This window comes from Schistocerca gregaria, chromosome X (genome assembly GCF_023897955.1).
Source record: "Schistocerca gregaria isolate iqSchGreg1 chromosome X, iqSchGreg1.2, whole genome shotgun sequence".
Classification (NCBI taxonomy): domain Eukaryota; kingdom Metazoa; phylum Arthropoda; class Insecta; order Orthoptera; family Acrididae; genus Schistocerca; species Schistocerca gregaria.
The window spans coordinates 851630681-851702769 of NC_064931.1; positions in this window are offsets into that span (position 1 = coordinate 851630681).

Sequence of the window (72089 nt, forward strand, 5' to 3'; positions counted from 1 at the left end):
GCCCCAACAGATCTCCGGTTTTCGCACACCCAATACAGTCGCTATCAGATCAATGTACAATGGTGACGCGATATTCGTTTAACATTCGTTTTTGAATGGCATCCTGTACATTTATGGCTGTACCTTCCCAACTGAAGAGCCACATTTCACATGCAGTGTTGGCTGACAGGCAATATCGCAGTTGATCTGCCTGACCGAACAGCCGCGTCCCTTGCGTCATCATGAAGCGCCGTGCTGACTACGTCACGGTGGCTAGTCGTTTGTTAGAGGGCTCATTAACCTCTGAAAATGTTAATCACTGACGTCAGGCAGTCTATAGTTGCGAAAAATCATCCTGTGCGTAATAGTTCACTGGACGATGTTGCATCCATACAGGTTGAACCAGAAATCCACCGACAAACTTTCAGAAATGGTAGTATGAAACAAAACAAGAATAAATGTCTAGTAGACACTTGCTCTAAAATGAGTATTTGAAGAGCTAGTAGCACTTCCTCAGTAGAAGAGATACTTCAAAGTAGCGAAGATGAACAAGTGCTTATACCTCTTGAGATATGCACTTCAGAGCCCATGTTTACTGGAGGTTTTTTTCTTGTTTCGGTCCATTCTACCACCTCTAAAAGTTTGTCGGTGGAGTTATGATTCACCTTGTATATTAAATCACTTCACGAACAAATCATTGGGGCTGTAATAAAAATATCACATACGAGAGCACGATTGGGCATTATTTCTGCGAATGTGCAGACGAGTCCAGTGTAAATTTCTTGGCATCAAAGACGCTCTCACATGGTACCATGCGCAGTTTCGCTGAAGGGTAGCGTGAGTCATACCGGTTCCCGTCAGATCATCGAAGTTAAGCGCTGCAGGACGTGGCCGGCACTTGGATGGGTGACCATCCGGCCCACCACGCGCTGTTGCCATTTTTCGGGGCGCACTGAGCCTCGTGATGCCAATTGAGGAGCTACTCGACCGAATAGTAGCGGCTCCGGTCACAGAAAACGACCGGGAGATCGGTGTGCTGACCCCACGCCCCTCCTATCCGCTTCCTCAGCTGAGGCTGTCGTCACAGAAAAATCGTTCACAAGTAAGTTTGTTTGACTGTTTTATTACGTTCTCTCACTCAATTGTAAACAATTTCAGAGAAGAATATAATGATAAATCAATTGTTTTGTTTCATATCTATTTTCGTGGTACTCTGCCATTCATTTAAGCATAATCAAACGGTGGAAAACTTTGAGGTTATGCCTGTAGTTCTGGTTTGAAACAGTAGAGGTCTCACCAAAGGGGAATTTGTTAATCTTACCGGAACGATTAGGCGTTCATGGAAATTACGTACCAGCTAAAATTGTTTCTTCCAGTTGATCAGTATGAGTAATAGTGTGTACAATAAGTGAAAGCAGGAGGATATGAACGAAACTTACTGAAACGCCACAATGGTAAACTGGATTTAATGAAGCATGTAGAAGATATAGTATACTAATGCCTACGCTGCTTAGTCATTTGAAGTGTTTAAATAAAACAGCAAAATATGGAGAACCTAAAGATATGACAGCAGAGATGGAAGATGATTTAGCACAGCATACAATTAATGTACAGTCCAGTTTCTTCGGAATAACTATTACTGAATTAAGTAAATTTGCTTACCAACCTGCTGAGAAATATTATCTACCACCTCGCTTCAATAAAGAAAGAGAGATATCTGGTAAAAAATGGCATTACAGGTTTATGAAAGATCATCCCCCTTTGTTCATTCGATATCCCGAGGCAATGTCGATGACACGAAGGAAAGTGTTAATAAAGAGTGTGCTAATGAGTATTTTGATTAACATGAGGAAATATTAGATGAACATATAAGTTTACTGCTGACCAAATATATAACGTGGATGAAATCGCATTATCCACAGTTCACAAAGCGTCTAAAGTAATAGCCTGAAAAAAAAAATTTGATTGTGCGCTGAACGCAGAAAGCGATTTCATACCCCGATGTCAATATTTAAATGCAGAACATTTCATAAAATGTACAGAAGTCGAAAAAAATGGAGCAGAAACAAGCTTTGATTTTACTGCATGGACACAGCACACACACCAAAAATTTAGAGGCAGTTTAGCTGGACAATGAGTATGATGTAATGATGCCATTAGTCCTTGCTAACATGACTGGTCGATCGTTCTTTAAAACACTTAAAAAGCAGCTGCCATGAAGCAGCATCCGCACAACTATGTTCAAATCCTGGTAGTGTCATAAAACAAGCTAACATTGCTGGACTTCTGGGTAATGCAAACCACAGGTCAGTTTGTGTGGACATCGTACCAAACGGTTTCAAGGCAACAGGCGTATGGTCTTGTGATGGAAATCTTGTCAAAGGAGCTACTACTAAATATACAGTTGATCAATCACACCAAGAATCGGCTGATGGAACAGAAGGAAAAACGCGAAAATCTGGAAAGCCAGAGCGATGGGAACAGCCAGACTGCGGCGATGCTGTTGTAGACCCGACCCTGTAACTTGAAGGCGGTGGTTCGTTGCTCGTTCCACGGACTCCAGAGCGGCGGCTTCCCGAGCAGCCAGTAGCGGCACCCTTATTGTCTATGCATGCCTTACCGGGTCAGAAAGACAGTTTAGCCGCCACCGGTATTCGCGCCCCACTGTGTCGAGGTTGCTGAGATACGACCGCTGTAGAAGAAGAGATAAAATAAATAATAGTTAAGTACACTGCTTACCGCTGCTGGCGCGGTGAAAGAAAGAATTTTGACAATCACAAGGTTATAATCAGAGTGAGTAATTACCTTTTGCGCTCTGGCTCCAGGGCATTAACACTTCATCGGGCTACTCCACCACACCCTCAAAAAAGTCATCATCATCTAATAGCGACAGAACAGAGCGCCTTTGTCTGTCCTCGTCAGAATCTGGCAAGTGGTCTGTCTTGCCTACGACAACAAAAATGTTCAGGTGGGTGTGAAATCTTATGGGACTTAACTGCTAAGGTCATCAGTCCGTAAGCTTACACACTGCTTAATCTAAATTATCCTAAGAACAAACACACATACACCTATGCCGGCGGGAGGACTCGAACCTCCACCGGGATTAGCCGCACATTCCATGACTGCACCGCCCGAGACCGCTCGGCTAATCCCGCGCGGCTGGCAACAATAACAAAAACAACAACAACAACAAACAAGATATATAAACCGGTTTTTTTATAGAAAAAAACTTCCTATACTACTACCACTAGTGCTAGAGGCACGTACAAATGTAATCTTTTTTGACACTTACAAGTATGCTGCTAGAGCATCTCATTATTTGCTGGAGGCTGTTGCTACATCTGCTGATGAAAAGCCTCCAGCTGCCTGTCCAACAAATCGAACTCCTCTATAGCTGTTCCTGTAACAGGGCGAGACATAATTTTATTTATTTTTAATGTCGAGATTACACATGGATTTTTTTCTGTACTTAGAAGAGAAATTTGTTAACATCGAGTATAGATTTAAATGTCAGGAAGTCGTTTCTGAAAGTATTTGTATGGAGTGTAGCCATGTATGGAAGTGAAACATGGACGATAAATAGTTTGGCAAGAAGAGAATAGAAGCTTTCGAAATGTCGTGCTACAGAAGAATGCTGAAGATTAGATGGGTAGATCATATAACTAATGATGAAGTATTGAATAAAATTGGGGAGAAGAGGAGCTTGTGGCAAACCTTGACAAAAAGTAGGGACCGGTTAGTTCTGAGCCATTAAGGGATCACAAACTTAGCATTGGAGGGCAGCGTGGAGGGTAAAAATTGTACAGGGAGACCAAGAGAGGAATACACTAAGCAGATTCTACATCTACATCTACATCCATACTCCGCAAGCCACCTGACGGTGTGTGGCGGAGGGTACCCTGAGTACCTCTATCGGCTCTCCCTTCTATTCCAGTCTCGTATTGTGCGTGGAAAGAAGGATTGTCGGTATTCTTCTGTGTGGGCTCTAATCTCTGTAATTTTATCCTCATGGTCTCTCCGCGAGATATACGTAGGAGGGAGCAATATACTGCTTGACTCTTCGGTGAAGGTATGTTCTCGAAACTTTAATAAAAGCCCGTACCGAGCTACTGAGCGTCTCTCCTGCAGTCTTCCACTGGAGTTATCTATCATCTCCGTAACGCTTTCGCGATTACTAAATGATCCTGTAACGAAGCGCGCTGCTCTCCGTTGGATCTTCTCTATCTCTTCTATCAACCCTATCTGGTGCGGATCCCACACTGCTGAGCAGTATTCAAGCAGTGGGCGAACAAGCGTACTGTAACGTACTTCCTTTGTCGTCGGATTGCATTTCCTTACGATTCTTCCAATGAATCTCAATCTGGCATCTGCTTTACCGACGATCAACTTTATATGATCATTCCATTTTCAATCACTCCTAGTGCGTACTCCCAGATAATTTATGGAATTAACTGCTTCCAGTTGCTGACCTGCTATTTTGTAGCTAAATGGTAAGGGACCTATCTTTCTATGTATTCGCAAGGATGTGGGTTGCAGTAAGTACTGGGATATGAAGAAGCTTGCACAGGATAGAGTAGCATGGAGAGCTACATCAAACCAGTCTCAGGACTGAAAACAACAACAACAACAACGTGAGTGTTGCTGTTGGTTATCCACAGCTGGAGGGTGTTCCACGTAGTGTTGCTGCTACTGCAGTGGATAGTTCTTTTCAGCCCACAGCTCTGCCTCCAGCTCAGTCTGCATTTGCATCAAGTGGGCTAGAGGGAAAAAAAGTATGAAATAAGAAAATTTTGAATCACTACTATACAAGAACAAATTACAATGAAAATTATACTCAAAAAATAGTTCAAATGGCTCTGAGCACTATGGGACTTAACATCGGAGGTCATCAGTCCCCTAGAACTTAGAACTACCTAAACCTAACTAACCTAAGGACATCACGAACATCCATGACCCAGGAAAGATTCTAACCCGCGACCGTAGCAGTCGCGAGGTTCCGGAATGAAGCGTCTAGAAATTATACTCACATAGCAGTTCCGGCTCTGAACCCAACATAGGAGGCTGGACTTCGAGAGTCTGCCGCTGTACACTCCCCTCCTGTCTCTCCTCACACTCCAAGACAAAATCCTGCACTTGTACTATAAGGCGAATTAAACATACACACAGGAAAAGTTACACTCTGAAGCGTTGCTGCAGCTACCTCTCTTTATCTTGCAAAGAGAAAAGAACAGGTACACAGAGGCAATGGAACACACAACAAGGCGGACGGCAGCGGACTGAGGACGATGGAGGTTGGTTGTAAATTTATGTATAGACCGAGACGACCAATGAGAAAGCTTCATTTGAATGTTCAGCCAATCAGAAGTTTTTATGGAACGTCGCTATTTCTGGAAGGGCTTGATGTGACCATCGTCTCTCTCTCTCTCTCTCTCGAAGTAACAAGAATGCTTTTATGATTAACGGTGTTTATGCAAGCGTGCACACATGATGAAGGATTTTAGTGGTGAGCAGTTTATGTATGTTGAAAGCAGGATATTACGATTTCTGGGGAGGGCAACACGTGATGCCTCGTTAGGACCATCAGGATGAATGTAGTCGGTGTTATTCTGGTCTATTTTCGTTAACAGGTCCTGTTAGGACAAGAATTTCCATTCAGCCAAGCTGAGACATCAAGAAATCTCTTACAAAAGCGATCGTTAACTATTTCTGCAGCACTTTACAGTTTGTGAGAGGTTGACTTGGCTGCTATTTACGTATCCATGTGATGTCCGTATAACATTGACAACTTTTTAGATGGTGAGTCGCTATCCGAACATTTTGCGGTGATACATCAGCCACGCTGGGCTGGTAAACATACGTGCACAGCTAGACACAGCTCGCATGTCCCATTAGGATCGCTAGGAACAATACACCCTGTGCTATTCTGGGAAGCATTGGGACAGATTTCTATAGCGCGACCTGTGACGTCAGTATCCACAGATAGAGAGGTATCGCGTCAGCAACAAAATTGGTTCAAATGGCTCTGAGCACTATGAGACTCAACTGCTGTGGTCATCAGTCACCTAGAACTTAGAACTACTTAAACCTAACTAACGTAAGGACATCACACACATCTATGCCCGAGGCAGGATTCGAACCTGCGACCGTAGCAGTCGTACGGTTCCGGACTGCGCGCCTAGAACCGCGAGACCACCGCGGCCGGCCGTCAGCGACAGCAAACACGCATGCTCTTATTTACACAGACGTGTGGTGTCAGCATAACACTCGAAGAACTCTAACTGTATACCCGAAAGTAGACACGACTTTCACCTGCTGGCAGCCGTCGCCAGTGGCCTGAAAGCAGAAGCTCGCGCCCCTTTATTCGTCTGTCCGGTGGTGGCTCGTGGCGTCGGCGTGTGCGCGCGTTCCAACAGTTTGCTGATACGTTGCAGTTGATGATAGTTTGACAGCATATTTTACATGCACTGATTGTTTGTGCACTACATTATTTTCGGCTGTTTAAGCGTTGTGAGCGTATTGGCACAGCGTTAGATATGCATTATTTTTTGACAATTTACCAGTTGTTTTCGTGTCTGTTGCATTATTTTGCGAGCAGGTATGTAGGCTGTGCTATGCATTATTTGGACAGTTTACGAGTAGTGAAAGGGTCTGCAGAGCGTTTTACATGCGTTATTTTGATAATTTACGCGTTGTTTTCATGCTTGCACTTCAGTGTACTGTATTATTTCAATGATTTACGACTATTTTGCAGGTCTGCATGCTGTGTACTGCATTATTTCAGGCATTTAAGAGTTGTTTGAGTGTCTGCACATCAGTGCTTTGCATTATTTCGGTTATTTACGAGTAGTTTGCACGTCTGTATTGATTTCGTGCCTGTACTGTATTATTTCGATAATTTACGAGTAGTCTGCAGGTCTGTGTGTTGTGTAGTGTGACCCCAAGGATCTCATAGTGAGTGTTTAGTATCAGTGTAATAAATATAATATGTCGAATCCATCCCTAAATAAATTGTTCCCTGCCAATTCCTAGGAACAGTTGGTGGTCAGATGAGTTATGTTAGTGGATGTAGGCCAACTGACCTATTTTCCTGCCATTTTTTGTCGAGGGGAAGGGTGGGGGGAGGGGAGGGGGTTAGGTTAGTGGAGGTAGCCCAATTGACCTATTTTCGCGCCAAAATTTGAACATCCCACCATGACATCTTTGCGAAGTTGCCATATCTATCGCCGCCATCGTGGATCCACCATCTTGGATCCGCCATTTTGAATGCATTTGGCGACAATGGAGAGTGGGATGGTGCTCTCTTTGTCCTGCTACTGTCGGAGACCACCATCAGTTGGACTAGGGAATCACTGTGCCATGTGTAAGCTGCCTTTGGGATGGTGTCATGGTGGGGAAGCTTGGACTACTAATGAATGGCATTGCATTGTGTCCAGCATTGAATCGCGGTTCTGCTCTACCCCAGATGATTATCAACAGTGAGCTTGACAATGTCCTTGGAAGAGGTTCGATGCTTCGAATGTTTAGACATAACGTTGTTAGTCCCGGTATCACAGTGTTGAGAGCCATCAGGTATGACTTCATGCCACAACTGGTGGTGATTGAGGGCACTCTGACGCCACAACGGTACGTCACAGACCTCCAACGACCTCAAGTGGTACCTCTCATCCAACAGTATTGTGGTGCCATTTTTCAGCAGGGCAGTGCTAATCCACACATGGCACATGTCTCTATGAATTGTCCATGTGTTGCTGAGGTACTTCCATGGCCACTGAGATCCCCAAACCTGTCCAAAATAGAACACTTGTGGGACCAGCTCAGACATAAAATCCATCCCTATTATCCAGGATATATATTACAGTAGAGGGCCAGCTTGCCTCAGGAGAGGATATAATGGCTTTATGACTCTGTTCTAAACCACTCGACCAAATAAGCACATGCACCTAGGCCAGAGGGGCCGTAACGTCATACTGATAAATAGGTTCATACTGCCAAGTTCTTTATACACTCAACTCAATTTTGTAATTATTGAAATAATAACAGACTCTCTCAAACCATGAAGCTTCATTTCGTTTCCTCCACCCCTTCTGGCTGCATTACTTTTTTTTTCAGGCAGTGTGTGTTGTTACAGTCGTCTTCAACCCTAAGACTGGTTAGAGACAGTTCTCCATCCTATTCTATCATGTGCAAGCCTCATCTCCGAATAACTGTTGCAACCTGCATCCTTTTGAACCTGCTTACTGTTTCCGTCTCTTGGTCTCCCTCTACAATTTTTACCCTCCACACTTCCCACCAATACTAGATTGGTGATCCCTTGAAACCTGAGAAAGTCTCCTATCAACTGACCCCTACTTTTAGTTAAGTTCTGTCATAAATTTCCTTTTCTGCGATTCGGATCAGTACCTTTTCATTCATTATTCGATGTACTCACCTAATCTTCGGTATTCTTCTATAACACCATATTTCAACAGCTTCTATTCTTTTCTTGTCTAAACTGTTTATTGTTCACGTTTCGCCTCCATATAAGCCTATGCTGCAGACAAATACCTTCAGAAACTACTTCCTAACCCTTAAATCTGTATTCAATGTTAACAAATTTCTCCTCTTCAGAAATACTTTTCTTCCACCGCCAGTCTACATTTTATATTCCCTCTACTTCGGCCATCATCAGTTATTTTATTGCCCAAATAACAAAACTCATTTAATACTTTGTTTCTCGTTTCCTAATCTAATTCCCTCAGCATCTCTTGTTTTAATTCAACGACATTCCATTACCCTTGTTATGCTTTTGTTGATATTCCTCTTATAGCTTCCTTTCAAGACACTGTCCATTCCATTCAGCTGCTCTTACAAGTCCTTTGCTGTCTCTTACAGAATTGCATTGTCATCAACAAACCTCAGAGTTGTTATTTCTTCTCCTTGAACCTTAATTCCTTCTCTAAATTTATCTTTGGTTTCCTTTACTGCGGCCGACCGGAGTGGCCGTGCGGTTCTAGGCGCTACAGTCTGGAACCGAGCGACCGCTACGGTCGCAGGTTCGAATCCTGCCTCGGGGATGGATGTGTGTGATGTCCTTAGGTTAGTTAGGTTTAAGTAGTTCTTAGTTCTAGGGGACTGATGACCACAGCAGTTGAGTCCCATAGTGCTCAGAGCCATTTGAACCATTTGAACTACTTCCTTTACTGTTTGCTCAATGTACAGACTGAATAACATTGGAGACAAGTTGCAAACCTACCTCACTCCCTTCTCAACCACTGCTTCTCTTTCTTTCACTTCAGTGTTTATAAGCCCTAAATGTTGTGTGGTTTCTGTACAAGTTGAAAATAATCTTGTGCACTCGTCTCGTACAAGTTGCCTAATGGATACTGCGTTCTCAGAATGCTATACAACAATTCAAGCAAATAACATCAGTAGTTTTATTTCTATAAAGCAGACTGAGACTACTTAACTTGGATATTTACAAGGAGTAGTCGCAAACTATGGGCGACGTGCAAACAGTAATAATCTTGACTACGCAGTGTTCCTGCAAGTTGACGCACGCCACGAATACTGATCTGCGCGTGCCGGCCTACATTTCTGCCTATACTGTCCACTAATGCTAGGCCGAGGCTAGTAGGAGCGGCGTTTGTATTCACATCGGTTTAAGGGCGCTCCTGGCGTGGTGTGGTCCTTTTCCGCGCACCATGTGCCGACGTCTTTTCATCACCTTCTCTGTTCTTGCATTCTTCGTCTTTGTTCTGGCGCTTGTGGTTACACCAGAACATAATCTTTCTCTTCCTGTATTTTATCCCTGCTACCTTCATAATTTCGAAGAGTGTATTCCAGTCAACACTGTCAAAAGCTATCTCTACATGTAGAACTCTTATAAACGTAGGTCTTCCTTTCCTTTACCTACCTTCTAAGACAAATCTTCGCGTCAGTATTTTCTCGTGCGTTCCTACATTTCTCTGGCATCCAAACTGATCTTCCGTGATGTCAGCTACTACCAGTTTTTCCATTCTTCTCTAAATAGCTCGTGTTAATATTTTTCAACTGTTACTTATTAGACTGATAGTTCAGTAGTATTCACACTCTTTCTCTTCCTGTATTTTACCCGTGCTACCCCTGCTACCCCTGCTACCTTGTTTGGAACTTTTGATTATTACATTCTTTCTAACGTCTGATGCTATTTTGTCCGGCTCATATCCCTTGCACCCAGGTGGAATAGTTTTGTCATGACAGGCTCTCCCGAGGGAACCAGGAGTTCTAACGGGAAGTCGTCTACTCCAGGAGCCTTGTTTCGACATAGGTCTTTGCTTGCTCTGTCAAATTCTTCTCGCAGTATAATATCTCCCATCTCGTCTTCATCTACGTCGTCTTCCTTTACTGTAATATTGCCTTCAAGTTCATTTCGCTTGTATAGGCCCTCTATATACTCCTTCCACCTTTCAGCTTCCCCTTCTTTCCATCTGAGATCTTGATATTCATAAAGCTATTTCTCTTTTCTCCAAAGGCTTCTTTAATTTTTCTATAGCTGTATCTACCTTTTGCTGAGAGATATATGCTTCGACATGCATAATTTGTCGTCTGGCCATTCCTGCTTAACCACAATACACTTTCTGTCATCTCAATTTTTAGACGTTTGTGTTCCGTTTCCCTTGTTTCATGTGCTGCATTTTTATATTTTCTTCTTTCATCAATTAAATTCAATATCTACTGTGATATGCAAGGATTTCTACCTATTTGATTCTCTGCTGCTTTTACTATTTCATCTATCAAAGCTACCCATTCGTCTTCTACTGTATCGCTCTCCCTTGTTTCAATCAGTCTTTGCCTAACTCTCCCTCAAATACTCTCAACAACCTCTGGTTGTTTCAACTTACCCTGGTCGCATTTCTTAATTTCCTATCTTTTCCATTTCTTCAGTTTTAATCAACGGTTCATAACAAACAAATTGTAGTCAGCCCACATCTGCCCCTGGAAATGACTTGCAGTTTAAAATCTGGGCTGGCCGGTGTAGCCGAGCGGTTCTAGGCGCTACAGTCTGGAACTGCGCGACCGCTACGGTCGCAGGTTCGAATCCTGCCACGGGCATGGATGTGTGTGATGTCCTTAGGTTAGGTAGGTTTAAGTAGTTCGAAGTTCTAGGGGACTGATGACTTCAGCAGTTAAGTCCTATAGTGCTCAGAGCCATTTGAACCATTTTAAAATCTGGATACGAAATCTCTGTCTTACCATTATATAATCAGTCCGAAACCTTCCACTGTCTCCCAGCCTCTTCCAAGTACAGAAAATTCTTTCTTCATTCTTAAACCAAATACTTGCGATGTTTGAATTATACTCCGTTCAAAATCCTACCAGGCGTCTTCCTCTTTCATACCTTTGGCGCAATCCATTTTCGTCTAATAGTTTCCTCCTCTTCTTTTTCCTAGTATCGAATTCCAGTCCCCCATTACAAATAAACTTCCATCTCCCTTAATAGTCTGAAGAATTTCTTTTAGCTCATCATTAATTTCTCGAATCTCATAATCTGCGGAGCTAGTTACCTTATAAACTTGTACTACTATGGTGAGTGTTGGCTTCGTGTCTGTCTTAGTTATAGCAATGCGCTCACAATGCTGTTCATAAGAGCTTATCCGAATTCCTGTTTTATTATTCATTATCAAACTTAAACCTGCATTACCTCTACTTCATTTTGTATTTATAACCCTCTATTTACACGACCAGAACACCTGCTCATGCTGCCACCAAACTTGACTAATCGCCTCTGTATCTGACTTCAAAGTATCCATTCCGCTTTTCAAATTTTCTAGCCTAATTACCTGATTAAGAGGTTTAACACATCACGCTCCGATCCGTAGAATGCCAGTTTTGTTTTTCTTGATAACGACATCCTACTGAGTATACCCCACCCGGAGATCCGAATGGTGGGCTATTTTACCTCCGGAATATTTTACCCAAGAGAATGCCATGATCATTTAACCATACAGTGGAGTTACACGGTGTCGGGAAAAATTACGTCTGTAGTTCCCCCTTGCCTTCAGTTTTCCGCTGTACCAGCACATCTGATGTCAGAAAGGCAAATCAGTCAGTCATCCAGACTTTTGCGCCTGCAGCTACTGAAAAGCCTGTTGCCCTTGTCGGGAACAACAGATTTGTCTGGCCTTTCAATGCATGCCCCTCCGTTGTGGTTGCACGTACTGTATGGCTATCTGGATTATTGAAGCATTCAAGCTACCCCACCGCGGCAACGGAGGGCAGCGCATGTTAACTGTGGGTACATTAAAATTATTCGCTTTCAAATAACTATTTTCCCAATTTGGAGGGCGCAGATGATTTGCGAGTTAATTCAGTTACGCAACTGTGTCCTCCGTGAGCGGGCGGCACTTTTGGCGCGGCCTGCCTTCCGCGGCCGCTGACGAGTGCGACGTAAACCGTCCGCTCGTATCTGCGGGAGGCTTTTGTCGGTAGACAATCACGCTCGCAGCGTCGGCTTTGAAACGCCGCCGCCGCTGCTTACGTAGTGGCCGGCCGACGCGCGCTATCCGATTCATTAGCGGCCGCCTCAGCGCCTTTGTCCCGCGGGCCAAATGAGGCCCTGCAAACACCCCGGACCGGAAATAGGCGCCTCGAGAGCAGTCCACAAGTAACTTCCTACCCCGTACTCTCCGTGGTGGTGTTACAGATAACACGCCACAAAAACGAACGGTATGTAAAAAAATAAAAAATAAAAACATTGTTTGAAAATGCATATCTAGTATTGTAATTACAGAAGTATCATGCGTAAAAATATTTAGGTAAAGGTCGAATGTTTTATGAAATAATTCATCTAAGAGTAAGAAATGAAATAAATTAAAGAAACATTTGACGCACCTCATTTGTTGTTCAGGATTTCGGTTATCATAGAAAGATGCGTCAAATGTTTCCCTGGTCTATTTTATTTCTTACTTCTAGTCAAATAACTTCACAAAGCATTTTACCGATTTCGTTTCAGTCTTTACTTATGGATTTTCAAGTTCTGTTCGGAAAGCATTGTCGTATCGACACCTCATTCGCTTTTCTAGCTTCTTATGTTCTTCAAACTAGTTGAATTTAATACTTTATTTGGAGGATATCGTGTTGACAGTTAAGTATCGCGCAGATATAACTTCTTCTGCGCAAAGTAGCTAAGCTTTGAAAGATAAACTCTTTGGTATCTGATTTGCCTTCCAAGTGTCTGTTATTCATGAAATGTCGTAAAATTAGTTTATCCTTAGCCTCTTCGTGGTCACGCATGTCCGACTAAAGTAATACGCAGTTTTGAACGTGTGGACGTTTATGTCTCATATCTGTCTAGTGTTTCGACGTAGCGAGATGCTTTCGGAACTTGGAGTGAAAGACTACGGACCGTGGGATGGATGTATGAAAGGCTGTGGGCGATCACATGCTCTGGCGTGTATTTCCAAGTGGTACAGTGCGTCTGTTTCACAAAAATCAGATCAAATCACCTTCTTTTCCATTCCAAAAGTGTCTGAAGCAACTCGCTGTGTTTTCTTATACATCATAGACATTGCTTTGAAACATTACTACACACCTCAGTAATTCAGCTGGTTTGTATATAATTTGTATGCAGTGGGAGGTATATGCCCCAGAAAACTTCATACAATGTAGAAGACATTGGTGTGTGGTATGTCAAAGCCACCTTCAAATGACATGTTGAAAACCTGTGTGTGATAGTTTTCGTTCTTCCTTGTCAGGAGAATACATGTGTTATGGTGCTGATTTGTTATATTTTTCCATAACCACCTTCTGATAAAACCATTTTAAAATTAAAAATTTCACACTCAAATTCCTAAATTCACATGAAAACATGGATTTAGTGAGGTTTGTGGGATATCTCTCTTCCACTTCACCGATTTTAAAGTTTCTTTAGTAGTGGAATTTGTATTATTTATCAGAAATGAAGACAGTTTTTGACCTTTTGTTTGTGAAATATATGTAAAATAAATGTTAACTACGAAAGGATTAATTACCCTGATTTCTTTCAAGCAAGCAAAAATTTTTGTATTGCAAAACTAGACTTCATTTCGGTCCATTCAGTATCTCATTTGTCCGTTTCCCAGTCTCAGTTTGGGTACGAAAATCCGGACGAAAATATTCCCTCAAATAGCTAGTCAATTTGTTCTTAATTACCTTGATTACTTTCAGGCAAATAAACCCTTTTTGCAAAGCTAGGAGTCACGCTAATCAGTCTGATACCGCATTTGTACATTTCCCACTCATCTTTTGGGTATGAAATTTCGGACAAATAACCCATTGTGTAATTTATAGCAATTTCTGTTTTCATTTTGTTCAGACATTTGATCAAAAAGGCTTACAGTGTATTCCCCTAAGATTTCCGTACATTCACTTGAAAGGACAAAGAACGTACATGCATTGAGAGCGAACATGAGGGACCGGAACGTAGGACGTGCTTCTCTAAAAGCATACCATGCGAAAGTGCTGGGAAGGAGAGGGTTTAGGAATCATGAAAGAAGGCTGTATATGCGGAAGAGACTTGGGAACACTGGTAGGTTCCAGACTTATAAGATAGGGAGATCAGATTTTAAACTGCAAGACGAGGACTCCGTTCACATTTTATTGATTATGAACTGCGCACTGAAAGTGAAGTAGTTAGAAAATGAAGTGGATGGGACCTGGATACACTGAGTGAAGCGGAGATTGTTGAGAGTTTCAGTGGAAGCATCAGGCAACGCTGGACTGAGATGGCGGAAAGGAATAAAATAGACGACGAATGGGTAATTTTGAGAGATGTTACAGCGTAGACAGCAGAGGATCAAACAGGTAAAAAACCGTAAGCAAGTAACTGATCCAGTCTTAATTTTTCGTTCCTAGAGTGTGTCCCGCACTGATGCAGGGACCTCCCGCTTGGCTGTCTTCCGTCTCAACTTCGCCTGTCACTTAGATGTATTGCTTCACATTGTCTAGCCTCGGAGTCATCATCCTTCTGAGTTGCATGGAGGACGTGTTTTGTTACTGCGTTGTTCCCGACTCTGGTGATGAATCTCTACAATCCGAACCACAACTCTCGTCATTTGTTGGTGGTTACCGTCACTCCAGTCGTTACCGTCGTACCTGCTCGTTACTTTCTAGCTTCAGCTTATTGAGACACAAGGAGCAGCGCAACATTTTCATTTCAACGCCATTCTGCGCTGTTTCATATTCTGTTATCGATGTCAGACAGTCTGAGCCATACGGAGCCAACTAAGCGCATGACGGAGCAATAAACTTTCCCCTTATGATGGTTTGTTATTTTCTTGTCACACAACAATCCACTGCTCCATTTCAGTCACGTAGAAGTAGCTTGTGCTCGAGCGTCTGGGTCGCCTTACCATTCGAATTTATAAGACGAAGTGAAACGTCCCCTTAGAAAAAATTATGAATTACTGTGCTGACAAACCTCTTAAATTATTTGATCTTCAAACAGCTGAGCAGAACTGAACGTACTCAGACATTTCTCTCTTTACTTATTCTCATAAATACTAAACTGACACACAATATTTTTAACACAACGCAGTCTGACTTTCCATAATCTCTACAAAAGAATGGCCCTGACTAACAATAACCTATACCTTTCATGAAACACTTACCTCACAAAAATCTTCGTTACTCGAACTACTGCAATACAGCGAGCGCCACTACTGCCAGCCAAATAAAAGATTCAAACTACTGAAGGCACTAACTACTGATAGGCATAGTTAGCAAATGAAAGAGTTTGATAGAGAACAAACAATGTACAATGTATTTACCTTAATAGTGTTCAAAAGTCATCCGCTCTCAAAACTCTGCCATATCTCTCCCCACATCCACCACTGCTGGCAGCTCACCTTCAACTGCGCAACGCTACGCGCTGTTCACATGCAACTGCCCAACACTACAATAGCGATTATTCCAACAATGCCACCCAGCCACAGACTGCGCACAGCACAACCAGTGATTTTCATACAGAGCGCTACGTGGCGTTACCAACATAAAAACCTATACAGCCTACTTACAGAAGTAAGGAAAGAATCCCATTGACGAGGAGGTCATTAGATATGTAGGGCTTGTTCGGGTTCGAACAGGATAAGAAGAAAATTTGCCTTGTAGCTCTTCACGAGAATCATCCTGGCATTTCATTCAGCTGTTTAGGGAACGCACAGTAATCCAAAAATCAGGATGGGTGGACGGGACATTGAATGAGAGTCCAGTGTGTCTCCCCTGCGCTCCGTCAGTCATAAAGTGACGGGGTCTTTTACTGAGAGTTTGTGGTGATGGTGCCGCCAGTATTGGCTACACATTGCAGATACTCCGTTTCCTTGATGTTCAACATAAAACTTTTTGGTGAAAATGCTTGTTTCAGATTATTAGGCCTCGATAGACAATAGACGCCTGTGTGTTTCCCCATATCGAGGTGAATCTGCCCCCGTTGTGGCATGCAATCCAGGACGACAGGGTTCGTTTCACAATTCCTCTAGGCTGACTCTTTCGGCCATATATTTAAATGAGAGCGCAATGCTCGTTAACTTACATAGTTCAAAACTACGTCAAACGCCAGAAGAAACATCTCGCTGTCGACGAGGCGTGGAACACGAGCCGTTCCTGCCCGCTTGCGCTTGGCACAGTTTGTGAGGACTGTTTCCTCTTCCCTAATGTCTCATCTCCGGACCGTAATGCTTCCAGTCGATGAGGGGAGAGCGCGGCGCAGCAACAAGGCAACCACCCACACACTTACTGCCGGCTCACCCCGTATACTGTGCAGGTGCGCCAGGTAACGTCAGTATCACTGTCAGATGGTGGTTTTCTCACGCTAAACATAACGTCAATAAAACAATTCGCTAAACCTAGTACCTGCCTGCGAACGTGAGGGTATGAGATACCATCGGTGATACTAAAGTCTGAATACAATGTTAGGATTAGGTAACTAGCAAAGATCAGCATTATTTAGGATTACATAAAACTTCGAAATTGATGTGCTTGACACTTCGCTAAGAAGAGAATGTTCTCATCAAAACATTTCAAAACACCGACAGTTAATTGTAAGGGAGAGAGAAGAGGGGGGTCCAGAAGAAGGTAGACTCTCTTTGATAGTTAACATCCTTGGAATAAAATGACATATCCTTGCAATTTTGCGCGGTAGCTTAGTTCATTTTTTTCTCAATAGATCTTATCGTGAGTTTTCCAGCAGATGAAAGATTAGCAATTAATGAAGTAAAATTGTCGTTTGAGCAACGCAAGGCCGTATTGAAGTGGTACTGACAGCAAGAAAAGATCCTGGAGGTACACCGACAATGGCGTCCACTGCACGGAACTCAGCCTCCAACACGTACAATAAACAGATTATCGTATTCGGGATAAAATTGATGCCGACAGTACTGTTCAGGACGTGCATAAGAAAGGGTGTGGCCGACCAAAAACGTCAACAATTCCAGGTTCTAGCGCTGCTGTTTTGCAATATTTTACTAGGTCACTTCAAAAATCTGTGAAGCAGTCTGAACGTGAAAGCCGGTAAGCCGATCAAGCGTACGACGAATTCTGAAGACTGCAGAGTGGAAAGTGTACATTCCCAGATCGCTGCAGACTATGGGCGAGGACGACCAGGATCGAAGGATGGAGTACTGCAAGTGCTTTGAAGGCATGCTTCGCGGAGATGTACGGTTTGTATGAATGGTTATCTGATCTGACGAGGCGCAGTTTAAACTGAACGATACTGTAAACTGTCGCAACTGCGTGTACTGGGATCCTGAAAATCCTCACGTTCACGAGGACAAACACGTTAATCTACAGCGTATTAATGTGTCGTGTGGTTTGTCATAGCGTGGTTTGGTTCGCCAATTGTTCTTTCAAGGTACCGTAACTGGTGAGGTGTATCATCATATATTGCAAACATCGATTTCACTTGCCATCCGAGAGTTGTTTGGAAATGCAAGATTTTATCTACAACAAGATGACGCTCCACCTCACTACCATAGAGATGTCAGAGCGTACTTGGATGCTGGGCGATAGACAGGTCGAAGAGGAGCTGCTGAGTACGCACCACGACCTCCAGACCTTGCACCTTTTGATTTCCACCTGTGGAGGACGTTGATAAATGAAGTTTATCAACGGAAGCCAGCTACACTGAATGAGCTACGAGAAACCACTGAGGCGTGCTGTGTGGCTATCACACCACCATCACTGACAGTCGCAACCTTCCACCCGTACAAGAATTGTAACGGTATCTCATTTTGTTCTACTAATATTGACTGTCAAAGAGTGTCTACGTTTTTCTGAACCCATGTATAACCACAAATAACATTATTTTAGAAGACAATATAAGGCGCCTCTTTGGCTAATCGATTGCCGCTTCTTTTCTTTCAAAATAACAAGTATGTGAGAAACAACTGTAATTTTTTTCCAATAAAGCAAACTTCTCATTCTTAAATATACCTTATTTAATGAAATTTATTTCATTTTGCCAGTGTAGACATTTTCTTTGTCCAGATATTATAAAACCGGAATCAATTTACGCTGTAAAGTACCTTGCCTCCTTTGTGGAAGAACGTTCACAGGAAAATGATCAAAGTCCTCGTGGTACTTCCAGGTGTGCCACGAAAACAAAGCAAACACAAAAATTGTGACTGAAGAGACGCAAAAGCACGAAATGCAGTATTGTAATATGAATGAGCCTAGCGCGAATAGGTTAACTTCAGATGTTAGCAGACAGCGCCATCTTCCTCCTACCCACGTCAACGTCAAAACTTTCTTCCCGAGAAACATTGACAATGACGTCGACGTCCCGTTCCGTTGACACCTTAGGTGAAAGGCGCCATTCGAAAGGCATTGTGGAACATTCCGTCAGATGTGACACCTCTAGCCATGCAGCATCATATAAGGCACATTGCGATCACCTCTACCAGGGGGCGGGGGGATGAGTACGTGCAATTACATCCACAGCCTCAAAGCGAACGCAGGACCAACAGTTTCGTTCCAAGGCACTCTGCTAGCACTCATATGAGTTACAATGCTGATAAACTCCAGAAATAACTAAGTTCCCCCAAAGTGTAAAGTCGTTTCGATGACGCTTCGTGTAAGGAAAAGTTTCTTTCTTTTAGACGATGTAATTCCTACTTCCCTTCGCTGTTTTAATCTTGTAGATCACCATCGCATTTCTAAGTGCAGAATTGCTAAGAAAACCACAAGAAACGGAGAACTGCCATCTGAAAATATGTATATCCACACAAATGAAAGGAGCGTCTCTCTCTCTCTTTCCGCAAGTATTACTGACAGATATGTAGCTCGAGAACACTGCCGCGTCACTAAGTATCTAAGACGTTAGCCATCTGGTCACTATGCAGGGTAATGGTAACCACGCAGATTTGTTCTGTATGCATGATAATGTGCCAGAAATGTATTTGTGTAGTTTCATACAAGACAAAGTATAATACTAGGTGCAACTACAAAAGAGGACTCTGCTAAGAATAGTGCGGATAGAAAAGGGGAGGTTGGTAGCACTTAATCACATTTTAGTGAGCGTTAAAGGGACTGACCGGCGTTGAAGAGTTTCGAAGCAATGATCTTCCGAGAACATCGCTAAACTCATTTCAGTGTACTTAGCCTTTGTCCCATGGATGACATTTTTAGTGTCCGCACTAACGTACTAATTTAAGTGTACTTTTTGAACAATATATTAACGTATTTCATTCACCAACGTGAGAATAGATGACACATGTCTTAACACAGAACGTAAGAGTGAAGAGAGGTAGATTCGAATGACGATTTGTTTCTTTTGGAGCACATTATCTAAGGTTTATATTACGTAAAGTTATTAACATTGAAGTACATTGTCCAAGAAGATACAAATACTGAACAATGAACTTGTAACAAACACTCCAAAAAAAAAAAACGAACCACGTGTAACAAAGATTACTTGCCAGAGTGAAAAATAAAACCTGAGTAGTTTCTGACGTAACGATATACTTCTACCATTTTAACATACTAAACGTTCATATTTTAAGGAAACCTTTGGCAGCAAACACACCCAAGGACTGCGAAAGGTAACATTTTTGAATTTTTTCTTATTATTTTTATTTTTTCTTAGTGACCGAAGATTTAAATTTACTCCTTTGTCACGGGCTCCTAGATCACGATTTCAGATAAAACGAGCAATCTTGCCTGACAGCAACGAGTCATGCAGTGAAAGACTGTGTTGGTTGTGTGTGGCGCATGGAAGTGGAGCGAGTGATTACTATGCAGATGTGTCGCGGCGTCCTCTGAACATTTTAAAAATGCAGTCGCGTGGGGCATGAAAGTGTGGCGATCGTAAATCGCGAAAGCACACCAGCACTATTACTCTGCTATAATCACTCTTTTCTAAAACGAAATGCCATTGATCGAAGCGGAAACACTCATCTAGATATCGCGATATTAAAGAAACATTCTCTAGCCTCTACAACAAAAACGTGTCCTTTAGCCAAAACACATTAAATACTTACCCTAAATACAGCAACACATGTTTTGGATTTGTGTGGAAACATCTTTTTAAATCTGGCAACATGACATTGTCCAAAACTGAAAACAAAATGGAGTAGAGGACTAATTAATGATATCGGTGCCATCAATTGCACGATGTTTTGAATCAGTGCATTTACGGCCCACTGTCGGTCCGCAGAGTACGTAATGTGTTTCTAAAGTACATCTTTTCTTTAGAGATTTTCATTCTTCATTTTCTTCTAGTGTGAAAAGTTTTTCTCGTTAACATAATTTGATCTTCGTTATTGATGGAGGTTGTTTCCTGTTATTGTTAGTTTGTCTGATGTAAGCTGTTAAATTTTGTGAATGGGTTTTTAATGCAGCTGCTTAACACATTAATATAACATATATTACTTTATTATTTGCTCGCGGATTCGATAGTTCTCTTTAATAAGTCGATCAAAATTATAACAACAGATTACTGAACAAAATAATAACTGACACGTCAGAAGTTGATGTATTCAGAAATACAATCGGCTAATTGCTACGAACCTCTGTGGATAGGCAAAATAAATTCCTTTACCAGCGCTAGCGTCACTGATCAGAAAGCATATCCCCATGAAACACTAAGAATGGTAAACAAAATGATTGATATGCTTGCAGGAAACGTCTGCTTAAATCTTAATTTCATCAGAGGGCCTAGCTTCAGAGTTCATGGTTGGACAGCGTTGGCATTTAATTGTAATGGCTATATAAATACTTCAATAATAGAGTTTCATCTTCTAATACTATACACTTACCAATCGAAGAATAACACATAAAATAGATTGCTAGCACGAATACACGAACACCTGAGTCCATTATCATGACCGATCCTTTAAATATATGGAGCTCCATTCTTCGGTACCTTGACCGTATTCGGCATTATTCTTTATCAAAATAAATTTCATGATTCTATCACTAATTAATCCTGTAAAGTAAACAGAAAACATGCGCCAAAAGGCTACATAACAATTTACAAGACATGTTGAAGACAGACATAGGATACCTGGGGGTGCAAAACTCATTAATCACGAAAAATATACATAATTTTTCAGTTCATCAATGTTTTACACACGGCCACCTAATTCTAATTGTTTACATGATGGATTACAGGCACGATGGTGAAATGTTGAAAAGGCAAAACTATAAATTAGCATACTGCGCCGCTGTGGTTTTGGTGCTGCGGTTGTCATCTACTGTTGTCTTCTCCTGCAAATGACACGTCCTCAGACCGTTTATCTTCCACTATGTCTTTTTTTCTATCACTTGATGTCGTCCATTAACCGCTATGGACAGCCCCTTTTTTATGGCGCTAGTTTCTAAAACACTCCTCCAAACGGTTCTTCAGTAACACTTCTCCAGTGCGTTAACAGAATTATTCTACTATTTTATCTCATGGCTAGATGTGGTGCCGTAATCTGGAAAAATGGAACTTCGAAGAAAACTTAAACCTTTTCTCCCAGTGCAGTCAGGTCATTCAGCCTCTGTAAGAACATTACCTCCCCTAAGGGTTCCTAACTCTTCATTATTGTTTACAGTCCCGATACTCTCTGGTGTGGACAAATCGAAGAAAAAGACGTTCCCAAAAATTTATGGACCAGGCATACCTCGGCGCAGATAGGTCTGTTCCATATACGACAAACTGTGTGGTCGACCTTATCTACAAGGCGGACACCCTTGTGTAGTACTCCAGACTTCGTCAACAAGCTCATGTTCAAACCATTGCCTCCTTTCCGTACCGGCATTCTCATTAGTTGTTTATCCACCCCTTCAGCACCTTTGTGCTTAATTCATTAGACAAAAAATTGCAGGCAACTGGTATATTCTGTGATCTGTCAAAAGCATTTGATTGTGTAAATCACAATATCCTTTTAAATAAATTAGAATATTATAGTGTAACAGGAAATATTGCAAAATGGTTCAAATCTTTTATCCCTGGAAGGAAACAAAGGGTGTTATTAGGAAAGAGACATGTATCAAGCTATCAGGCATCATCCAACTGGGAACTAATTACATGTGGGGTCCCACAAGGTTCCATTTTGGGGCCCTTACTTTTTCTTGCGTATATCAATGACAATCATCAGTAACATTACCAGATGCCAAGTTTGTTTTGTTTGCCGATGATACAAACATTGCAATAAATACCAAATCAAGTGTAGTCTTACAAAGATCAGCTAATAAAATATTTGTGGACATTAATCACTGGTTCCTAGCCAATTCTTTGTCACTAAGCTTTGAAAAAACACACTACATGCAGTTCAGAACTTGTAAGGGGTGTCCCACATGATGACAAACAGATAGAAGAAGTGGACACTGTTAAATTCTTGGGATTACAGCTTTATAATAAATTCAACTGGGAAGAGCACACCGCAGAACTGCTGAAGCGTCTTAACAAAACTCTATTTGCAATGCGAATTGTGTCAGACATAGGGGATATAAAAATGAAAAAGCTGGCATACTACGCTTACTTTCATTCCATAATATCATATGGGATTATTTTTTGGGGTAATTCATCACACCAAGCTAAAGCTTTCCTTGCACAAAAACGTGCAGTAAGAGTTATTGTGGTGTGAACTCAAGAATCTCCTGCAGAAGCCTGTTTAGGGAACTAGGGATACTAACTACTGCTTCCCAATATACTTATTCCTTAATGAAATTTTTCATTAAAATACATCACTTTTTCAAACCAACAGCTCAATTCATGGAAACAATACTAGAAATAAGAATAATCTTCACAAGGATTTAAAGTCACTTAGTCTTGTACAAAAAAGTGTGCATATTCAGGAACACACATTTTCAATAACTTACCAACAACCATAATAAACTTGACAATCAATGAAATTAAGTTTAAGAGAAGCCTAAAGGATTTATTGGTGGCCAACTCCTTCTACTCCATTGAAGAATTTCTCAGTAAAACCATATATACTTCTGCACCATTTCAGTGCCGTAATGTGTTCATTGTAAATAAGTATTATAGTAGATGTATTACACGTTTATTACCTTATGAATAAATAAATAAAAACTTTTTTATTTTAAATTCAGTGCATTAGTATTTGTAAAATGACTCCTTCATATAGAGTTCATTAAAAAATGACGATCATTCCACTTGGGACCTGTGGAATGGTACATAAGCTTATTTGTTTTAGTTGTAAATATTTGTCATGTATTGTTGTTTTTCTGACATGTTCTACATCCTGGAGGACCTCCTCACTACAGAACAATTGAAATGAAAGTAAATCTAATCTAATCTAATCTAAACAGAACCGTGTTCTATTTCTTCCTGTGGTGAATCTAAGCCTCCGCTAGTCCTCGCTGTAATATGTCCACCTCCGTTCCGGTTCGGTGGACATTCTTTATCTCTCCATATGCTGTTTTGCATAGCTTGCGATAGAAGTGCCAAGTGACGAACACTTTCGCAAAAACCCATTGTTATCACGCTTGTGTGTGGCTTCCGTAGGAATAAAGCTCACGTCAGTGGTACATGTTGCTTGCATTCAGGCTGCATTGTATTTCTCCAAAATTTTCCACAGAGGAGTTATCCTCTAGAAACTTCGTTTCCACCAAGGCCTCTTCTTTTGTTATCTCGTAGGCTGACGTACCAGGCACTCACACTCAGTGTTCCTTTCTCTCACCCCTAGCCGCTCTCGTCAGTCTCGTCGTCGTCGTCGATCTGGCCCCAGATGCTGCGCGACGGTAATGGCAATAGGAAACACTTCGGCCGCAGAGTCGAACAGCCATGGGATAAAAACCAGGAGAGGCAGGGTGATCAGATAATTGAAATAAGGGCATCAAATCAGTCACTAAATGACGGTAACCGCCAATGATTGGAGCCAACCACTGGTTTTTTATGACATATGTACAAATCACAAACGGGCTTGTAAACCGCCTTTACCTGCCAATGCGGACGCAAGCTATTATCTATCGCGTTGGCGTCTCCTTGCAATCCTAAGGCCCTTGACAAGTTTTACGCGTAAGCTACTCGTTTCCATAGGTAACGTGTCTTCTCTCTCCTTTCGTATTTTATACACGTCTTCCTGAGTCTCTTCGAACCTGATGAGTTCCTGTGCCTCCGCAGAGGCAGCTGCCGGTACAGGAGACGTACTCTCCGAGCTAATGTGCGCATTAGACACTGCTTCTGCAACTCGTTTTTCCGTTTCTGTGGAAATTCTCGCGATTATCTTCTCTACCTTTTTTATAATTCAGTCGTGGCTAAGAAGGCGCCCGAATCTTGTTTATTTGCTTCTCACTGGATGCTTTAGAACATCTCGTTCCTTTCTTTGAGTTTCTGAATGTAGTATTCTGCGTAACTTGTATTTTGAGTGCCGTGCTGTGGCCTCGTATTCCTCCTCCATTTCCTTCGAAAGTTCTTGCTGGTATTTCTTTAACGTTTTATCCCTGTCTTAATGTTTTCTGTCTCTCTATTTGGCTGAGTCTGGGAGTGACTGCAGAAGACTCATTATTTTCTCTAACAAAGGCATGTTCAATACGACTTGTCGAAAACTACCCAGAAATTATTCACGCTGGTAGAATACACCGCAAGGAAATCACTATGAAAATTTTTGCAGCTAAGGCGTATTGCAAGTATTTTTTTAAATGTTACTGACTTTTGCTGCATACAGAATCGCTTACAACAGCGATTAGTTAGTTAGTTACATGTTCCATGGATCATTTTTCACGATAGATTGTGATGATTTGGAACGAGTCAATTTAAGTCCACATAGCAAATTAATTTGTACATATGGTTACATTCTGAACATTTCGAAGACTTTTTTTTTACAAAAACAAAAAAGATATACAGATGTGAGTTGGTGATTCCTACCCACCACCTTTTGTACGTTTGAGTAATGGAAATTCTTCTACGGAATAGAACGAATTATCATGAAGAAACTTTCTCAGTTTGATATCAAATTATTCTTTTCTGTCTGTCATACATTGTATACTGAAGGGCCAAAGAAACCTGTACACCTGCCTAATCTCGTGTAGGGAACCCTGAGCACGCAGACGTGTGTCAACTCGACTAAAGTCTGGAGGGAACTGACACCATAAATCCGCAAGAGTGCGAGGGGCTGGAATCTGTTCTGAACAGCACGTTGCAAGGCATGCCAGATATGCTCAATAATGTTAATGTCTGGGGAATTTGGTGGACAGCGGAAGTTCTTAAACTCAGAAGAGCCACTCTGTTGCAATTCTGGACCTGTGGAATGTCGCATTGCCCTGATGGAATAGCCCAAGTCCGTCGGAATGCACAATTGACGTGAATGGATGCAGGTGGTCACACAGTATGCTTACGTACCTGTCACCTCACAGTCGTATCTACGTATCATTGGTCCCATATCACTCCAACTGCACACGCCCCACACCATTACAGAGCCTCTACCACCTTGAATAGCCCCCTGCTGACATGTAGGGTTCATCGATTCACCATACACGCACACGTTCATCCGCCCGATACAGTTTGAAACGAGACTCGTCCGAACAGGCACCATGTTTCCAATCGTCAGCAGTCCAATGACGGGGTTGATGGCCCAGGCGAGGCGTAAAGCTTTGGGTCGTGCAGTCATGAAGGGTACATGTGTGGGCCTTCGGCTCCGAAAGCTCATATCGATGATGTTTCGTTGAATGGTTCGCACGCTGACACTTTATGACGGCCCAGCATTGAAAATTGCAGCGATTTGCGGAAGGGTTGCACTTCCGTCACGTTCTGTTCAGTCGTCGTTGGTACCGTTCTTGCAGAATCTTTTTCTAGCAGCGGTGGTGTCGGAGATTTGATGATTTACCGTACTCCTGGTATTCACGGTATACTCGTGAAATGGTCGTAAGTGAAAATCCCCACTTCATCACTACCTCGCAGATGATGTATCCAATCGCTCGAGCGCCGACTATAACACCACGTTCAAACTCACTCAAATCTTGATAACCTGCCATTGTAGCTGCAGTGATTGATCTAACAACTGCGCCAGACACTTGTTGTCTTACATAGGTGTTGCCGAACGCGGCGCCGTATTCTGCCTGCCTACGTATCTCTGTAATTGAATACGCATGCTTATACCAGTTTCTTTGGCGCTTCAGTGTATGTCACTTGGTAACCTCTGATTAGATTAGATTAATACTTGTTCCATATATCATGAATACGACACTTCGTAATGATGTGGAACGTGTCAGGTTAATATAACGTGTCTGTACAAGATATTACATTACACAAAATATTGCATGACACTAACGTTTAAGCTAGTTTTTTTTCTCTTTTCCTTCTCCTCCCTTAATTTATATCTAAAAATTCAGCCAGTGAGTAGAAGGAGTTGTCATCTAGAAATTCTTTTAATTTATTTTTAAATGTTGGTTGACTATCTGTCAGGCTTTTGATGCTGTTTGGTAGGTGACCAAAGACTTTTGTGGCAGCATAATTTACCACTTTCTGTGCTAAAGTCAGATTTAACACTGCATAGTGAAGATCATCCTTTCTCCTGGTGTTATAGCTATGCACACTGCTATTACTTTTGAACTGGGTAGGATTATTAACAACAAATTTCATAAGTGAATATATATACTGTGAGGTTACTGTGAGGATCCCTAGATCCTTAAATAGATGTCTGCAGGATGACCGTGGGTGGGCTCCAGCAATTATTCTGCTTACACGTTTTTGAGCAATGAATACTTTTCTACTCAACGATAAATTACCCCAGAATATGATGCCATACGAAAGCAGTGAATGAAAGTAGGCATAGTAAGCTAATTTACTGAGATTCTTGTCACCAAAATTTGCAATAACCCTGATAGCATACGTAGCTGAACTCAGACGTTTCAGCAGACCATCAATGTGTTGCTTCCAGTTTAATCTCTCATCAATCGTCACACCTAAAAATTTTGAAAATCTACCTTAGCTACAGACTTCTGTTCAGAGTCTATATTTATTACTGGAGTTGCGCCATTTGCTGTACGGAACTGTATATTCTGTGTTTTATCAAAATTTAGAGAGAGTCCGTTTGCTGAGAACCACTTAATAATCTTGTGAAAAACAACATTTACAAATACATCACTTAGTTCTTGGTTTTTGGATGTTATTACTATACTTGTATCATCATCAAAAAGAACTAACTTTGCATCTTCACCAATGTGGAATGGTAAGTCATTAATGTATATCAAGAACAGTAAAGGACCTAAGACCGAACCCTATGGGACCCCGTACTTGATAGCCCCCCAGTTTGAGGAATCAGCTGTTGTTTTAACATTACATGAATCACTTATTTCAACTTCCTGCATTCTTCCAGTTAAGTATGAATTAAGCCATTTGTGCACTGCCCCCCTCAAACCATAATGATTTAGCTTATCTAAAAGAATTCCATGATTTACACAATCAAAGGCCTTTGAGAGAGCACAAAATATACCAATGGGTGATGTCCGGTTATTCAGAGCATTTAATACTTGATCAGTGAAAGCGTATATAGCATTTTCTGTTGAAAAACCTTTCTGAAAACCAAACTGATTTTTTGTTAGTACTTTATTTTCACAAATATGGGAGGTTACTCTTGAATACATTACTTTCTCAAAAATTTTTGATAGAGCTGTCAGAAGAGAGATTGGGCGATAGTTGTTGACATCCGACGTAGCCCCCTTTTTATGCAATGGTTTTACAATGGCATACTTCAGTCTATCAGGGAAAACACCCTGCTCCAAAGAGCTATTACATACGTGGCTGAGAATCCTACTTATCTGTGGGGAACAAGCTTTAAGTATCTTGCTGGAAATGCCATCAATTCCGTAAGAGCTTTTACTTTGCAGTGAGTTTATTATTTTACCGATTTCAGAGGGAGTGGTTGGTGGAAATACAGTTGTTTCAAACTGCACAGGTATGGCCTCTTCTATTAGAAGTCTTGCCTCTTCTAGTGAAGATCTATATCCTATTTTCTCCACAACATTTAAAAAATGATTATTGAAAATATTTTCAATTTCTGATTGTTTGTTAGTACACTTGTCATTCAGTTTTATGGCACTTAAGTCTTCCTGTGCTCTTGGTTGCCCTGTTTCCCTTTCAATAATATTCCAAATTGCTTTAATTTTATTATCAGAGTTACTGATCTCAGACATGATACACATGCTTCTGGACTTTTTAATAACTTTTCTTAGTATTGCACAATAGTTTTTATAATATTGAACAATTTCGGGGTCAATACTCCCCCTTGCTATTAGATACAGTTCTCTTTTACGGTTGCAAGATATTCTTATTCCTTTAGTTAGCCAAGGTTTTTTGTATGTTTTCTTGGAATTATGTTTAACTATTTTCTTGGGAAAACAATTTTCAAATACCCTTAAAAATGTATCGTGAAATAAGTTATATTTCAAGTTTGCATCAGGTTCCTTATACACGTCATCCCAGTCTAGCTGCTTTAGGCTTTCCCTAAATATTTATATTGTTAATTGAACGCACTGCTTTGGAATTCTGATTTGATATACTGCATGGAGCTACGTCATGTACTGTAACTAACTGTGCACCATGATGTGAAAGACCATTCTCAACAGGATAAGCATTTATGTCTTTAAATTTATCTTGGTCTATAAAAAAGTTATCTATCAATGTCCTGCTGTTCTTTGTTATCCGAGTAGGAAAATCAATGACGGAGCTCAAATTGAAAGAACTGAGTAATACTACAAGGTCATTCTTCCTATTACACTCTTTCAGGGAATCAACATTGAAATCCGCACAAACGATAATTTGCTTCCCCCTGTCTGACAGGTAGCACAACAAAGCATCCAAGTTTTCTAGAAATAGCTGGAAATTCCCTGAGGGGGACCTATACACTGTTACAATTATGAAAGTGCCATCATTTAGTTTTAGTTCAGTGGCACATGCTTCCATATGTTGGTCTACAAAAAAATTTTAGTTTCTAAATTTTTTACACTGAGGAAGCTTCTGACATATATGGCAACTCCTCCTCTCATCATATTATCTCTACTTACATGTGAAGCTAATTTGTACCCATTGACACTAGCTAACCTTTTGCATATCAGTGACAATGTGATGCTCAGACAGGCATAGTACATCTATTACATTCTCAGTTTCTATATCTTCTAAACAAATCAATTTTATTCTTCAATCCCCCAATATTTTGATGAAATATACTAACATTATTTTACACTTTACTTTTGTGAGTATCTTGAATTTTTTTAACATCTTAAGTACTTGCCTGGCTGAGTTTCCCGCTGGACACTGATCTTACACTAAAAAAGAGTTTCCACCATGAGCTGTAGTTCCTCTCCCCTTTAAATTTCCTGCTATCAGCCCAGCCAGTTTACCCTTCCCCTTCTTGTTGAGGTGTAGGCCATGTCTAGTATAGTCCCACCTACTGAGTGAATCAACAGGAGCCACGCCAATGTGTGACCATGCACAAGATCCAGGTAGCCGTTCCAACTCCAAATTAACTCTCCTGACAGAAGAGCTCAAATGAGGCTGGTCGTGGCGCTCCAGAACCAACACAAACCCAACACTGGTATGACTCGATGCTGATGAAATATTTGCCAGGTCACACTCTATGCTGTACCCCGGATCTCTGTCAATACTGTTGCCCAGCCCACCCACAATAACCACGGTATCTTCCTTAGTAAAGCCTCTACATAGTGAAACTAAATCCTCTGTAACCTGCCTCAGTCCAGCACTAGGTTTGAAAAAAACTTGTGACCTGGTATTCTGACCCTAATTCATCCTGCTGAAGTTGGCCCACACCCCTAGCATGCGAACTACCTAGCAACAAGACTTTCTCTCTCTTTGAAGACTTCACTATCTTCTTATTCAATTTGCTGCTGAATGCTTGTTGAGCCCTGTCTACATCTACTTCTGTGAGAGGCTCACCAGTTTCTGACTGAGGCAACAGGTCAAACCTATTTTGTACATTAATAACAAAGCTGTCAGAAGAATTTCTTGGCCTGTTCCTTATGCCTGTTGACACTTCCCACCCTTATTTACCCTTCTCCCCCCTTAACCTGCCCAGTTCTCGCCTAGCCTCATCTAACTCATCCTGAAGGGCAGCAATTTTCCCCTCCTGTTCCACAATCTTGCTATCGCTACTGCATAGCCTACAGAACCACTGATGAGTCTCGCTCATTTTCCCCATTCCCACGCCACTACAATCGCCCCATTGAAAAATGTTACTGCATCCATCACACCAGACCCTTGAGCGAACGATTCTACGGCGCGTCAGGCACTTTACACTCATGGTACAAATCGATTTTAGTGACAGAAAGACAATTAAGTTACCGGAAAACAGTGAAAATACGTGTACGAAAAATTAGGCCTACTCGCGACAATGTAAACAATGGTTCAGAAGTTTATTACTGGAAATTACTTAAGAGATGACGATACTCTACAGAGATAAAGGGGCGGCAAACGTATTTAGCACACTAAACTATCAGTAAAAGCACTTAAAACTGCGGTATGAAGTTTAATCTGAAAGCTCAAAAGTTCGGCCTGGCCGCGATATGTAAACAAAACGAACGTTACGTGATTACTGTGAAAATACGCGAGTAAGACAAAAACTTTTAATGGTACGCTTGAAGAGCACTATAATTAACGTAATAAATTAGTTTAAAGTGTTAGAAACAGTTTATTACTACTTAAATTACTTATCATGTACGGGAGCTGTGACTGTAACGTCCGTATAGCAGGCGCAGGGCTACCAACCTCCTGCGTAGCGCTCGAATCGGCGAATAAGCAGACGCAGCAGTGACAAGCGATCGTAGTGCCGCTTAGAGCGAAGTCCATAGAGCACAAAAGTGAATTTTAAGCACATTAACCATACCAAATATGTTTCCATTCACTGGTTTTTTAGTAACTTGCATTTCACATTGACGGCTAAACTGCTATAGATTCAACTGTGACACAAGCGACTAGTAGAGAAATGAAAATAAATTGAGGGAGTATATGATGTTATATTACAGACGACTCTGAGCAATCGGAACTTTAATTTGTTGACATTAAATATTTTATAATAGTTCCTACAGTACATTCATTATGATAATTTTTGAATAGTGCATATGTTGCTAACAAATAGCAGTTCCATGTTTATTACCTGCATTAATCCCAAAAATGCGAAATGTCTATTGGATGAAAACAGACATTTTCCTTGCATCACGTACACCTGATACAAAATTAATGCATTCAATAACTTCACATTAATTACTAGTTTTATTTGGAAAGAACTAGAATGGAGTAAGAAATGGTCATGATCGTTGTTCTGCATACTGTACAGCGTACCAGGTATACGTGATCAAATTCGTAAAATGTGGTGACGCAAGCTAACAGTTCAGAAATGACCGAAGTTTCGCAATACTGTTCCGCTGATAAACCTAAACTGACAGAGAGGTATCGGAAATTGTATTGTCCAACAATTATCTGAAAAATGCTTGACAATGTTGAGATTTTTCTATCTAGAGGGTGAATCATACTATTAGTTCTAGGCGAATAGCGAATTATATTAACACTGAAAATCATACTCTCCCATCTTTCCAGATTTTTATACGTCGATTACAATACTTTCTCAAGTAAACAGTCCCTTTTTTTAAACTTTTATTCTATCTGCCTTGACGTTCCTGAAGACGGAGATAAAGTTGCGGAAACAGTAATTCACTGATTGATATCACGGACATTTTTGTATACGAATGTGTTGTAGCACTCATCGACTGTACAAGCAACTCTGTCTGTTTTCGCTCTTAATGATAAAGTGCAGTTGCCACGGACCTTGGCTTACTGGCTTTATGTGGCTTTTAACGAGAAGCTTCGTCTGCACGTCACTTACGAATTTTTCTGTAGTATCACCTATTAATGACATCTTCTCCACACGTTTACTTGAGATAAACTTCGCAATTCTGAGTCTTCCTTTACTGTATACTTTCCTAAATCTGTTTAACCAGAACGAAAAAGCCTGGCAATGAGTAATGTTCATTACACTTGCAATTCAGAACACCCAGTGTGCCTCAGTAATGGTGCATTGGCTCTTACGAGCAGCTCTAAATCTTTCGAACACTTTTTCTTTCACACTTTTGCGAGCTTCAGTTTGTCATATATATCGTTCTTCATATGAATCAGATTTTACGAAACGAAACCGGCTTTCCACATTGCAGGTTTAAGAATTTGCTTCCTCTCTTGTTGAACGAAAAAAAATTACATTCTTTTCTTTGTCAGTGAAAGTTATTACTCTTCTGTTTTCTTTGAGCTTGTCAGGTACTCTGTTGTTGTTCTACACTTCAGTTAGCACAGCACTCATCGTTCGAACCACAGTTCACGGAATTGTACAATTTATTTCATGTTTCTTTTAATGTTTCCAAAATTTCTAACTTAATTTCGACATCATTGGAATGAATGTCCAATAAATTAATTAGTAAATTACACATATGTGGATCTTGAGGAGAAGTAGGCGACTTCGATTGTATACCACGTTCTTCATATTTTATCTTTGCAAGGTTGAAAACGTCAACTGGATTGCACATTACTGTGAAATTCTAGAACCTGCACAAAGTCACAGGCTATTAACAAGCATATCCAAGGAAATCACAAGGAGAATTAATTCAGTGCGATACCATGAAGGCAACTGCTAGCTATTACGGATATTAAATTAGTTGAAAATTCGAACAAATAGTAACTGTGAACAACTGTGTCAGAGAAACCATCAACGGAAACTGAAATTTGATTTACTAATTACGGTCGCGTTGTGCCGAGTTATCCGTTTACCAATGAGATCCCAATCAAGGATATGTGCCCGCCGTGTTGCCCACGCGCTCTCTGCTACAGCTATGGCAGGGATGTGCACTTCTCCAGCCGCCTTAAGAGCTAGGAATTTTGTAAACTTCAACATCTTTTAAAAATATATATACTTCCAGTGTATCTCAGTGGCTAAAATTTTGGCATTGTGTTTCTTTCGGTGTATTGTTCCTGCATTTAAAAAAATCTCAGGGCAGTTCTCAACATGACTGGTTGGACAGTCTGGAAAGCCTAACGTTGCACGATCTTGGCTGGCTGATGCACTTACGTTGTCGCACTCTGTGCGGCCAGTTCCATCTCATCAACCATTTACTCTGACTGACCCCTGCTGCGGCTAATTGCTCTAACGCTGTACCCAATAGCGTATCTTGTAGCACTCGCTCTCTTCGCCCTGAAATAGTTCATTTTTAAAATACATTCCGTTGTCTCAACGACCCCTTCTGCCTCCGCATGTAGCAAGACTATTGTTTCCAGTTTTTTCGTATGCCTCGTTTGGCTACTAGTTCTCATTAAAATTCCCACCTGGCTAACCGTATGACGTGCCGTGTACCGAATACACTCACGCGCTCTTTACTGAATATAACAACGCAGAAAATCGCCCAAGCTAAAATTTATTTTAGTGCAGACAGGACCCACAGGTTGCCAAGAAATTCAAAATCAGAATGGCACTGTACTATAGCTAATCCTTTGTGTACTTGAGGGACTACTAATCAGAAGAAAACAAGTTCGCATCCCCTACCCTGTCGGAAAAAGATTGGCTAGGACGCCGAATATCGAATATATTCAGAAATACAACGGCAACTTGCTTCTAGCCTCCGTGAATAGGCAAATAAATGAAGTTGCCGCTACTACTGTCGCAGATCAGCAATCAGTAGCGTATCCCCACGAACCACTAACAACGATTACCAAAATAACTGTGGCGCTTGCAGGAAACGTTATCTCAAATCCTGGTTTCGTCAGGAGGCCACTCTGAAGTGTTTGTGGTTGGAGAGCTAGCATTTTAACTGTGACGGTGAGATAAATACTTGAATCATAGAGTTTGATCTCCTAATAGAATACATTTATTAAACCAAGAATAAATATAAAAACATTTTTTTTATACAATGACTTTTTAACACAAACCAGAGAGCAACATTTTTTCAGAAAGAGTAACTGGAGTCGCCAACAACGTATTGTTGGGCAATACCGTCTGAATTAATGTTAAATTACCTCGACCAGCAGCTGGATGATTTCTTCTTAGCTGAACTTGTTTCACGTTCCACACTAGCGTGCCAAAGATGAACACTGCAACTGATATGCTACTAGTATACACTTATTAATCCAATAATAGCGCATAAAAATGAATTTCCGCAGCTCCCAGATAAGTGCCTAGTAAGGCATTTCTGATTAAGGCTATTGTCCGTATTTATACTATTGTACTATTTAGCACTCTCTTCTAGTTGGGCATGAATGTTTTATTCTCGTCAGAGTTGGGAACCAGTCACTAGCTCGACGCTTAGCTCAACATTGACTCTACTGAGAGCCCTTAAATTATAAATTCTGTACGCAATTACTTCTAATCCACAAATTTCCCATACTTGTTTCGGTGCTGTTACACCGTTTTCCGTATGTTTCTGTATGACTGCTCAAGAAAAATAATAATGGAGAAAGAAACACTCTTAGGTAGGTCAGTGAGATTTTTTACATTTGGTTGCTTGTGTCACCGTCTGCCTACCTTATTCGTTTTACAGGTGATAAGAATACCAGCAGCTTACCTTTATTTTTATTTTCGCATGTTACTCTCGTGGTCTCCATGCGGCTATCGATTTCATGCCGCTCTCCACACTACACTCTCATATGCAGCTCTGTCCCTCTTTTCCGTTATCTTGTTGTCTGAATTATTAATCGCCTTCATTTCATTTCTGTAGAAGAGCTAAAATCCAGACAAAGACCTGCAGAAAAGACTTCCTCACTTTAAAATTTATATTCGGTGCTAATAAATTACTTTTTCGGAAATTCTTTTGTTACTGTTGTTAGTCTGTATTTTATGTCTTCTCTACTTCGGGCATAATCACTTACTTTGCTGCCTTAGCAGCAAAACTCATCTACTGCTTTTAATGTGTCATTTCCTTACCTGATTCCCTCTGCACCTGATTTAATTCGATTACATTTCATTACACTTGTTTTACTTTCATTGATGATGTTTATAACATGAACTCTTTTCAAGACATTCTCCATTGGATAGAACGAAATTATCTATTCCTATCAACAATTCTTCCAAGTCCCTTTCCGTCTCTGACAGACTTTCAGTGCCAAGAGAAAACCTCAAAGTTTTTATTTCTTCTTACTGAACTTTAATTGCTACCGAAAATTTCTCATTGGTTTCCTTCAAAGAGCGCTCAACGTACGGACCAGGTAACATAAGGTATGTTTCACTTCCTTCTCCACCAGTGCTTCTGTTTCATGCCCTTCGACTCTTGCAACCGCTGTCTGGTTTCAGTACAGCTTCTGAATAACATTTTATCCCTGCTGCATTCACAATTTCAAAGAATATAGTCTAGTTTACATTGTCAAAATCAGCTCTTTGTCTAAAATTGCTATAAACGTATGTTTTTCACTCTTTAACCAATCCATTTAAGACAAGTCGTAAGGTCATTATTGCCTCGCGTGTTCCTATTTTTCTCCGGAAAGCAAACTGATCTCCTCAGACATACACATCTGCCACTTCTTTCATTCTCCTGTGCATAACTTGTGACAGAATTTTGCAACCATGACTTATGAAAATGATAGGTAATCTTTACACCTGTCAGAACCTAAGTTCTTCGGTACTGGTATTATTAAACCCTTCTTGAAATCAAGGGTGTTTAGCCTGTCGTATATATCTTTCACACCAGGTGGAATAATGTTTTTATGGTCAGTTCTCCCATGGACCTCAATAATTCTGAGGGAATGTCGTGTATTCCAGGGCCTTTGTTTGGACTCTGGTATTTCAGTGCTGTATCATTGTTTTCTTAGTAACATATTGTAAGTAGGCTGTTTAGGTTTATCTCTCACCTCATCTTCGTCTACTTCCTCTTCCCTTACTATGATATAGCCTACAAGTTCCTTTTCTCTCTATAGCCCTACATATTCTTTCCACGTTTCAGCTTGGCTTACCATCTTACCACATTGGCTGTTGATATTCGTAGAGCCGCTTATCCTTCCTCCAGAGGTCTGGAGGTCTGGAGGTTTGGCCATCTTGTACTCTCTGTCAATATTTTTTGACATTTTCGTCCCCTATTGTCTGCTGCACTTGCTGCCTTTTTTAGTTTCTCTTTTCGACACTTAAATTAGATATCTCGTGTGGTACTCACGGACTACTACTGGGTCTTATGTTTTTGGCTATTCGATCCTCTGCTACTTTAACTATTTAATCTCTCAATTCGTCTTCTGTGGTGTTCCTTTGCCCTTTTTCAGGCAGTCGTTGCCAATTTCTCCCTTTTAAACTCCTCAAGTACTTTTTTTTCTTTCAATTTAATGAGGTCCCATCTCCATAATTTCCTACCTTTATTCAATTTCTTCAGTTTTAATCTGTATTTCGAGAATAATAAATTATGGTCAGAGTCCAGGTCGGAACCCTGGGTATGTTATGCATTTTAAAATCTGATTCCGAATTATCTGCCTTAGCAATATATAAGCTACCTTAAATCTATCGGTGTCTCCAGGTCTCTTCTACGTAATCAAACTTCTTTCACGAATCTCTAACCAAGTGTTTGCAATGATTAAATTATGTTCTGTGCAGAACTCTAGCAGACAGCTGCCCCTTTGATTCCTTTACCCCATGTTCTCCAACTATTTTTCTTTCTGTTCCTACTATCGTACACCAGTCTCCCATAGCAATTAAATATTCATCTTCCTTATCTACCTGAAAAATTCTGTTATGTCACCATACACTCTTCAATTTTTTTCATTTGTGGAGAGTATGGTGGCATATAAATCCGTTCTGCTGTGGTGGGTGTTGGTTTCCTGTCTGTTTTGGCTTCGATGAGGCGTTCGCCTTGCTGTTGATAATAGCTTACCGGCATTCCTATATTCTTATTCAATGTTAGACTTTACTCATGAATTAACCCTATTTGTGTTTGTGCTTCTAACCCCGTACTTATGTGACAAGAAGTCCTGTTCCTTCCGCCATCGAACTTCACTAATTCCCGCTATATCTAACTTCAACTTATCCATTTCCATTTTTTAATTCTCTAATCTATCAAACCTATTAAGGGATCTAACATTCCAAGCTCCGACGGATAGAAAGCTTGTTTTGTTTTCTCTGATGACAATATCGTCTTGAGTAGTCCACGCCAGATTATTTTATCTACAGAATATTTTACCCAAGAGGATGCCATCATCATTAAGCGATACAGTATAGCGGCAAGACCTGGGAAAATTAACCGCTATAGTTTCGCCTTCGTTTCAGGAATTCACAGCATCAACAAGGCAAGGCTATGATGGATGATGCTACAAGGGCAGATAAGTCAATTGTACAGATAGTCTGTATCGATGAGGTATGCAAGCCACTCCACATCGATAAGGGCCATAGTTTATGGAGAAATACGTTCTGTTAAAAACAAAAGATTACGATTGATACCTGAGCAATTTTTCCAATAAGTGTAAAAAGTTTATTTACTGATAGTGAAAAATGAGAAAAACTGGAGACAAAATAACTCAAATATCAACGATGCCACCTTCTTTTACTTCTTTGTTCAGTCTATCTTTATTGTTTACAGGAAACTAAAAAGAAACACAAGAAGTATTGTGTGGCAGCACCGAAACATTTGGCGAAACGGTGCTTAAGAATAAAGTGTGTCTTGCCTAAGGAGGTACCTTATTTATCTAAGCGAATACGAGCGTAAATAGTGAGTTTAATAAGAAAAAATCTTGAGGATAAATATTTATGCCTTTTATTCATTAAAATAGTAAGTGGGCAACACCATAATCCTAGATATAATTCTTTGCACCCATTAAAATCACCTGTTAGTGAACGCCATATTTTGCACTTACAATGTAGCTATGCGTCAATTCGACGTAAGGAAATTTCAGATTTCATTGGTGTTTCTACAGTAGTGCTAAGACACTGACTCTATATTATGGAGTCCCGCGTTCGCTTCCCATTCACGTCGCAGATTTTCCTCGCTAGGAGACTGGGTGATTGTGTAGTCCCAATAATTTCTTTTCGTATTCATCGACGCGCAAGTTTGCTGTAGTGCCGTAAACACAAAGACATGTTGCGGGCCACCAAACACCACAGACGGAATCTCCCAGCTAGTAATGCCGTATTATCACTGCAGTTCACCGCTGCCGTTAATTTCTTTTCTTGGGAAGCAGACTGCCTCTGAAGAGAAGTACTATTGTATGCACTGAGTCATAAATTAAACGCTGTTGTTACTTTCCCAGGAAATAAAAGTAATTCTTCTTATTTGCCTTTATTTAGTTCCACCAAATATCTTCAGAAGCATAGGTAGCGTATCAGTGGTTACGTTCTTATTTCATCTTTCCGATCACGTAATAAAATACAACATTCTCTGCCATAAGTTCCACTGAAGTTTTCATTTTCTTTTCCCTACAGGAACAGAATTGCACAAAGTGTTTCCTGTATCAAGATATTTCGCTCTTGAAGATCCGTACAGCACAGTTCATGAAACGTTCGTACCTGCAGCCGAGAATGTTTGATGAATAAGACGTACGAATCTCTTTGTTCCATAGTTGTGTTATACGGCCGCCGGCACCAGTGTGTACTTCACTTCACTGTTTACTCATTATATCAACAGAAATTAATGGGTTATATCATTTTAAAATATATTTACATGGAAACTAATACTAATAATAAATGCAGATGCTAAATAAGGCTGATAATTAAATACAGTAACCACCATTTATTCACAGAAAAGGCTTTTTGATGGTATGATAGAGCATTTTCTGTCCATTTTTAAAACTGTACTAAACTCATCTGAAGAAAAGATGTAATTTAACAAGAGACCTACAACAAAACAGAACGTACTTTATTTGCTCATGTCTTCATAGCTAATAATGTATTTCATGCAATCTCTTTTAAACGTAACAGGAATGAAGTTTCTTTTCAGCGTACATATTCATACATTTAATTTTCCACATTAATTGTTAGCGTTGTTTAATCATTTCAAATTCATCAGATGTGCGAAGTGTGTGCGATGCGCACCCTACTACCTACCAGATGCGTGCAAAGACACATGGACTGTTCTACCGAGAAAGGCGTTCATCACTTGGCTCATATTCGGAGGAACCTGGGTTCGAAGTCTCTAACGGTCGTGTTGCTTTACGTTTCACAGTGTTTTCAATATAACTTTAGTCTGACGAGGGCACGAGTCCCCCAAAACTCCCACGGCATATTTCTTGTGCTTCGTCTGAAATTGGTTACATATCGCCGTTACTTAAATGTGAGAGCTACTACTTTTGAGACTACGATTAACTTTTGCGGCATCCCTTAGTTTCAGTCCGTCAGAGGTCTACATTAGAATGAAGTGGTCGGTGTTGGTGCTTCGAACGGGGAAGCTTTCCTTGTATCTGCGATTACGCAGTGAGAACCACAGTCTACGATGTGTGACACAGAGGTCACGCGATAAGCTACAGGCCACTAGCAATGGTAATTAAATAGTTTGTTTACTAATAACTTCCGATATTTAACTATCTATTTGTCGTTTTAATTCCAAGTTCACGTGCCCTTAGAAAAAAGAAAGTTGTGTGCCGACTTAACTAGAGCCGGTGGACGCTGGAACTGGCCAACAGAACTTTCCAGCTAACAGAATTTAGTATTTGAATGACATAATTTAGCGTACTGGACCACGTCATTATTAAGTGTCAAAGCACTAAACTGCGGACGTTTCGACCGACTTGCTGCGGGTCTGTTCAGGGGGTTCACTGAACAGGACCGGATTGAAAACGTTGGCAATTTAGCGGTTTAGTAGTTTACAATGACGCGGCGCAGTATCCAGAATTATTTTATTCAAAGTGACACCGGCCGTGGACGCCTACGAAGTTATATCAGAATTTAGTATGTTTTTATTAGTAGGTGTGCATCGTCAGCGAAGAGGACTCGGGTAATTTGACACGGCCGCTGATGTCAATGCGGCATAAAAATTCTGTAGCCATTAGTGGATGAATACAGCAAAGTTTCAGTCTTACAATCATCGACCCCTGAGTCTCAATATAAATGAATTCGATGTAATGCGCATAAATATACGAAAAGACCCGATTCCTTTTGACTACGAGTTCAGTGATCAGTCACTGCATTCGGCTGTAACTTTCAAATAAACTACGGGTGGCAGCCCGTGGGACGCTTCCGGCCGCGACTGGTTTTAATCTCGCCAGCGAGAGAAATTCGTGGGCACTAACATTCTACTCCTCCAGGGATGTATTTCTGGATATTTCCACCGACGCTCGTCTCACCTCGGGTTTTCAGCTCATGATGCAGACCAGTAGAACTTAACTGATTTAATGTTGCAGAGAAAACGCACGCCTATGCGATCATTAAATCGAATCTATTTTTGTACAAATATTTAAAAATGTTCGATACTAGTGTTTATGCGCAATACCTTACCAAATTTCAAACTCTCAAATGACAGCCGGCCGCTGTGGCCGAGAGGTTCTAGGCGCTTCAGTCCGGAACCGCGCTGCTGCTACGGTCATAGGTTCGAATCCTGCCTCCGGCACGGATGTGTGTGATGTCCTTAGGTTAGTTAGGTATGAGTAGTTCTAAGTCTAGGGGACTGATGACCTCAGATGTTAAGTTCCATAGTCCTCAGAGCCATTTGTAACATGGTTACTCCTAGCTGCTTTTTCTACTGGGCTTGCACATCTCTTCTCCTTATTTCGTTTTTCTGTTCTTTCTCGGATTAAAATCAGTAAATAATTCCTGTAGGTTATGGACGTTTTAGAAATCTGCAGCTGTTAAAACTAAAGTTAGCTTATAATGAATTAGTTGCAACCAGTTGCTTTTATGGGTGTTTACTTTTCCATGATTACATTTCAAGATGCCTGGCATCACATCTTCAGCTGCTTACATTTATTTATATGATGTGAACACTTTTTTCTTTATTGTTGGCAATGTAAATATTTAAGACACCCATTATTAAATGTCGTAAGTAAAGGAACAATGTTCACGACACGTAAAAACATGTAAATATCTGAAGATGAGGAGATCATAAAAACAAGAGAAAGAGGTACCATTCGTATAGGTGCGTTTCCCCCTAAATAACGTCACGAACGCTGTACCCTGAGGTCACAAAAGTCATGGGACGCTTCCTAATATCGTGCTGGATCTCCTTGTGCCCGTCGCAATGTAGTAACTCGAAGTGACATGGACTCAACAAGCCGCTAGGAGTCATCTGCACAAATATTGAGCCATGCTGTCTCTATAGCCGTCCCCTATAGCCAATCTGTTGCCGGTCCTGGATTTTGCGCCCGAACTGACCTCTCGATTGTGTCCGGTACATGTTCGATGGGATTCATGTAGGCGATCTGGATGGCCAAATCATTCGCTAGAGCTGTCCAGAATTTTCTTTAAACCACTAGCGAGCAATTGTGACCCTGTGACATGTCGTATTTGTCATCCATAAACATTCCATCGTTGCTTCAATAGTGCTCAGGAGTGTGGGATCAGTACCAGATAGTGTTGATAGAAGAGATAGAGAAGATGCAACGGAGAGCAGAGCGCTTCGTTACAGGATCATTTAGTAATCCCGAAAGCGTTACGGAGATGATAGATAGACTCCGGTGGAAGACTCTACAGGAGAGACGCTCAGTAGCTCGGTACGGGCTTTTGTTGAAGTTTCGAGAACATACCTTCACCGAGGAGTCAAGCAGTATATTGCTCCCTCCTACGTATATCTCGCGAAGAGACCATGAGGATAAAATCAGAGAGATTAGAGCCTACACAGAGGCATACCGACAATCCTTCTTTCCACGAACAATACGAGACTGGAATAGAAGGGAGAACCGATAGAGGTACTCAAGGTACCCTCCGCCACACACCGTCAGGTGGCGTGCGGAGTATGGATGTAGATGTAGATGTTGTTTGGGAATATAAAGTCCGTAAATGTCTGCAAATGGTCTCTAAGTAGCCAAACCTAACCATTTCCTCTCACTGATGGGTTTAAATGGACCAGTCCATTCCATGTAACACAGCCCACACCATTATGGGGCACTACCGGGTTGCACAGTGCTTGTTGACAACTTGGTTCGATGGCTTCGTGGGGTCTGCGTCACACTCGAGCTCTACCACAGCTCTTACCAACTGAAATGGGAACTCTTGTGACCAGGCCACGGTGTTCCAGTCGTCTAGGGTCCAGCCGATGTGGCCATGAGCCAGGAGAGGCGCTGCAGGCGACGTCGTACTGTCAGCAAAGGCATTAGCATCGGTAGTCTACTGCCACAGCCCAGTAAAGCCAAATACACCGCACTGTCCTAACGGATACTTTCGTCGCACGTCCCACATCGATATCTGCGGTTATTTCATGCAGTGTTGCTTGTGTGTCAGCACTGACAACTCTATACGAACGTTTCTGATCTCTGTCGTTAAGTGAAGGCCGTGTGCCACTGCACTGTCCGTGGTGAGAGGTAATGCTTGAAATTTGGTATTACCGGAATGCCCTTGACACTGTGGATCGCGGATTGTTGAATTCCCTAGCAATTCTGAGTTCAAAGTGTGTCAATTGCCGTCATGCTGTGATAATCACGTCGGAAACATTTTCACGTTAATCACCAGAATACAAATGACGGCTCCGGAAATGCACCGCCTTTCATACCTCGTGTACGTGATACTACCGCCATCTGTGTATGTGGATATCGCTATCCCATGATAATTTTGGACTTAATGCGTCACTGGACGGGGGGCCAGCGAGCGGACGTAAGGGTGTGAATCAGGCCCACCGGTGGCCAAAGGTTGCCCATGCCTGACTACACGTTTCTGCCCCCATTGATTTCAGCTATTTGTAAATGTGGGAAACGTAAATGGGACTCAGCTTTAGTGGAATAATCCTACTGAAGTGTAATTCTTGCACGGAAAATGTCGCTTATTAAAACATTGTTCGACAAATGCTTGAATGTCATTCGACACTGGGCACCCTATCAAGTTCTATCAACGAAAAAGACAGAAAATATACAAAAAGAACTGTAAGATTCGTCATGGTTTACTTACACATCCTGAGTGTCACAAAAGAGACCAACGAAGTGCAGAAGGAGACGTAACAAAGACTTTCTACATCTACATTTACATCCATACTCCGCACGCCACCTGACGGTGTGTGGCGGACGGTACCTTGAGTACCTCTGTCGGTTCTCTCTTCTATTCCAGTCTCGTATTGTTCGTGGAGAGAAAGATTGTCGGTATGCCTCTGTGTGGGCTCTAATCTCTCTGATTTTATCCTCACGATTTCTTCGCGAGATATACATAGGACGGAGCAATATACTGCTTGACTCCTCGGTGAAGGTATGTTCTCGAAAATTCAACAAAATCCCGTACCAAGCTACAGAGCGTCTCTCTTGCAGGGTCTTACACTGGAGTTTAGTTATCAACTCCGTAACGCTTTCGCGATTACCAAATGATCCTGTAACGAATGCGCTGCTCTCCGTTGGATCTTCTCTATCTCTTCTATCAACCCTATCTGGTAGGGATCCCACACCGGTGAGCAGTATTCAAGCAGTGGGCGAACAAGTGTATCGTAGCCTACTTCCTTTGTTTTTGGACTGTATTTCCTTAGGATTCTTCCAATGAACCTCAGTCTGGCATCTGCTTTACCGACGATTAATTTCATATGGTCATTCTATTTTATATCACTCCTAATGCCTACTCTTAGATAATTTATGGAATTGACTGCGTCCAGTTGCTGACCTGCTATATTGTAGGATATTTCTTTCTTTGTATTCCCAGCACACTACACTTGTCTACACTGAGATTCAATTGCCATTCCCTGCACCATGCGTCAATTCGTTGCACATCCTCCTGCATTTCAGTACAATTTTCCATTCTTACAGCCTCCCGATGTATTACAGCATCATCCGCGAAAAGCCTCGGTGAACTTCTGATGTTATCCACTAGATCATTTATATATATTGTGAATAGCAACGGTCCTACGAAACTCTCCTGCGGCACCCCTGAAATCACTCTTACTTCGGAAGACTTTTCTCCATTGAGAATGACATACTGCCTTCTGTTATCTAGGAACTCTCCAGTCCAATCACACAATTGGTCTGATTGTCCATATTCTCCTACTTTGTTCATTAAACGACTGTGGGGAACTGTATCAAACGCCTTGCGGAAGTCAAGAAACACGGCATCTACCTGGGGACCCGTGTCTATGGCCCTCTGAGTCTCGTGGACGAATAGCGAGAGTTGGGTTTCACACGATCGTCTTTTTCGAAACCCATGCTGATTCCTACAGAGTTGATTTCTATTCTCCAGAAAAGTCATTATACTCGTACATAATACGTGTTCCAAAATTCTACAACTGATCGACGTTAGAGATATAGTTCTACACATCTGTTCGACGTCCCTTCTTGAAAACGGGGGATGAACTGTGTCCTTTTCCAATTTTTCGGAACGCTATGCTCTTCTAGGGACCTACGGTACACCGCTGCAAGAAGGGGGGCAAGTTCCTTCGCGTACTCTGTGTATAATTGAAATGGTATCCCGTCAGGTCCAGCGGCCTTTGTGAATTACAGAGAGGCTTACTCATAAAATTCTAACACACCTTCCAAGATAAGGCAACAATAACATTTAGTTTCTCAAACACATAACTCGCGTGAGGATCACGACGCTAAAAGAAAAAAAAAATGGTTCAAATGGCTCTGAGCACTATGGTACTTAACTTCTGAGGTCATCAGTCCCCTAGAACTTAGAACTACTTAAACCTAACTAACCTAAGGACATCACAAACATCCATGCCCGAGGCAGGATTCGAATCTGCGACCGTAGCGGTCGCGCGGGTCGAGACTGTAGCGCCTAGAACCGCTCAGCCACCCAGGCCGGCACGACGCTAAACAAACTTTTGTGATATTAAGAGGTGTGCTAATGTTTCTGTTGTGGCATCAGCTTACGATACGGAGTTAACTTGAAAGATGCGATGCGATATTTGGGATTATACGTATGACACAAAGAATGAAAGGGAATGGTACTTCTTGTTTCTCACATTTGTTAATATCCTGCGAATCAGGGCAGCGTTGGAAGTGTTTCTATTTACAGCATTGCTTACTTGTGTATTTCTGAATTAAGTATTTATAACATTTCTTTATATCGACAGTTAGTATATCTCTCTTAAGCTATTTTTGGAGGAAAACTACGTTTTAAACTATATCGCTAGCGGCTGCCACTGTGTACTTAGCTTTTAACACGATTACAACAAGGCGATGTAATTTTGCTTAGGTTGTTAATGATCTGCGGAGGAAGCTTCTACTAAGAGGATTTGTGGACCACACTATACTGTGGGGCGAGAGAGGGAGAGAGAGAGAGAGAGAGAGAGAGAACCATTGGGGGGGATTGAGGGAGGGAGGGAGGGAGGGAGAAAATGTGATCACGAGGAGGCTAACAGGACTTTTGGACGATGCCTTACTAAGAAGGGTACCCTAAGGGAAAGACTTCCAGAACACACTGTATTTACTTAGTTAATAAATTATGTGTATCAAAGGTCTTTTGCTCGATTTCTACTGAAATAATGTTAAACGACTGAGATAACAGATGGCACATGCTTAATATTTGTCTGTGTCTCCCTATATGCAGACCATTTAGAGATTACACAAAAACACATTTTTAAATATGTGAATATTCGCTTTCCAACCTACTCCTCTTACTTATTAAATATACTTAAATTTTACAACAAAGTAATCATCTTCGTCTTTTATGTTAGACATGTACTAGATTTTAATTAAAATTGTCCACGGAAAAGCAGTTAAATGTAAGATATCATTTGAGAGTAGATTTAAACTTCGGTTTGCTTCAAGCGTATGATTTTATCCATCAGATAAGAACTACAGTGACTTTGTATTACATTTAAACTTCGGCCTACTACCCATCAAAGATTTAATTGAGCAAACAAGGAGAGATTTATGTGACTGTGTATTAAACACCTTTCTGAGCCGTTGACAGGCATAACAACGACTACTGCAGTAGTTGTAGGAACTGCTGCTCTCCTCGAACTGCGCTGGATTATTTATGGAGAATTCTGTTCATGATGAAGGAATGGACTGAATTCCTAATTCATGAAAGAGGCGAAGAGGCGCCGACACGATGATTACTTTGGGCGAGCATCGCATATTGCCACACGCTGTGGTGTGTGCACTGTGTCACACTGGTCAGCATCTCTGGCGGCCGTGCTGCGGGTCGTCAGTTCAAATCTCCAGCAATAATTTGTCATTCGACATTTAACGTTTCTGAAATGTTCATAAAATATTTTAACTGCACAATGTTTTTATATTCTGAAACATTCGACGTTTGTATAGTTTTAAGCTTTGTGTCATAACTCAGGCTGTACATTGGTGTTCGTAATAAACGTGATTTATCTGCTGTGTTGTATTTCATTGACGACGCTGCATTTGGATTTGGACATCATTGTGGTTACTACATGACGCTGTTTGGAGAAGACACCGGGTATTTGAAAATATCTACATCACCGTCTAGCACCCCTTCTGGTTTGTGGTGTATGTGTTACAGACCTCTTAACTCTAGCAGTATGGAGGCCGATAAACCAGGGGTATCTGCAAGTGTGTAAAATGGCGCAACGAGTTTAACCAAAGTGTTATGAAGAGTGGACCTGTCACTTATAAATACCCCTTAGAGGTAGTGATTACAAACAATACCCAACCGGCAACAACAAACAGTTACATCACAATGAATATCCTACAACTAGAGTATATCCCATGGACTGCTCAGTGATTTTGTAGGATATCCAGATTACATTCTCGTTCCCAGCATGTTCCTAATTAACTATTACATCTGAATACTATTAATAAAAAACAACACAAAACAATGAAAATGAATGGAAGAGGGAAACTAATCTCTACTGAAAGAATAAAGAAAATTCTGCACTGTACAAATTTATTTTAAGTCAGAGCCCATTTAAATCAAGATGAAACAATGACGTAATCGTAATGTGGTGTCTATCCTTTAGGACATGTCTGAAAAAACAGACACCGCATACATAATTAAGATGAGACCAGTCAATGATCCCTTCGGTGCAGGTGTACACCACGCTCGAATTCCTACGGTAATTGGCGAAACCCCGCAAGCAGTGAGGATAATGGGCAAAGGCACTGCGTCAGCTGGTTTCCAGAACTGTCAAACTGAGTGAGTGAGAGATAGCTGCCACGAATTTCGGCTCCATACATGTGGAGTCAATAGAGAACATTGAACAAAAGACAACATTCCGTTAGAGCTACTGATAGGCTTGGGAGAGCCAGCCGTGACAAAAAAAAATCCATCTGGTGAGTAAGATGTATGAGACAGGCGAAATACCCTCAGACTTCAAGAAGAATATAATAATTCCAATACCAAAGAAAGCAGATGTTGACAGATGTGAAAATTACCGAACTATCAGTTTAATAAGTCACGGCTGCAAAATACTACCGCGAATTCTTTACAGACGAATGGAAAAACTGGTAGAAGCCGACCTTCGGGACTATCAGTTTCGATTCCGGAGAAGTGTTGGAACACGCGAGGCAATACTGACCCTACGACTTGCCATTGAAGACAGGTTAAGGAAATAAAAACCTACGTTTATAGCATTTGTAGACTTAGAGGTAAGTGTTGACAGTGTTGACTGTAATACTCAATTTCAAATTCTAAACGTAACGGGGTAAAATACAGGGAGCGAAAGGCTATTTACAATTTGTACAGAAACCAGATGGCAGTTGTAAGAGCCGAGAGACACGGAAGGGAAGCATTGCTTGGGAAGGTAGTGAGACAAGGTTATAGCCTATTCCCAATGTTATTCAGTCCGTATATTGAGCACGCAGTAAAAGAAACAGAAGCAAAATCTGTAATGCCAATTAAAGCCCAAGAAGAAGAAATAAACAATTTGAGATTTGCCGATGACGTTGCAATTTTGGCTGAGACAGCGAAGGAAGAGCAGTTGAACGGAATGGGCACTATCTTGAAAGGGGGATATAAGATGAACATCAACAAAAGCAAAACGAGGATAATGGAATGTAGTCGAATTAAATCAGGTGATGCTGAGGGAATTAGATCATGAAATGAGACGCTTAAAGTAGTAAAGGAGTTTTGTTATTTGGGAAGCAAAATAACTGATGATGGTCGAAGTAAGAAGGATATAAAATATAGACTGGCAATGACAAGAAAGCGTTTCTGAAGAAGAGAAATTCGATAACATCGAGTATAGATTTAAGTGTCAGGAAGTTCTTTCTGGAAGTATTTGTATGGAGTGTAGTTATGTGTGGAAGTGAAATATGGACAATAAACAATTTAGACACGAAGAGAATAGAAGCTTTTGAAATGTGGTGCTACAGAAGAAAACTGAAGATTAGATGGGTAGATTACGTAACTAATGAGGGTGTACTGAATAGAATTGGGGAGAAGAGAAATTTGTGGTACACCCTGACCATAAGAAGGGATCGGTTGGTAGGACACACTCTGGGGCATTAAGGGATCACCAACTTAGTAGTGGAGGGAAGCGTGGGGGGGGGGGGGGGCTAAAAATTGTAGAGGGAGACCAAGAGATGAATACAGTAAGCAGATTCAGATGAATGTAGGTTACAGTAGTTACTGATAGATGAAGAGGCTTGCCAAGAATAGAGTAGCATGGAAAGCTGCATCAAACGAGTTCAAAAATGTTCAAATGTGTGTGAATATCTAAGGGTCCAAACTGCTCAGGTCATCGGTCCCTAGGCTTACACACCACTTAAACTAACTTATGCCCGAGGGAAGGATCAAACTAGTCTTTGGATTGAAAACCACAACAACAACACTGAAGAAGGGCGACATCGATAGGTAGCACTAATCTCGGCACCCATCCAGGTAGCCATGCGGCTGTTTCCGGGACAGAAGTATGCCGGCCGTGGATCAAACCTGCCCAGCGGATTATCAATGAAGGATCGATGTGCCAGACGACCTGGATGTGGTTTTTAGTCATTTTCCATATCCCAGTTGGTGAATGTATTTCTGGTTTCCACGTTCCGTTTCTGATACACGCTATGCAAACGTTTAGTATACTTTCTCACACTTGCACACAGAATTTACAGTATATGCAAACAGCTTTATACACAAACAGTGTAGGTAGACTGCTTCCGTCCTCGGGGGTGAGTAGGAGCCTGATGACGGTCGTTACTTGGTTTCCTTAAACACTTAGCATTAGCACCAATCACCGTCAACACGCGAACGCTCCAGGAAGAATGGACTAGACCAACTCTAACTCACACAGCAGTCATCAAACGACAACACAGCGCCAGAACAACTCAAGTACAGCGGAAACCTGTGCCAAGTTAATGCCCCGTAGAAGAACAAACATATGGAGAACAACGTGCTGCAGTTTTTTCCGCTGTGGATGACCTGGAGATGCTGCACACTGCTGCAGAGAAAGGAGTCGAGTGTTCGACGACAGCTACGCTACCATATCAGGCCTATTCAAGCTAGCCAACTGCGCAGGACTATAGTCAAATTGTGGGAGGAAGCCGATCCTGTGCCGTGGAAGAGGTCGCTCGTGAACGCGCCATAGCGGGTCGCCATCGCAATACAGACTCACTATCCGATCGCCTTGCTGCCAACTTTAGGAATAAGAAGCAAGGTGGTTGTCTATGGAGGTTAGGTTGCCAAAGATGAAAATCCTCCATAGACGACAATCACCAAGATATCAGGATATCTCAATGACATCATCATCGATGGCCAACTTTTTCGGGTGCTAGTCGACTAAGGGGATTTCTCTTGAATAATATCAGATGCGTATCATTGTCAGCTACAGCAGATTATGCTCCATGACACGAAAGCGACTGTTCTGAATGTCACAAAGGGGAAATATGTCCAATCGACAGGGACATTTATTGCAAGTGTAACTACCAATGACATCCTATCTTTGATAGGATGTACTCATGATTATATTGTTGGATGGGACTCCTTGCTGAAATCACGAACAGTCATACTCTGTGGAAGAGCTCCAGAAAGATAAAGCTATTCTGACAGGCACGAATGACAAAGATTGTTGTAGGCATTTGTTTACCGTAGAAGATGTTGATATCTCGTCGTCGTCGATGAGGTGAGTTCCAGACGTCAGTTAAACGGTGAAAGAAGTTTCGTCAATTGCAGAGAGCTACTCAGGTTCGCAAAAGAAACCTACATACCGACCACGATCGTAAGCATTACAGGTGGTCAAGGAAAAACCTGGATAACTAATTGTCACAAGCACTCAAACCTCATCCTCGAAGGCATGTGCTCAGGAACAGCCATACCAGTCCAGAAAGGGCTGCTCAGTGCCATCGACGAAGAATCGCGCATGCTCTGTTGCCATTCGATACGACGCAGTGAAGGGAGCTATCGTCGTACTGGTAGTAGGAGCTGGCCTGACCGAAGAACAATATCGCGAAGTTTAGCCATTCTGCGTCGGTTTACATATTCTTTCAAATCGAGAGCTGAGAAAGGACAGACCAAGCAGCCAATGTTAAACACCGAATTAGTACTAAAGATCATCTACCAATTAGCCAGCGCCCATATAGTGTGTCGCCGACTGAACGATAGGTAATCCGGGAGAAAGTGGAGAAGATGCTGCAAGAGAACATCATTGAACCATCAGAGACTACTTGGTCCTCCTGTCGTCCTCGAAAGATGTCTATACATTGCCGCCATTGATGATTCTAGACTACTTCGAAGGAGCAAAGTATTTCTATACTATGGACATGTTGACAGGCTACTGTCAAATCGAGCATAATGAGGCTGACAAGGAAAGACCTCTATTTGTTTAAAGTTACGCTGTTTCAATTGTGTAACGCTTCAGCCACCTTCATACGTATGATGAAGAACCTGTCGCCTTAAGCAGACGATGTGTCTTTGGTATTTGGAGGACGATGTCATTTGAAGAACATCTAAGCCATACGACAATCGTGTTGAAGAGTGTTAACACTGCAGTCCTCCGCACGCATCCAAAATAGTGCCTCTTCATCACCCAAGAAATACAAATCTTCGGGCACCTACTTATGGCAGTTGAGTCCGTCCCGACCCGGGGAAAATAAGAGCTGACACGGATTTGACATCTCATTGACACATTTGTGATGTGCTGATGCTACCGGCGATTCGCAAAGAACTTCTCCTGTGAGGACTACCGCAAGGAGACGTCAAATTTTCCTGGAACGGAATGCAAAAAGTATTTCACTTTGTCCTTACGGAGGCGCTAAAATCCTCTCTGGGCCTATCATTATGTGTCGAAAATGCTGAGACAGTACTATACACTAATGCTAGTGGTTATGGAACAGGTGCATTTATAGCGAAAATTGGAGGATGTGCTGAAAAGGTGATGGCCTATGCTTATAGAGTGCCCTCCAACTCAGAGGCGAACTACTCCATAACCGAGAGAGAGTTTCTTGTATTTTTTTGAGCCACCAACATGTTCCAGCCGTATTTATTTGGCAAACCATTATTTGTTGTGATCACCATTGTCTATGCTAGGTGATAGCCTAAAGGTTCCGTTGGTTTGACGGAGTCAAACGGGCACAGAGTCTCTAGGAGTATGCGTCACAGTGGTATGCAAAAGTGGACGCAAACACAAGTAAGCCAACTGCCTTTGAGGGAATCCTTTGGTGGCACACAGTAGCATGTAATCTCAGTCAAAGCTTCATTAAATAACACTGGTGGTGAACAGAGCGAAGATGCAGCACTGCTGAAAACCATAGAAGCCTGTAAGGAAGAGGAAACTACCAAAGGAGAATTCCAATTACAAAAGAAGCTTTGTGTGAGAGCAACTATGATCCAGTGAGCTTGAATTCGTCAGTCAGCTATGGTCAGAAATACAGAAATTTTTCTCCGACTCTCCAACATCTGGTGACCCAGGATAGTAGAAGATTCTAGACAGAATCTGATGCACGTATAAGTGGCTAGGTCTCTACCGATAAGTTATCTGCTGTTGGTAATTCCGTCAGTGCAAACACGTGCCACAGTAACTACCATGGCATCTGGTATAAATCTCACCTACAGCAGCCCCTTTCCACTGAAGTGGAATGGACCTCTTGCGGAGGTTCCCGAAGTCGAAAAACGGGAACTGATGCTTAATAGTCCGCATTGACTATCGTATACGCTAAGGTGTAACCAAAGCAGGGCCGGCTGCTGAAGCTACAGAAATTGCAAAGTTCCTTGTAGATGTTATTAATTTGAAGCACAGACCACCCCATTTTATGATCTCTGATCACGGAAAAGTTTTCCAGGCATGACCCGTATTAAAGGTAATTTCACGTTGCGACATCACCGACAGCATGACAACTGCCAACACTCATAGCCATAACGTCTCAGAGAACAGTTTAATAAGCGTAATAAAATATGTTCTCGATTTACATCGATGTCGAACACAGAGACTGGGATGCAATACTGACCGTCTGACATCCACTTATGACACAACGAATCAAGACACTACACTATTCACGTCGTTGCTTCTATTCCACGGTGCCGAGGCCGAGACAACAATGGATGCACTGTTTCTGTTTTAACCAGATGATACTCAGGACGATTACATGAAACACGTCATCAGCAGGACCGAAGAAACGAGGTCGATGGTTCGCATACAGACCCTGAACGCCGCAGAGAACAGTCGAGAGCTTTAAAACTCCAAGCAAAAGCCAAACGGATAAGCCTGGGAGATATGGTACGGATTTTTAAGCCTATGGGGAAAGTTTGACTGTCGGAAAAGTTACTAAAACGCGACTTTGAGCTGTGTTGCATCCTTCGTCGCTTGTCTGGCAGTACATATGTAGTCGGGGATTATGATCCTTCATCAAGAACGTAAAAGCGCAGAGACGCCGTCTGTATCCTCAGCACGACGCACTACTACAGTCCTGACGGCACATCTACATCTAAATCTACATCCACATCCATACTCCACAAGCAACCAGACGGTGTGTGGCGGAGGGTACCTTGAGTACCTCTATCGGTTCTTCCTTCTATTTCCTGTGTCGTATTGTTCGTGGAAAGAAAGATTGTCGGTATGCCTCTCTGTGGGCTCTAATCTCTCTGATTTTATCCTCAAGGTCTATTCGCGAGATATACGTTGGAACGAGCAATATACTGCTTGACTCCTTGGTGAAGGTATGTTCTCGAAACTTCAACAAAAGCCCGTACCGAGCTACTGAGCGTCTCTCTTCCACTGGAGTCTATCATCTCCGTAATGCTTTCGCGATCACCAAATGATCCTGTGACGAAGTGCACTGCTCTCCGTTGGATCTTCTCTATCTCTTCTATCAACCCTATCTGGTAGGGGTCCTACATCGGTGAGCAGTATTCAAGCAGTGGGTGAACAAGTGTACTATAACCTGCTTCCTTTGTTTTCGGACTGCATTTCCTTAGGATTCTTCCAATGAATCTCAGTCTGACGACTGGGGCATCTCGTTCAAGAAAACTAAAGGCCCGTTTGATGCTCAAATGGCTCTGAGCACTATGGGACTTAACATCTGAGGTCATCAGTTCCCTAGAACTTAGAACCACTTAAACCTAACTAGCCAAAGGACATCGCACTCATCCATGCCCGAGGCAGTATTCGAACCTGCGACCGTAGCGGTCGCGCTGTTCCAGACTGAAGCGTCTAGAACCGCTCGGCCACTCCAGCCAATTGATGCCGGAAAAGCTTTAACAGGAGGGGCTACCTTCGATGCTCATCGTGGTGGAGAGGATGTGATAATACGACCCGAGAGCATTGTCGCACAGAGGACCATTGGCAAGATATAGAGCTAGGATACCGCTGTCTAACCTAATCAAGCTGACTACAGCAGTCACTGCCTGTTCAGACAAATCAAGTATACTATCCTAGCTTGAATCAGTAGTTTGTTACTAAAGGACTGTTAACAGAGACCTCTTTAAAAATGAGAAAAAGCTTTCTCAGAACCGATAACGATTAATTCCAAATAATATGGTTCGTTCTATACTACCGCTCTTGACTTGTAAAGCGTCCAGTTCAATAGTCAAATCCGTCCGCTGATTAATTAAACCTCCCGAATTTTCTGTGTTGCTAACGATAATTTTATTTAATATATTTTATATTACAGACATAGGACAGGCAGGTCTGTTATCGTCGATACACTGTCTGCCTCTCTTTTTTCGTGCATAATTACAACATTATTGCAATTTGCAAAATTGTCTCCCTCGGTAGACATCCGGTAACTATCTTGCACGTTCCTTTCACATTACTTTCACTCCAGCTATAATCATTTCAAGTGACACACAAATCTCATTAAATGCTTTTTCCTTTTTTCATAACTCATTCGAAGTAACTTCTGATGTTCATATTTTCATATTTATTTCGCAAACCCATATAAAAATTATAGCCGTAACATTCGTTAAGATGATTGTTTCAGTTGCATGTCGAGCATTCACAAAGAATGACTCTGCATCTCACAAATTTAGCCAACAGAGGATTTAAAAAAGAAAAAAGCTACGGAATAAACCACGTCAGATTCTGGCAATATATCTTGAGGTAATAAACGGTTCGCGTAATGAACCATCCTCCACTGTGCCTGCCAGAATGAACTTCTAGATCCTACCACAGCCGTGCCGCACATGACCCATTTTGCAGTACGAGCTGGATTTTATCAGCCAACAGAGAACCTCCATCTTCACTCCGAATGGTGTGGGAATAGGAGACAGGTTCTCTCAAATGCGAGTGTAGTGCCTTTGTAGGTCGCGCTGCCGGCTTTTGTCCGCTGGGTCGCGAATTCCGCTGTGTCAAATGCGTGGGGAGCTCTGCCTCCTAGTATTCGCGAGCCGGTATTCTCGGGCGCATTACGTGAAAAACTGTGAGCTTAAAGCTGGCCAGAAACGACAGAAATGCCGCCCATTTCACGCCAATCCGTTCGAAACACGAGCCCCGCCGGGTTCGGGTCACGTATTCTGACGCGGCCCTCGTCGCCTGTTGGTCCACATTTCTGACGATTCTCCGGACTAATTAACTCATCCACAACAAGCCGCTTCACAATATTGATAGCTGCGTCGTTAATTTCTGTGAGCAAAGGTCAAAGGATATCCATATCGCACTTTCTTCCAAAAGGCTTCTATCTGTGCGCAGCTTTGCCTTCTGCGATACGGGGGAGTAAGAACTTTTTTCACATTAATCGTCCATTTAAAAAAAGAGTAGACGAAACAGTGACGAACCAAACCAGTTAGGGCCGCCACATGTTTCCTTGTAAAAATTACTCTGTAAACGGAACAAAAAAGAAGAAAAGAAGAAGAAGAAGTTGCGACGCAGCCTCTCCTGAGTCTCTGTAATGAAAAGAGATGCTGTTGCAAATGAGATAGATGGTAACTTGTGCCGAAGTTACTAATTGGGGTATCAGCAAATCTCCAAGCTGAGCTTCCAGACGATGAGCTTGCGTCGTAACTCACGCTGCGCGAGTAATAGGTGCTGAAATACAACTGAAGTGCAATTAAATTTCATTTCATGGCCCTCACTCTTTATCTTGAAGTATGCATTTGTGATTCAACAAGTTAATTTTTCCAGACAGATGTATGCAAGAGTTCCATGTTTATACAGCTCTTTCGCTGGAGATCTGCCCGGGCGCCGGTTTACACTTTTGTTCCATTAGCTGGATAAATCATTTATTCAACTTGCGGTGTTTGCGCTGCGGAAATTTCCGTAAATGATTAATGTGCGCTGTATTAGCCTCTAATGGTTAATTACCGGGGATAAACACTAGAAATCTGGTGCGTGGTAAAATCCGTGTGGAAGGTTCCTGTCGTAAAAAATTTTGTGCAACTCACATTTTATGAAACGCTGTCAAACATTTTAATCCTTTCAAAAGGCAACTTGTTTAATCTGCTTTACAGCAACAATGTCATCAAATTTAGGAAAGTAATTACATTAGTCTATTATTGTAAACGACGTATTTTTAAATTTACTCCCCACATGATAAGTCTTTATAACAATTATTTGATTTCGTTCTCTCGATAATTTTGTTAAAAGTTTTAACCTAGGAAATTTATCGCTACCTGTAAGCTGATGCACAGTTCTGTAACAAAAAATATGCTGTTTTGGCTTTGAGCACTATGGGACTTAACATCTGAGGTCATCAGTCCCCTAGAACTTAGAACTACTTAAACCTAACTAACCTAAGGACATCACACACATCCATGCCCGAGGCAGGATTCGAACCTGTGACCGTAGCGGTCGCGCGGTTCCAGACTGAAGTGCCTAGAACCGCTTGGCCACAACGGCCGGCTATGAAGTTTTCTAGACAAAAAATTCTCCAAACCACAAAAGAAGTTGTGAATGTATAATACTGTAGACGTCTAGGTAATCGGTGATAGAAGACGAGCTATGAACTGCCGATGGAGAGGAAATCCTTGTTTGGCAAATACAGCTGATTTTCGTCTCAAGAGATTTTAGGGGAACAACGACAACTTAAGTCAGGTTGGCCGGAGAGGTTTTGAATATCGCTGCACCTGAATATAATTCTTTCAGTAGTTGCAATGAATTACATGAACACAGATTCCGTTTAATGCTAGAACTACAGAAGCATTTGATGGTATCTCCCGTAGTGTACATTGAGAATGTAGGACGTTTGTCATTTTAGTGCTGTCAGAATAGCTACGAAAACAGGTCAGGTAGTATCGCCTAAGAGAGTATTAACTGTTGAAAAAAAGAAAAAAATACTACATAGTGTGAACCATCCCAACTGTTTATCTCAAATTTATCCGAAACTGTGTAAGATATCGTAATTCAGTTTACACACAAATGTACTGTAAGAACATCCTCAATAAATGACGTATCTTATCTTTTCATACTGAAATTATTTACCAAGATATTGGTATAAACTTTCCTTTTCCGAATGGAACTATAGTAATTTCTGCTGCTAGTATGGTACTTCTGAAAGACACGAACTCAGTGACGTGTCTCCTTACAGACCGAATAAGAGTTAGGCGAAATTAAAATATTTAGAATTTAGGATTTATTTGTTTTGAACATGAAACCGATTGCTATCATATGTTTCAGTTGGTGATTTCAAACCGAAATAAGGAGCAAACAGACATGCACCGCCACGATACTGGTATGAAATGTAGCTTCCATTCTGTCTGTGTCGTTCACGTGCGTCCATTGCTGGTTAGCTCAAAAACATAAATCTCTTTCACAAAACAAAAGAAGCTAAATATGCTACTTCTTTGCGAACAATGCAGAAGCAACACATAGAGAGCAGTTGAGAGGCACGCACAAAGGAATCCCTACACACAGTATCCAACATGAATGTCAATTTCAGCGAATATGACAAAAATTGTTATCCGAAGGGTTCTGGAATACTACCGCGGGACGGGCTGCATGTAATGTAGCTTCTTACGGATCGCTCGTTGAAACCCGACCACCAACAATTATTTTTTACTTAGTACTTATCATTTCGGGGAGGTTCTCGAAATTTCTTATGATTGTATGTTCTGGAATATCCGATGCTTGTATAAATAGCAGCACTGTCCGGCTAAAAGGACGGTTCAGTTCTGTCTGTACGTTGGTATTCATAAAAAAGCGTGCTTTACTGCTAAATGTTGTTCTTCATGGATGACCCTGCTTCCTTATTTCCAGTTGATTGTGGTTACAACGTGGAGACGCTGGCTACTTCCAAAAATCTACATCACCGTAGCTCAGCGTGTTCGGTCAGAGGGTTAGCTGCCCTCTGTAATAATAAAAAAAACTAAGTTAATGGATCAGCGACGAACTGAAACGGGTGTCTTGCGATGTCCGCCCCGGGCAGATGCAACGAACTAAAACGAACAAAATAAGATTAAAAAAGAAAGTGGTCAGAGCGACAGAATGTCAATCCTAATGGCCCGAGTTCGACTCCCGGCTCGGTCGGAGATTTTCTCCACTCAGGGACGAGTGTTGTGTTGTCCTAATCATCACCATATCGTCCCCATCGACGCGCAAGTCGCCGAAGTGGCGTCAAATCGAAAGACCGGCGAACGGTCTACCCGGCGGAAGGCCCTCGTCACACGTCATTTTACACTCCTGGAATTGGAAAAAAGAACACATTGACACCGGTGTGTCAGACCCACCATACTTGCTCCGGACACTGCGAGAGGGCTGTACAAGCAATGATCACACGCACGGCACAGCGGACACACCAGGAACCGCGGTGTTGGCCGTCGAATGGCGCTAGCTGCGCAGCATTTGTGCACCGCCGCCGTCAGTGTCAGCCAGTTTGCCTTGGCATACGGAGCTCCATCGCAGTCTTTAACACTGGTAGCATGCCGCGACAGCGTGGACGTGAACCGTATGTTGCAGTTGACGGACTTTGAGCGAGGGCGTGTAGTGGGCATGAGGGAGGCCGGGTGGACGTACCGCTGAATTGCTCAACACGTGGGGCGTGAGGTCTCCACAGTACATCGATGTTGTCGCCAGTGGTCGGCGGAAGGTGCACGTGCCCGTCGACCTGGGACCGGACCGCCGCGACGCACAGATGCACGCCAAGACCGTAGGGGACCGCACCGCCACTTCCCAGCAAATTAGGGACACTGTTGCTCCTGGGGTATCGGAGAGGACCATTCGCAACCGTCTCCATGAAGCTGGTCTACGTTCCCCCACACCGTTAGGCCGTCTTCCGCTCACGCCCCAACATCGTGCAGCCCGCCTCCAGTGTGGTCGCGACAGGCGTGAATGGAGGGACGAATGGAGACGTTTCGTCTTCAGCGATGAGAGTCGCTTCTGCCTTGGTGCCAATGATGGTCGTATGCGTGTTTGGCGCCGTGCAGGTGAGCGCCACAATCAGGACTGCATACGACCGAGGCACACAGGGCCAACACCCGGCATCATGGTGTGGGGAGCGATCTCCTACACTGGCCGCACACCTCTGGTGATCGTCGAGGGGACACTGAATAGTGCACGGTACATCCAAACCGTCATCGAACCCATCGTTCTACCATTCCTAGACCGGCAAGGGAACTTGCTGTTCCAACAGGACAATGCACGTCCGCATGTATCCCGTGCCACCCAACGTGCTTTAGAAGGTGTAAGTCAGCTACCCTGGCCAGCAAGATCTCCGGATCTGTCCCCCATTGAGCATGTTTGGGACTAGATGAAGCGTCGTCTCACGCGGTCTGCACGTCCAGCACGAACGCTGGTCCAACTGAGGCGCCAGGTGGAAATGGCATGGCAAGCCGTTCCACAGGACTACATCCAGCATCTCTACGATCGTCTCCATGGGAGAATAGCAGCCTGCATTGCTGCGAAAGGTGGATATACACTGTACTAGTGCCGACATTGTGCATGCTCTGTTGCCTGTGTCTATGTGCCTGTGGTTCTGTCAGTGTGATCATGTGATGTATCTGACCCCAGGAATGTGTCAATAAAGTTTCCCCTTCCTGGGACAATGAATTCACGGTGTTCTTATTTCAATTTCCAGGAGTGTATTTGCCGTGGCTCCAATTAGGCAACGTACAAGCCGCCACATACACGATCAGGAAGTAGCATACGAGCAATACATCGTTCCCAACGTCCGTATACTCAGAAAGCCAAAATCGAAGTTGCACATGGGGCAGTCATCAGTGTTTTTCGGAGAAGCTGGTCAGGACCCGACAAAATGACCGAAAGGGTTTGATCGACTCACCAAATACAACAGGTTTAAAGATGTAATGTGTTAGGGAACCCTGCATTTTTACTTGGACGGCACAGGCCAGAAGTGAGCAGAGAACAACGAAGAGGAGTGAAGGAAACTTTTGGTAACAAACAGCAGCAAGTCCACTTAGCGGAAGAACAGGGCCCAAAATCGTGGGGAAACGATGTAGTCAACAGAAGCGGATGTACTCTTACATGTGAAGAAAGGACTCGCAGAAACGAGGTACCAAACTCTTCTGGTAAAGGATGTCGCAAAACCGATGAATTCATCAAGTGGTGCCAACACACTGAGTTAATGAAACAGTAAAGAATCGGGCGAAGGGTGTAAGACTGACTCCCTATGGCACTTCTGGTAGACCACCACGACCTCGCCTCTGTCCTCGACCATGCGCCTTTCAGACGGAAGGTAGAAAGAGAACAGATAAAGCAGTTTATGTCACTCAGAAGTGACGGATCGCGTAGGCAAGAGATAACAGCGACGAAAGTCTACCCAGTACTTCAGGACGTAACAGAGAATGTTGAAGAAGGAATGTTTCGGTCTTTAGTACCAATCTCCGCCACCAGTCGAACACACCATTAAGAAAGGGGTTACCATACCACAGTCGTCAGCATCCGACGAACGCCGATACAACCAAATTCTCCGCCAAATATATCAGCCCGCAGAAGAACAGACATTATGAGGCTAAAGGACAATACGCTGTTATGTTACCACTGTAGCCACCGTGGACACGTTGTACGCTGTGGCAGGGAAAGAAACCGAATATTCGACGATTACTACGCCGCCAGACGTCACGTATCACCTCACACATATTCACGCCAGTCAACTGCAGACGATTACAGACGACCAGGGGACGAAATCTTTGCAGTTCAGATGTACAACACACCAACTATCCACCAAATTCAGGAAAACTAAGCAAGGCGACTGTCTTTGGAAGTGAGCCCGCCACAGACAAAAATCTGTCGTGGACGATAGTTACCCAGACGTAAGGGAATCTCACTGACGTCTGCCTCGACGGCCAACTTGTCTGGGCGCTAGTCGACTTACTGGCTTCTGCCACCGGCTAAAGAAGATTATGTGCTGTGATACGAAAGCCATTCTGCTCGAGGTCACAGATGGGGAAATACTTCCAGCCAATAGGCACATGTATTGCAAGGGAAAAAAATGGAACGATCGTATGGCATATTGCGATTGTCTATTGTTCCGGAGTATCGAGAAGCGGCGGCACGAAGATTAACACAAGAGCAGAGGAGGCTGTGAGACGACGTCAGCCAACAGCCCTGTGACTAGGACCGCACCACGGCAGGACCGGCCTCTACCAGAAGAGAACATAAGCGCCGCTCCTGCCAGGCTCGGCCGCACAGCATTAGACCGGACTAGCAGACCGCCTCAGTGCAGACGGACACCAGTGGCGCACTTATTAGTGATCCATATCAATTGCATACATGGACATTGTATATAGCAAAGGACTGACTGTATGTCATCCATCGCTTGCGACACGTTCTTGTAAATACAAACCGAAGTATTGTCCGTCTTTTTTATTGTAATAAAAACTGTTAACGTGATTTGCTTGAATTGTTATATAGCATTCCGAGAACGCAGTATCCTTTAGACACCCTGCCACCCTGTAAGAGATGAGTTGGCAGGACTCCTCGTCTATTTGACGCAACTTCGATGACTTGGAAGACTTTGAGATTAAAATGAGATGTATTTCAAGAATAACGGTCAGTGGCCGAACGAAGCTCTTTTAACCTTCATGCGCTCGCGCTAGAAATAGTCACGCTCGCGCTCGCGCGGGCGGTCGCCCTACCGCCCGAGAGTTTTTATCAATCTCTTCAGGTTTTCCGTTTTTAAAGGTCCTATTTCCATGAAAAATCGGCATAGGATATCTCACACAATATTGCAAACACATTTGTAACCAAAATTATTTATTTAACAATAAAATATACAATGGAATACAAAAAGGAAGCCAAATACCCAAATCAAATATAAGAACATTTTTTTAATTATAATGTTTTGGGACCATATAATATAATACTCAAGACTAGAATTATTCACTGTCTTAACTCGTCACAAGAAAAGCTAATTTTCCTTTGAAAAAGATTTTTGATTGAAAACGTCGCAAAAACATTTCTGTCAGATGAAATTGCTGATCAGTCTGTATCCATTTGATTTATTGTACGTAACTGTCGTGGTTGAATGTCGTAGATAGACGTTTCTTCCACATTCACCGCATTCTCGCTTTCTTTTTATATTCTTTTTTGAGCGACACAAATAACATGTTCCTCTCCTTGAAGGGGTTGATACAGCTGGATAAACTACGTCACTCTCTCTGTAATTTTCCAGAAATACTAACAAATCTAGCGCATGGAAGAATTGTCTTCTCGTCTTTTCTTTCATATTATCTGTGTTGAATTGAAAAAAGCGTAACGAATTTATTCCTGCCAAGTCAAGTAAGCAGAAAAATATACATGCAGCCCACCTTTTTGTTCTTCTTGATGTTTAAATTCTGGGACACATGAGATCTACAGTCTCTAAATACACTCCTGGAAATGGAAAAAAGAACACATTGACATCGGTGTGTCAGACCCACCATACTTGCTCCGGACACTGCGAGAGGGCTGTACAAGCAATGATCACACGCACGGCACAGCGGACACACCAGGAACCGCGGTGTTGGCCGTCGAACGGCGCTAGCTGCGCAGAATTTGTGCACCGCCGCCGTCAGTGTCAGCCAGTTTGCCGTGGCATACGGAGCACCATCGCAGTCTTTAACACTGGTAGCATGCCGCGACAGCGTGGACGTGAACCGTATGTGCAGTTGACGGACTTTGAGCGAGGGCGTATAGTGGGCATGCGGGAGGCCGGGTGGACGTACCGTTGAATTGCTCAACACGTGGGGCGTGAGGTCTCCACAGTACATCGATGTTGTCGCCAGTGGTCGGCGGAAGGTGCACGTGCCCGTCGACCTGGGACCGGACCGCAGCGACGCACGGATGCACGCCAAGACCGTAGGATCCTACGCAGTGCCGTAGGGGACCGCACCGCCACTTCCCAGCAAATTAGGGACACTGTTGCTCCTGGGGTATCGGCGAGGACCATTCCCAACCGTCTCCATGAAGCTGGGCTACGGTCCCGCACACCGTTAGGCCGTCTTCCGCTCACGCCCCAACATCGTGCAGCCCGCCTCCAGTGGTGTCGCGACAGGCGTGAATGGAGGGACGAATGGAGACGTGTCGTCTTCAGCGATGAGAGTCGCTTCTGCCTTGGTGCCAATGATGGTCGTATGCGTGTTTGGCGCCGTGCAGGTGAGCGCCACAATCAGGACTGCATACGACCGAGGCACACAGGGCCAACACCCGGCATCATGGTGTGGGGAAGCGATCTCCTACACTGGCCGCACACCTCTGGTGATCGTCGAGGGGACACTGAATAGTGCACGGTACATCCAAACCGTCATCGAACCCATCGTTCTACCATTCCTAGACCGGCAAGGAAACTTGCTGTTCCAACAGGACAATGCACGTCCGCATGTATCCCGTGCCACCCAACGTGCTCTAGAAGGTGTAAGTCAACTACCCTGGCCAGCAAGATCACCGGATCTGTCCCCCATTGAGCATGTTTAGGACTGGATGAAGCGTCGTCTCACGCGGTCCGCACGTCCAGCACGAACGCTGGTCCAACTGAGGCGCCAGGTGGAAATGGCATGGCAAGCCGTTCCACAGGACTACATCCAGCATCTCTACGATCGTGTCCATGGGAGAATAGCAGCCTGCATTGCTGCAAAAGGTGGATATACACTGTACTAGTGCCGACATTGTGCATGCTCTGTTACCTGTGTCTATGTGCCTGTGGTTCTGTCAGTGTGATCATGTGATGTATCTGACCCCAGGAACGTGTCAATAAAGTTTCCCTTCCTGGGACAATGAATTCACGGTGTTCTTATTTCAATTTCCACGAGTGTACTTCAATAGCAATGGAACAGAATTATAGTCTGTGATTTGTACAGGTTTTTTGGTATCTTCATCAATGATGTCGGTATCATGCATTGTGGAGAGCGCTACTACAGCTTTCCTTTTTTTTTGTAATCATAGAAATCAAAGTTTCGTCATCTTGACAACCGAACATGTAGTCTCCTACCACTGCATTTCCATTTACTGTCACAAATTCTGGGGGAAATTCTTTTTTATTTTTTCTCATTGTACCTAAAAAAGTGAGGCCTTTGCTAAGGAGGTATTCATCCAATGGGTAACTCGAAATATAATTATCAGTTATTACATTTCTATTTGTTCCTTCTATGCATTCAACCAATCTAGCGACCAAGTCGTATGGTTTGTTGGAGAGTACGTTAGGGCCTATCACTTGTTTTCCGCAGTACACTTCTAAATTATATGTATAAAAAGTGCGTGCATCACACAATGAATACATTTTTAACCCGTATTTGGCTGGTTTCTGAGACACGTACTGGATGAATGAACATCGTCCTCTAAACGCAACCAACATCTCATCAACAGTGACAAATTCCCCTAAACTGAATGATTTTTGGCTGTTAGCAATGAAAGAAGACAAAATTTCTGGTATAGGAGCAAGTGTGTCCGTTGCTTGACGTTCCAATCCCCGTGTTTAGGTCATCAAATCTTATAGCTCGTAGCAAAAATCTAAATCTATTTAGGCTGAAATTGGCTCGCAAAATTGTCAGACCTGTTCCATTGCTATTGAAATATTTAGAGAAATTTGCACGATTTCCTCTTTTGACCGCAATCAAGAACAGAGCACCAAACATTGCTAGCACTTCAGTCGTTGTTGTCGGCTTGTAATCCCTGTCACGTATTTCAGAGTTTCCGCTTCCTTCTGCCAGTGCTTGACGTGCCAATTTTTTTCCTTTCAATATAAATATTCGTCTACCTTACGATCCCTTCTACCATTTCGGAAGTTATTATACACTGAAAACTTTCCAGTCGAGTTTCTCATTATATGGCTTGTCTTCTAGGACCTGGTAGAGTTTTTATTATATATATATTTTTTTTTATTTTGATTTTGTGCTGGTAATATCGGCACTACTAGCCCAAATAGTGTCCATGTCCTTACCTATATAAAATCTAATGTTTTTTGTTGGTAGCTCCTGTTGATCTATGTCATTTTCTCCCCCGTTTTCAAAATCAATTTCCGACTCACTTTGATGTATATCATCTTCAATCCCTTCTTGTTCAAAATATGGGTCATCGGAAACGTCATCTTCTAGGGATTCCTCGTGGCCTTTACCCTCTGCTTCCTCTTTCTCCAATTCAGCCAAGGTTCTATGTATGTCATCAGACGTAAGGTTTCGTCGTTCCCTTTAAAACATAAAAATAATTGTTACTTTTGCCAACAGAAATTTCTTAGAATGACGAAGTGCTAGAGTAGAAAGAAAAACAGAATTTGTGAATGGCAAAATTTATAGAAAGTAATGCACATTCACTAGAGAATTGGTAGACTCTATAAAATTGAAGAATTATAGGGGAATTACAAAAAGAAATACTTACATTCCGAAGTAGGCGAGTAGAACAAAGTCTTGTAAGCGCTCGCGAAGCGGTAACTGACCGTTTTTGTAAGTGCCGTAAGCGCTCGCAAGGCTGTAAACTGACCGCCGAACGTGTTCGGACCTATTGGAACTTGTCCTGAGAGGCAGAGAGGTGCCTCTTGGACGAACTTTGAGCAGCATCTGTCGGAAAAGGTGCAACTAGAGAATACATGCCCCTCCCGCCTTTGTTGAGTAGGTATGGCGCGAAATTGCAAAAAGGCGGTCACTTCACCGCCCGCGCGAGCGCGTGAAGGTTAATAGTCTCTCACTGAACTTCTTGCAAGCACCAGAAACAGTGACAGTTAGTGAAAGATCAGAGCTCCACAGTAACTAAGTTGTTCCAACAAGCACACATACCAAAGATTTCTCTGGGCGACTGTTTACCGTTCAGTGCGTTGTTACCTCTCCGTCATCGACGAGACGAGTTCCAGTCTTCAGTAAAGCTCTGAAGCTTTTGTCCACTGCAAAAATCTACTCGGCATCACAAAAGAAATCAACGTACAACATTCGATCATAAGCATTCCGCGAGGTCAAGGAGAACTTTGGCTCACTAATTGTCACAAGCAGCCACATATCATCCTTAAAGGAATACACGTAGAAAGGGGCGAAACGACAAAGAATCGTGCTTTGCTTCCACCAGACACTACGTAAAGGAGGAAGCTATTACCGAACTGGTAGTTGCAGGTGGCCTGATCGGAGAACAAAGTCGACGAGTGATGGCCATTCTGCGTCAGTTAAGAGATGCTTTCAAAATTCAGTGTGGTAAAAGTCAGAAACACCGTACCAATACTGGGGATCAACCACCTGTTACCCAGAACACTGATCAGCCAGAACAGTATGATCACGTACCTCATAACCGGTATATCACCTTTGGCACGGATAGCATCGGCGGCACATCGTGGCATCGAAGCAATGAGGCCTCGGTAGGATGCTGGAGGGAGATGACACCACATCTGCACACACAAGTCACCTAATTGCTGTAAATTCCGGGAAGGTGGCCATTGAGCTCTGATGCCACGTTCAAAAAAATGGCTCTGAGCGCTATGGGACTCAACTGCTGTGGTCATCAGTCCCCTAGAACTTAGAACTACTTAAACCTAACTAACCTAAGGACATCACACACATCCATGCCCGAGGCAGGATTCGAACCTGCGACCGTAGCAGTCGCACGGTTCCGGACTGCGCTGCCACGTTCAGTCACATCACAAATGTGATCAATCGGGTTCAGACCTGGCCAAACGGAGGACCAGCACTTCAATTGGAACTCGCCATTGCGTTTCTCGAACCACTCCTTCACACCCCCTGGCCTTGTAACATGGCGCATTATCTTGTTGAAAAATGCCACTGCTGTCGGGAAACATGACGGTCATGAAGGAGTGTACGTGGTCTGCAACCAGTATACGATACTCCTTGGCCTTCACGGTGCTTTGTGCGAACTCCACTGGACCCACGGGTAAGCACATGAATGTTCCCCAGAGCATAATAGGGCGCCACCAACTTGTATCAGTCCCGCAGTACAAATGTCAAGGAGCCGTTCCCCTGGAAGACGACGGATTCGCGCCCTTCCATTGGCACGATGAAAGACGACGGATTCCCGCCCTTCCATTGGCACGATGAAGAGGATATAGGGATTGATCAGACCGTGCAACACTCAATGACTACGCCAACGTCTAGTGCAGATGTTCAGGTGGCCGATTCAGTTGTAGTTGCCATGTCTCGGTGTTAACATTGTCACATGCACGAGTCGTCGGCTGCGGTGGTCCACCGTTAGGAGTGGTCGGCGAACTGTGCGCCCAGCATTTAAGTCTGACTGTAGACTGTTTCACCAGTCCGCCCAGCCTCGACGTTGGACATCTGTAATGAGCGACGGCCACCCAACCCCACGACGTCACGACGAGGTTTCACTTTGCTTTCGCCACGTGTCGAAGAGTCTCACCACAGCAGTCCTCGAACACCCGACAAATCGTGCCGTTTCCAAAATGTTGTGCGCTATCACAGTTTGCACTCGATCAAACTCCGATAGATCGCGCACCTTCCCCATTCAACGCACGGACAGCACCCTCACTGATACTACATGCACCGTGCGTGTGTCGGACTGCTAGTCTTCCGTCGACAGGCGACACTGCTACCGTCTGGACGAGTTTATCGATAGTGGGTCGGTGGTCATTGTGTTCTGGCTGATCAGTATGGAGTGTCGCCAGCTAAGCAATAGGTAATAAAAGAGAAAGAGCAGAAGGTGCTGCAAGATGACATCACTGAAACTTCAGAGAGTTCTTGGTCCTTCCCTGTGCTCCTTGGTACATGGCGTTTTTGCGTGGACTACTGCTGGCTGAACAAAATCACATAGAAACCAATATATCCACTGTGGTGCACTGATGACACACTAGACTGCGTGGAAGGAGCAAACTACTTCTCAGCTACGGACATGCGGCTGATTACTGGTAAGTAGATGTCAACGAGGCTGAATGGGGAAAGAATACCTTCATAACTTCTAACGGCCTCTATGAGTTCAAAGTTTGGACTATGTAATGGCCAACCAACTCCAAATGTGTGATGGACTACACGTTTTGACACCTTAAGTGGATGACGTGTCTTTGCTATGAGGATGACGTTCTCGTTTTTTGAAGAAGAACATAAAGCTGACTGACTACCGTGCTGAAGTGTCTTCAGACCGTGGGCTTCCAGGTGGATGTGAAAAAGTGCCTCTTCGTTGCCCAAAAAATTAAAATTTTGAGGCACTCAGTTAATGGCCATGGATTCCTTACCGACTCAGAGAAAATAAGAGCACTCATACATTTTTCGACTCCTCGGCACATTCGTGATATGAGAAGAATTCCCTGTATGTGCTCGTGCTACCTGCAACTAGTAAAGGACTTTGTATCGAGGCGTGATCCTTGCAGGAACTACTGCAGGGAGACGCCAAATTTTACTGGAACGACTTGCAACAGGTATTTACTTGCTTGTAAGGAGACACTGGGATTATATGACGAGAAGGTGTTACAATTTTCCTATAACGTGAGTCAATTTTTACAATTTCATTATAACAGGGGTAATTTTTTACAATATTGCTCTAATATGTGGCCAGTTTATACCAGTTTTGCACCAACTTTAGCATAAGTGAGATGTGACATTAAAGGTGAAACGTCCCCTTAGAACAATTGTACACGACTGTGCTTAAACTGACACACAATATCTTTAGCGCAACGCAATCTGACTTCCAAAAATCCCTACGAAAGAATGGCCCTGACTAGCATTAACCTATACGTTTCACAAATCACTTACCTCACAAAAATCTTCGTTACTCAAGCTACTGCAATACAGCGAGCGCCACTACTGCCAGCTAAATAAAAGATTCAAACTACTGAAGGCACTAACTACTGATAGGCATAGTTAGCAAATGAAAGATTTTAACAGAGAACAAACAATGTATTTACCTCACTAGTCATAATATATATAGCAGTTCATGACACCAATTCTTACAAATTTCAAAACTGCGCCATCTCTCTCCCCACGTCCACCACTGCTGGCGGCTCACCTCCAACTGCGCAACGCTACGCGCTGTTAGCATCCAGCTGCCGCTGCCCGACACTACAATGGCGAGTATTACAACAATGCCAACCAGCCACAGACTGCACACGGCACAGCCAGTGATTTTCATACAGAGCGCTACGTGACGGCGGCGTTACCAATAAAAAAAACCTAAACATCCTACTTACAAAGGGCATGTGGCTGTTTTGAATTTCACACTATTTTAAACTTAGTAATAGTGGCTTATTTTGGACTGTGACGTCCGATGAGTGTGAGGAAGCCAGTGAAAGTAGCTCTGGGGGTGGGGGCGGAGAGAACTTTAGACTGCTTGTGTGGAGTTGTGTGAGCTGTTTTCTTATGATGCTTATAGTCTGTACTCCGGAAATTTTATCGTTGTACAGCTCTATGCTTAGTATGTGAGACATCCTCACCTACAATAACGTTTTATGGAATAATGTTCTGGGTAACTCACCACTTAGGAAGAAAATATTGTTTGCACAAAAGCGAAGAGTAAGAGTATGTCGTGTCTGCCCAACGTCGTCATGCAGGTACCTCTTCAAGGAGTTGGACATTTTAAGAGTGTGGTCACGATACATATTTTTCATTTACCAATGAAATTCTGAACAAATATTCCATCACAATTTGAGAAGAGCAGTGTTGGCTATACCTACAACACCATAGAAGAATGACTTGTTTTAAACATTGTTAAAGCTGTCAGCGACTCAGAAAGGAGTTGAATATGTAGCAAAAAAGTATTTGATCATCCGAGTTAACATAGAATGCCTGACAGGTAGCAAAGCAAGTTTTAAAACTATCATAAAATGATTTCTCCTGAACAACTACTTTCATTCCATTGACATATTTCCATTTAAAAAGAGACAGCCTGTAAAAGACTTTTTCAATGTAGTTGCATGAATAGGATTTAACAATAATGTGGTCATTAATGTTAACACTAATTGTATATACATGTCCTCTAAGCCAGGTCGTCCCCTATCGTTTCGATAAAAGATTCGTTCAAATTATCAACGCAACACGTAACTAGATCACTAAAAGAAAATACATCTCCTGAGCCAACACCACTGCGAAGTTGAACACATGATGTGCAGGACATACTCAGCCTAAACACAACACACATGAGGAGAGGCTAGCACCTTTCATTGACTGGTTATTAACTATTAAGCAGCGTCCAGACATACTCAGCGAAGCTGCTTTTATACCGTTAAAGGCAATCAAACTGTGTATTTGCAGTGTGGGGGATGTTTGAAAGGTTAGGATGAAACACACAATCCTTGGGTTGTACATGCTCTGTGGTTTTCCAGGTAAGAATTTTTGGTTCTTATGAAGGATAAAGGATTTTTAGGAAACACATTTTAGAGCAAAGACTTATTAATTACGGCAAACAATTCAACTAGCATAAAAATTCCTGCAAATGTTCATGAAGCTGTAATGGGTACTAAATTAAGAGTATCTAGTGCTTTGTCTTCCGAAGCACAGGTTACTGCGAGAGCTATAGATAGTTGTCGCGCGTGTGAAATTTGTTTCCATGAATAGATGAAAGTGCTATTCCTACCGTGCAAACACACTGCTGCTTGCGTTAAGCGTGCACCTTCCCTTCCCTCGTGTGCTGTGGTTTGGAATTCAATTTTAGCTGCAGCAAGAGCTTTCGTGTCGTAGTAAAATTCAGAATCAACAAATAGTTTTGCTATTAAAATGATTGTGTTCTTTTCATTCGTTGCAAGATATATTTGTGTAGATGAGTGAGTAACATGGAAACTCAACATTTAATAATACGTCAATTTATCGCATTACGTATATACGTTGTGTGTCATAAAAGGTGCCATATACATTTTACAAAATTTTTATACATTGTTAAAATAAAATTTGGTCTTCCTTAACTGTGAAAAATAAAACATTACTGTTTAAACAATCTCATTCTTCTTTTCTACGTCAACCCAATCATCACTCTACAATATTTTTCAAATAATTGTTTTCTATGTGCTTTAAAGTCAACGTGTATCGCATTGAAAGCAATTGGAGCTCTCATATACACAGGTATGCTTTATGTAACTCCCACTTGTGTGAAATTTCTGTTTAAGGGAGTAACATTAGAATAATTAGGTATCACACCAAACCACACATTAATACACTTGTCTAACTCCTCCATTTTAGCACAGCTAATTCCTTTTACTAGGAATGCTTGTTTTCTGCAGTTCCTGTCACCCTTTATTCGTTGACACCGTTCTCTAGTAGTATATAAAGCCTAGGCATCATTCTCATGATACAGATCAGTCGCAGTCTTCTTTAACTAAATTACACTTAGCAGATGAATTTTCCCTTTGAACCATGTAAGCTGCCGCAACACTAGGTACGGTAACTCTGTACACAACTAGTAGATTTGTAACGATTGTCTCCTACTATACGTCATTCAAAGTGTGTTACGTCTGGTATTATGGATTATTAACACCATCAGAACGATAGAAGACACATTCACAGCTACGAAACTAAATCTGTGCCTAACATTTAATGAGAAATTATGAATCAGAGCAGAAGTACACTCCTGGAAATTGAAATGAGAACACCGTGAATTCATTGTCCCAGGAAGGGGAAACTTTATTGACACATTCCTGGGGTCAGATACATCACATGATCACACTGACAGAACCACTGGCACATAGACACAGGCAACAGAGCATGCACAATGTCGCCACTAGTACAGTGTATATCCACCTTTCGCAGCAATGCAGGCTGCTATTCTCCCATGGAGACGATCGTAGAGATGCTGGATGTAGTCCTGTGGAACGGCTTGCCATGCCATTTCCACCTGGCGCCTCAGTTGGACCAGCGTTAGTGCTGGACGTGCACACCGCGTGAGACGATGCTTCATCCAGTCCCAAACATGCTCAATGGGGGACAGATCCGGAGATCTTGCTGGCCAGGGTAGTTGACTTACACCTTCTAGAGCACGTTGGGTGGCACGGGATACATGCGGACGTGCATTGTCCTGTTGGAACAGCAAGTTCC